We start from the raw sequence: 60,948 nt of genomic DNA, 5'->3' as shown, positions 1-60,948 counted from the left end.
TAGAATTGGCCAATACCACTTTATTTCAAGCCAAGTTCTGCTTAAGATTAAGATAGATTCCCCATTGCCTTCCCTATCTTAGCTACATACCTTACCAGTTGGCAGCTTCCTTGAGAAGCATATTATTGAAGCCCTCCAGAAATATTTTATGTTGATCTAGCAGGAGTGGGTCTTCCCTGAAATCCAAAGTGGCTTTTCTGGAGATTATCCATCTTCTCCCAATCATATTTGAATTTCAAGGGCAAGGATTTTGAAATTTTCCGTGTGCCTCCCGTCCCTCGGACCATCTAGTGAAGGCTGTGGACACCACCTTAGAATAATGTTAATAAATTCAGAGGAAAGAAAACCAATTATATTGATATAACAATCAAAATTAAAAAAAAAACATACACAAGTTCATAGATACCAGGTTAAGAAACCTTGTTTTTAGGTTAATAAGTATCCAGATCTATTTGAAGAAATCTAGAGATTCCTTCAATCTTCTGGCTAACTTGTCCCAGAATAGAATTGAAACTAGGGATAGGCAAAGTAGATGATCACATGGGATATAAAATGCACATTGCATCCAACACTGGACATATTTTAAGGCTTTTTATACAATTAAGGATATTTAAAAATAAATGTACATATTTTAGTGCAATCAAAATCAGAATCAGAATTTAGAGCTATAACTCAGCCACTTTAACTCACTCATCTAAACAGATAAGAAGACTGATTCCAGAGAGATTAGCTAATTAGCACAAGGTTAAAGGTAACATGTAACTACTGCATTCAAACCTGGGATTCTTTTCAATTTTTCCTTGACAGACTTTTTCACTTTGTGATGAATCAAGTACCACAAGGTTTAAAGATTCTGATGGATGGTAATATTCAGGAGTTTTAATTTTAAATACAGACAGGTCACAATAATCAACCTTTGCCTTGGAGCAACAATTGTTTTTCACATTTTTGATAATGAGCCTAGATTAGGATTGAGACTGGTTTTAAAAGAGCTGAATTTTTGTAGTCTGCCTCCCAGGACTTGAAGAAACTATGGCTCCTGATTGAATTCTTTTTAAGAGCCACTGAGAACTCTTCCTTGTCTTTGTGCTGAGTCTTAATGGAAGGTCCAGGCAATGTCCAGGCAATGTCCAGAAATGTTCAAGGCATCATGTTGCCATGATGCAAAGGGAAGGACTAGCTCTCCTTTGCATGGGAGATTACTGAGTTGAGGTTATTCCTAGCCAGAGGAATAAGCTAACTACTAAAGCTGAGAAAGGAGAGGCAGGAGTGAATACCAAGAGAGACTCAGAGTTAAAAGAGACAGTGCAGGTTTTAAGTCAGTTCTGTAGCCTTCACAATATCTTCTGATGGGAACATTAAAACAAAATTCAATAATAAAAATAATAAGGACTTAAATTAAAACAGCTTCTTTCTTTAATCTATTTATTCAAAATAAATATAGTGTGTATATTGTATTATATGTAGGGAAATCAAAAAATTTCTCACGCTCTAGGTAGGAGGATTTTCCCACATGCATCATTAAATTGTTAACTCCTTTAGGACAGGATCAGTCTTTTGCCTCTTTTTGCATCCCAGCTCTTAGCACAGTGCCTAGCCTGATATAAAGCATTCAATAAATGTTGATTGACTGACCAACTGACTCACATGCATGAAAACACAGAAACAACCCCTTGAATAAAAGTCTAAATATATTATGAAAATAACCTAGTCTAGCTTAGAAATGTTAGAATTAGGCTCAGAAAAGTGTCTTAAAAGGAAAGAGGCCCTGGCTCTATGACTCTGCTAACTGGCTGACTGAGTTTATTCTTTTTATGGTCACATGAAAGTTCACTAGCCAGTTGAGATAACAACAATACCTTATCATTAGTTCAGTCCTTCCTTCAATGCCCAATGGAAACACCCAGTGGTTTATTGAACCATAGTGACTAGGTTCTGAGTATGAGATGTCCAAGTGCTGCTCCTTGGTACATTTTTGCTCTTTTTTCATCACCAACACAGCCTAAAGATATCTCTTTAATAAGTGATGACTGCAATAGAAATAAACCATTGATTCTTCTAGGACTTAGCAAGATGGTGCCAAAGAACTAGCATAACTAGTGTGCAATTTTGTTCTTGTTGGTGTTAAAGATTCAATTGTATGTCTAATTTTGGAAACCCTTCCAAACATTTTCAAACTTGAAATTAAAATTTAGCATATGGATATTGGGTATTTTTGTCGATTTGTTTATTGGAAGTTGCTAGAAAGAAGACTTTGAGAGCTACTTTTTTTCTTTTAAAAAAAATTTAGATAGTATTTTATTTTTTTACATGCAAAGATAATTTTCAACATTCACTTTTGCAAAACCTTGTGTTCTCTCTTTTTTTTTTTTTGATTCAAAGAGGCAAAGTTGATTTTAAGTGACAAAAATGATGATAAAGTAAAGAGAAAAGATAAAATATTAGGAAAATGTATTTATGATTATAGTATTTCTGGACATAGCATATTAAATATAATGAAGAAAGGGAAAAGACCTTAGATAGCATTGGGTCCAATCCCTTCACTTTACCAATGAGGAAACTAAGGTCTATAGAAAATTAGTTACTGGTCCAAGGTGATACTGATAGTAAGATAGTAATCCAAAATCTGGATTTGAATCAATACCCTCTAGCTCCAAACTAGCAAACTTTCCATTGGACTATATTGCCTCACAGGAAAGTAGCCTGAGAAAAGTATAGCCCAAAAAGACAGAATGAGTTGTGAGGGTCCCTTAGGCCGTGATCAATGGAACCAGAATTTTAATCTAATCCTCTGGCTCCAAATCCAGTACTCCTTAATAATAACCAGCAATTATATAATTAGCATAATAATAATTAACATTTTATAATTCATAAACTCTTACCAAACATGACCTCATTTTATCCTCATCTATATGAGAGTTAAGTGCCGTGATTATCTTTATTTTACAGAAAAGGAAAGTGAGGCAGAAAGCAGTTAAGTTACTTACCCAGAGTCACACAGCTAGTAAGTACCTAAGTCTAGATTTGAATTGAGATCAGGAATATTTTCTGGCTCAGAGCTCTATACAGCTGTTACTGTTAAATTTAATTGAGAAAATTTTTATTGAATATCATAATCTGAATATAAAACTTTAGAGCTAAAAAGGACTCAGAGATCATCTAGTCTTACTCTCTTATTTTTACACATGAGAAAATTAAGACTTAGAGAGAGGTTAAGTAACCTAGTTAAGCATAATGCTGGGTCTTAAAAGTCCTCTTTTTAGTTCCTTTTCCTAATAAAATTTAAATAAAATTAAAATTGTGATTTTAATGCAAGTAACTATTCACATTACTCCGTCTTCTGTCCATTTGCACATAGACATTTTTCTGAAAATGTTTATATCTGCCATAATTCACATGAGAAATCCCCTTTGATAGGAGCTCTTATCTATTAACAGACAAACCAGTCCTTCCTCAAAGTACAAACTAGTAAGGGACACTCAAAACCAACTGAAATACCACTTTTGAAAGAGATCTTCTGAAATGTAAGAACTTGGCTTTGTATCATTATGAAGGCAGACAAAGACAGCCTAAGTTCATTTCTTCCTGTACAGGATTTGTTTACTCCATTTATCTGAAAACCTTTTTATGGAGCCCACTGTAAAAAATGGGATTGAAATGTAAAGAATTTCTGAGCTGGAAAGCAGCAAAGTATTCCTCTTTTCTAACAGCTCAAGAAAGTGAGGTTTAAAAGGGTTAACTGACAGCTCAAGAAGAACAATAGCTGATATTAAATGGCATTTTTAAGGTCTGCAAAGTTTTTTATATAGAAACCTCATTTGAAACTCACAAAAACCCTCTGAGGTGGCTAGGAGAAGCTTGGGCATTTCCATCTCATAGATGAAGAATTTAAAATTCAAAAGGGTTATGTCACTTATCCAAGGTCACACTACTAGCAAGTACTAGAGATAAAATCTGAATTCAATTTAAAGTCCATTCCATCCCTAATCAAGGGTCAGGGTTAAAATCCACATCTGAGTCTTTTTATTCTAAGTCCAGTGTTCTTTCCATGACAACATTATAACAAATTGACAGAATTATAATCAATAATCCTGGTGATTTGAAATGGCTTTAAGAGTAACTTTGAAATGTGATTGGTCTATCTGTCAGAGTAGCCAAATATGGAATACAAATAGTCCTACACTATGTGTGTGTGTCTGTGTGATAAATATAATAGAGCTATAACCAATGGAATGATTAAAAATAATCATTAATAATAGCTGCCATTTATATAGCACTTTAAGTTTTACAAAGCATTTTACATATATTAACTCATTTGATCCTGATTTTAGCACAGTATTTGGAACATAGTAAGCATTTGTTAAGTCATGTTTGACTCTTGATGACCCTATTTGGAGTTTTCTTGGGAAAGGTAATAGAATGGTTTGCCATTTCCATCTCCAGCTCATCTCACAGATGAGGAAACTGAGGCAAATAGTTTTAAGTGACTTGCCCAAGATCACACAGCTAGTGTTTGAGGCTGGATTTAAATTCAGGCCTTCCTGACTCTAAGCCCAGAGCCCTATCTACTGTGTCACCTAGCTCTTCTTATCTCTAATTATCAGCACTTAACAAATGCTTGTTAACTTGTCAAATGAATGCTTGTTAGCTTCTTAGTTTGATCCTCAAAATAGACCATGAGGTAAGTGCTATTATTAATCCCCTATTTTACAGATGGAGAAATTCAGACTGACAGGGGTTGAGATTCTTGTCCAGGATCACAGAGCTACTGAGGATCTGAAACAAAATTAGATTTCAATTCTTCCTGATTTCAACTACAACTTTCTATAAGACAGTTCCAGGGCACTACATCTAAAAGTTGGCAATCCTCTTCCCCCTTTTTTAGGAGGTAGATCCACTTCTTTCCCAACATTTCACCTAACTATCCTCTGCAGGTCATCCCGTGGCCATGATCTTCAGAATTCCATTACTATGGTACCATGCTCCCAAGGCTCACATTCAAGAGAACTGAACAACTTCTACTAGCATGACTGCATCTACATCAATATTGTATCCCATTCCTCCTACAACTATTTTTTAAGAAAAAAATCTTTGATGTCACAGTCATTTGTAGATATACTATTCCTTATTCCCTCTCCAATGAGGTTTCCTTTTTATCAAAGGGAAAAGAAAAAAAAATTAACTTTCACCGACCATTTTTACTCCAGGTAAACATATCTTTCCCCTGAACTATTTCTGCCAATTTACCCTTTCAGATTTGACCACTCCAAACGTGTCTGTAGGAAATGTTTTTAAATGCTATGAAAAATAAATCACAGTTAACATGCATGGTTTTTTGTTGTCAGTGTAATGGCATAAATGCAAGGTCGTATGGGAAATGTATACAGAATGATAAAGATAGGGAAAAAGCTCTCTAAAAACATCTCTTACTCGTGCATCGTTTGTTTAGCCATGTACAAACAGGACTGGTGCATTTCTTTCTGCATACATCCTTTTTTGAATACCGCTCTTAGCCTCTGTTTAAAATTCTCTCCGGCAAAATAGTAGAGCAAAGGGTTAAGGCAACTATTAGCCGCGGCCATGGCCATGGTGACGATGACAGCCTTGTGCAGCTGTTCGTTGCACCTGTCCTCCCTCCACTGCATTAGGTAGAGAGTCCTGAGGATGTGATAAGGCAGGAAACACAGCATAAAGAGAATCAGGGCGATGGTGACCGTGATCAGCGCCTTCTTGTGACAGATTCGGGCGTTAGACTTGGGAATCTTGACCTGGAGCAAAGTCTTGATCATCAGCAGATAGCAGATGGTCAGAGTGCAGAAAGGCAGGGCGAAGCCCACCACCACCACCACGTGGTTCAGGATCCGCAGCCTGTTGATCTTGCTAAGGTTCATCTCCAAGCAGACCTCCCGCTTCCCGTTCTTGGAGGCTCCGCCGCTCAGGAGCAGGCCGGAGGGGGCCAGGACCAGGACCCAGATGGCGGCACACAGGCCCCAGGCCGTCCTGATCCTGGTTACGTGCAGGAGCCTGAAGGGACACACGGTGGCCAGGAAACGGACGATGCTCAGTACGGTCAGAAAGTAAACGCTGACGTACATGTTGACATAGAAGGAATAGGACAGGATCCTGCACGCTGTTTCACCAAACACCCAGTGGGAGCCCCGCAGGTAATAGTCAGCCCTGAAGGGCAGCGTGCACACAAAGAGCAAGTCCGAAACAGCCAAGTTCAGCATGAACACGGTCACCGACTTGGGCTTTTTAGAAGGTTGCAGGAAAATGAATATGGAAAAGCCATTTCCCAGCGCCCCCAGGACAAATATGACTAAGTAGACTCCAGGATAAAAGTTTCTCTTGAAGTCATCCACCGTGCAGTTCTCCCGGGTGCCCCTGAAGCTGCCATTTGGTTCCATCTCTGCTGTGGTAACCGGCAGTATAGAAAGGAGAGGCTAAAAAACAGAAATGAAGGTCAACTTGTCCACTACAGATTATCTATTCTGGAGATAACCCCAATCATCTTCCTGTGATTCAAGTAGATAAGCAAAAACCACAGCGACCATTGGTGACTGGCTGACACTCAATCATTTGGGTTGGCCAGCGTCTATAATCCTACTACAGAAGTCTCCAAAATCATTTCCCTTTAGAAATTATTTTGGTATTTTGGACAGAAGGGTAGGTCAAGTCAATAAGTATTTATTGAACATCTCCTGAACGCCCTATAGGCACTTTGCCCAACACTGTTAATACAAACTTAAACCAAAGGGGGGGGGGAGGATGGAACAAGTATTTATTAAACACCTACTATGTATAAGGCATTTTATAAATATTCTATTATTTGATCCTAATAATAATAAGTAGAGTTTATGTAGTACCTATTATGTATTAGGCACTTTTCTAAGCACTTCACAAAGCCTAAACCAAAAAGGAAGAGAGGTGGGAATGGAACAAGCATTTATTAAGCACCTACTATGTGTGAGGCATTTTATAAATATTCTGTTATTTTATCCTAATAATAATAATAATTAGTATTTATATAGTTCCTTCTATGTGTTAGGCACGATTCTAAGCACTTCATAAAACTTAAACCAAAAAGGAGATTATAATAATAATAATAACTAGCATTTATATAGCACCTACTATGTGCTAGGCCCTATTCTAAGCACTTTACAGATATTCTGTCTTTTGATCTTAAAAACAATAGTAATAATAATAATAATATTGATTATTGTTGTTCAGTTATATCTGACTCAGACTCCATTTGGAGTTTTCTTGTTAAAGATCCTAGAGTCCTCTGCCATTTCCTTCTCCATTTTACACATAAGGAAACTGAGACAAGCAGTGTTGAGTAACTTACCCAGGGTCACACAGCTAGTAAGTATCTGAGACTAGATTTGAATTTAGGAAGAGGAGTCTTTCTGACTTCAGGTCCATGCTCTATCCACTGTGCCACATTGCTGTCTCATGAAAATATTGAAAATAGCTAGCATTCATCTAGTAACTACATGTCAAGAACTGGGCTAAGAACTTTATAAATATTATTTCATTTGATCTTAATAATGATGATGATACCTAGCATTCATCTAGTATCTACTATGTACCAGGTATCATTCTAAGCATTTTACAAATATTGTTTCATTGAATTTAATATTAATAATAATGATGAAACCTAGTCTTCATATAGCACCTGACTACTACATAGTCAGGAACTATGCTAAGCAATTTACAAATATTCTTTCATTTGATCTTAGTGATAATAATAATCATAATAGCTAGTGTTTATATGTCACCTATTATATATCAAGAACTGTACAAAGTAATTTATAAATATTCTCTTATTTGATATGACTGATATTTAGCATTTATATAGTACCTATTATATATCAAGCATTATTCTAAGCACTTTGCAAATATTCTCCCATTTGATTCTAATAATAATAATAATAATAGCTAGAATTTATATAGCACTTATTTCATGCTAGGCATTGTTAAGCACTTTAAAAATATTCTCTCATTTGATTATAATAATGATGATATTTATAATAAAAATAATAATAGCATTTACTTAGTGCCTACTATGTGCCAGGCACTAAACAAATTATAAATATTATCCTCAAAGAAACCCTGTGAGGTAGGTGCTATTGTGATCTCCATTTTACAGTTGAGGAAACCAAATCAGGTTAAAGACTTATACAGAATTACAAAGCTGGTAAGAGACCAGATGTGAATTCAGATCTCTCTAACTCTAAGCCCAATGCTTCATTCTCTATATCATTTACTTTTAATAATAACAAGAATGCAAAAAAAATTAAATAGTTTGAGTAATAAAAGTTCTGACCATTACAATGGTAAAAAAAAAAAAAAAAAAAAAGTTCCCACTGAGTGAAATACTTTCAAGATGATAAGGTCACAGTAGGTGCAAGAGAATTCAAGAAGCTATCTCTGACAATAAGCAGGTAGGCCCAGAAACCCAGATTATCTGCAGTTTGACAGGAACATGAATTAATCATGATCTATTCCATATTTTTTCTTCTACTTCTTTTCTAATTCCAATCATTTCATCGTTTCTTCTTATAAATTTAAAGCTTATGTTAAAAGTTGAAAGTTCTCAAAATAAAGCTTTGAGCTTTTTGGAAGGAAGATAGAATAGCGAAAAAATATAATGATTCTGACCTTTCTCTCTGTAGGGAAGAGGGGATTTATGCTGAAGAAGGAAGACCAAAAACACAAAAAATTTTCCAGAACTATAATTCCAACATACCAAGGGATTGACCACTATCTTAAAATGCATAGTTGGCAAAAGTTTTCAATTTATTTTGAAGGAGATTTTTTCCCTCTCTGTGAATCTGTTTCTAATTTAATAATGAAAAGTAATGATAATAATAACAATAGCTAAAAATTTAAACAGCATTTACTGTATGCCAGGCACTTTGCTAAATGCTTTACAATTTGATCCTCACAATCCCAGGAGGAAGGTGCTATTATCATCATCCTCACTTTACAGATGAGGTAAGCAGAGATGAAGTGACTTGCCAACCCAACTTGGGTAGATTTAAATTCAGGCCTTCCTAATTTCAGGCCCAGTGCTCTATCTGCTACTCCACTTAGCTATTATAGAAATAAAGTGGTAAATCTACTGTGTATATAACTATTCTGTAAAATGAAGGGTATCTTTCCCAGAAGCACAAAAAGCAGCATGGCATTGTGGATAGCACTGGACTTAGGATAACCTCAGACTCCTATTACTTCTGTCACCTGGGCCAGATGGAGCCCCCAAAAAGTTCGTTGGTTAGTAAATGCTGTCTTATATCTGACTGATTGCCTCTGGCCAACCAATACATATTAATAATGATGATAATTATTATATTTATAACTAGAATTCATATAACTATAAGGTTTGCAATGAACTTTATTGCCCATTATCTCATTTGATCCTAACAGCAACCCCATTTTTTATTATTATCCCCATTTTTTAGGTGAGGAAACTGAGATTAGGCAATTTGCCCAGGATCACATAGCCAAACATGTGACTGAGATAGGACTTGAACTCAGATTTTCAAGATTCCAAGCCCAGAATTCTATCCACTAGCCCACTGAAAGTAAACCATGATTGCCCACTGTTAGAATGTTAGAATGTTTATTTTAGTTTTTTGTTTGTGTGGGGCAATCCAAGTTAAGTGACTTCCTCAGCATCGCATAACTGATAAGTATCAAGTGTTTGAGGCTTAATTTGAGCTCGAGTCCTCCTGATTCCAAGACTGGTACTCTATCCATTGCACCATCTTGCTGCCCCAGGTTTGTTGTGAGGAAAAGAGCTTTTGCTAAACCGTTAAACTTCTATAAATATGAACCATGAGGCAGGCAGGAGGCCAATAATAGGGTAATGGACTTGGGAGAAAAAATGGCTTCTGTTCCTGCCTTAGACACCTATTTAAATGTGTGATGCTGAGCAAATCCTTTCATCTCTTTCAGCCTCAGTTTCTTCATCTGTAAAATGAGGATAATAATTGCATCTATCTCATAAGTAGCTGTGAGGATCAAATGGTATGCTTAGAAAACTTAAAGAGCTACATTAAAACTATTACTGTTGTCATCATTATTACACCATAGCAAAAGGGTAGAAGTTGGGCCCAGATCCAGGAAGCCTTGGGTTTAATACCAGTCTCTAACATATACTGGCTGGATGATCTCAAAGGCTGTGAACAATACTCTTAAGATGATAAATTATAGAGAAGGTGCCACCTGCATTGGAAAAGAGACTTTCCTTACCAGGGAGTCCTTTCTTTCTATCAATAAAATCATATTTTCAATCCCTAACCCAAATATCCTTAGTATCATTATGGTAACCATATAGATATTCTCTCTTCTCTTTGTCTGGACATCTGAGCTGGCTCTCACCTTGTGCTTCTAACACCATATGGTTTTTCAAGTGAAAGTAGATAGAAACACCCCAGTTTCTAAAAATACACTCACCATCCCGGATCTTATCTGGAAATTTTCATGAGAAGAGCATAAGGGAAAATTAATCCTCTGATTATTGTCAAATTTTCCAAGTGAATGTCTATAACTTCTGTTGCTGAGAAAAGCTCATCAGAATGTGTGAGGTGCCTGTGAGAGACAAAGACAAGCTTTGTGGGCTCAGTTCAATTCCATTCAACAAATTCTTGTAAAAGGTTCATTCTACAGAGTACCAATCAATATACCAAGGAAGAAATCTGTTTTTAAAAGTCTGGGACTTGTCCTCAAGGACATTTTGGTCTGATAGAAAGTATAAAACTTGTATACAAGTAAATCTAAAACTGATTATGAATGTGCAAAAAAGCCATACAAACAAAATAGCTCAAGACCACTATTTCTCAGGTATGGTGGTACAAAGAGGGAGAGAGAAAGAGAAGGAGGGAGGGAAAATGGAGAGAGGAAGGAAGGAAGGGAAGAGAGAAAAGAGAGGGAGGGAAGAAGGGAAAGAAGAAGGAAAGGAAGGAGATAAGGAGGGGGAGAGAGAAAGTGTGTGTGTGCATTGTTGGGTGGTGGAGAGAGTCCAGGAATACTGCATAAAGGAGGTAGTAGCAGGGCCCCTGAAAAAAAGGATTATTCAAAACTCCTATAATGCTGCAAGTTCCATAGATTCCCAAGTGAGAAGATGAAACTCAAACCTATAATATGCTTTTTAAAAGCACCTCTGCTTTTAGTGATCATTTCAAATGCACCCCAGCCTAAGTACCTGCTCTCTTTTAGATGATGACTGACTTTAAAAAATACATCAGAATGATCTCATGCTAAGGAAAAGGAAAAACATTTTTCAACTGAATCTTTAGTAATATTATATAAAGTAATTTGGCTCCAAAATTAAGTAAAAATTTCTCCATCAATTAGTAGAGTTCAAAGAGAAAGAACAAATGCTTGCAACAATTTTTCCTTTTCAACCATCTCTCTGCCTTCTAATTAATAAGACTGGAAAAGCTTTTGAGATTTTCCTTTGCCTCTGGTGTTGCTGAAGTATGTATATAATGATATTTGGTTTCAGGAAAAGGATGCATAAAAGTCATTATGTGCAAAAATATATGATCACTTAAAATTTGGTCAAACTTGGCAGGGAAAAAGAAAAAATAGCATGAAATTAATTTGATATTTTTATACTTCCAAGAATATGTGAATCTGTGCATACTTCTTCCAGAGGTACAGATTACAATCCATCTATGACTGAACTTCTTATGAGAATCTTCTCCATGACCTCTTATAATCCTCTAGCAGGTGGAGTGGGGTGAGACAGAGAGAGAGGTTCTACCCAATGTTTTATATACCTTTTTCTAAATGTTGTTATACTTCTTACTCACATGATATCTATCTTTATTTTAGATTATACAGTCCTGCTGACATCCATTGAGTCATTCTTGCATAGTTCTTCATTTACAATGCTTTGCTAATTACTCATGCTTCCTATGAATTTCTTCTCCATTGCTCTTTAAGTGACCTATAGATTTAGTTTCTTGGATATATATAGTGTTCTATGACTCACAGTCTTAGAATATCACTGGAAGAATATTGGTTAAAAAAGAAGAATGCTTGGGATTCTGAAAATTACACAAATTAAAATATCTTAGTAATTTAGTAATAAAATGGAGAAGTACTAAGTATCTTAGTAATTTAGATCTTAGAAAATCAACTAAAAACCACTTGAAATAATTACCAAATTGATCAAAGTTGCAGGATATTAAAACATCCACTTAAGTCATCAGCATTTCTATTAATTACTAACAAGGCACAGTAGCAAGAACTTGAAAGATAAATTCCTTTTAAAATAATTGGAGATGATATAAAATACTTAGGCATCTACCTGCCAAGACAAACATAGTAGTTACCAAAAAAAAAAAATTTCACACAAATAAAGTCAGATCTAAATAATTTAAAAATATTAATTTCTCATGGGTAGGTTAAACTAATATAATAAAAATAAGAAGTCTATATAAATTGATTTACTTTTTCAGTGCCATACCAATGAAACTGCCAAAAATTATTTTATAGATCTAGAAAAAATAATAACCAAATTCATCTGGAAGAACAAAGAGTTAAGAATATCAAAGGAAGTAATGAATAAAATGAGAAAGGAGGCCTAATCATACCAGATCTAAAACTATATTATAAAACATCAGTCATTAGAACTAATTGACACTGGCTAAGAAGTGGTAGATCAATGGAGTAGGCTAAATACCCAAGACATAATACTCAATGATTTTTCAGTAATTTAGTGTTTGATTAAACCCAAAGACTCTGACTTCTGGGATAAGAACTCACTAACAAAAATTGCTAGTAAAACTAGAAAATAATATAGCAGAAACTAAGCAATATCTCACACCATATACCAATATCTCATACCATATGCCAAAATGAGTACATGAATTAGAAATAAAGGGTAATGCCATAAACAAATTAGGAGAGAAAGGAATAGTTTTGCTTATCAGATCTGTGAAAATGGGAAGAATTGATAACTAGAGATAGAGAACATTTTGAAATATAAGATGGAGAATTTTGATTACATTAAATTTAAAAGTTTTTTGCACAAATAAAGGTAATGCAGATTAGAAAGGAAGCAGAAAGCTGGGAAACAATTCTTATAGCCAGTGTTTCCAATAAAGGCCTCATTTCTAAAATATATAGAGAACTATACAAGTCATTTCCCAATTGACAAATGGTTAAAAGGACATGAACAGACAATTTGGAGAGGATGTGGGTAAATTGGAACATTAATGCATTGTAGGTATAGTTGTAATATGCTCCAACCATTCTGGACTGTAATTTGGAACTATGCCCAAAGGGTTATAAAATTATGCATACCCTTTGATTCAGCTACACCATTGCTAGATCTCTATCCCAAGGAGATCATAAAAAATGAAAAATCCACATGTATGAAAATCTTTGCAGCAGCACTCTTTGTGATAGCAAAGAACTGAACATTGAGAGAATATCCATCAATTATGGAATGGTTAAAAAAAATTGTGGTATATTATTGTAATTGATAGACTTTGCTCTTTTCAGCAATACAATAATATAATTCCAAAAGACTCATAATGGAAAATTCTATCTACATTCAGAAAAAGAACTATGGAATCTGAGTGCAGATCAAAGCACAGTAGTTTTACTTTTTAGCTGTTTTTTTCTTTCTTCTGGCTTTTCTGTTTTGTTCTGCTTCTTTTTTCACAACATAACTAATGTTGAAACATGTTATATATTGCTGAGGCAATTGGGGTTAAACAACTTGCCCAGGGTCACACAGCTAGGAAGTGTTTGTCTGAGACTAGATTTAAACTCAGGTCCTCCTGACTTCAGGGCTGGTGCTCTATCCACTGAGCCACCTAGCTGCCCCATTAAATATACTTCTACTTGTGTAACCTTTATCAGATTAATGCCATTTTAGGGAGTGAGGTGCAGAGGGATGTACAGAGAAAAATAACCAAAATAAAAATATTATAAAAGTAAATGTTGAAAACTAATAAATAAATTAAAATAATAAAAAAACTACTTTCCAAAGACAATCCAACCCACTCCCCCCTTCTATTCATTCCTTAGTCCAAGTCCAATATCCATTGATAATATTTGTTTAAAGATGTGTCTACTGATGGACCCAGATTTGTGGTCCCAACTACTACCTAGTCTGGATAATAAGTAAAGATCTGCAGAAGGAGGGAGAATTGAGTCTTACGGGAAACCAAGAAAGTTAGCAGTCATAATTGAGAAGAGAGGGCATTCCAAGCATGGTACCAGCTAGTACAAATGCATAGGATTGGCAGATGGAGTGTCTGGTATGAGGAAGAGCAAAGTGGGCGAGGACAACTGGATTGTAGAGTGTGTGGAGGGAAATAAAATATAGAAGATTGGACAAGTAGGAATGGGAAGCGTAATCATGGCAGGTTCATGGAGAAAATAGTTTTTGAAGGATAATCAACAGGTGGAAATGTAGGAGTGCATGCCAGGGATGAGGTTTCTTCACCATGACTCTTGTTTGTTTTAGTAGGAAGACTATATGAGAAAAGAAGAAAACAGGATAAATCTGTGAAATATTACAAAGTCAAAAGGAGAGCAAGATGAATGAAATAAGTATGGGAAAAATGGGTTGGAGCTACAAGGTAACATTGAATGCCAGATTAGTTTGCTTTTTCTCCTATACAATGAGTAATCATAGAAAGTTGTTTTTGTTTGTTTTTAAAACATGGGATTTACATGATCAGTCATTTTCTTTAGGAGAATTATTTTGCCAATTATAGGAAGGACAGATTAGAGATGAGGAATATTGGTAGCAGGAATGACCATTAAAAGTCTATTAATACAGTCCAGGTGAGAGGTCACAAATACCAAAATGAAGATGTTAGTAGGGTGGATAGAGAAAATTTCAAAGATATTGTTGAGCTGGGGTGGGTGGAAGGAGGGATGGAAGCCAGATTTTAAGCTGAAAATAAGTAGGTGTTAAGGAAGTAAAAGCAACTGTAGAGGGGAGAGAGAGAAAGGGGAATTAGCATTTTTATAGCAACTATTTTGTACCACGTCCTATGGTGGAGGGCCTGGAGATAAAACACAAACAAAGAAGACCCAGAATCATCCAAGTAAAATTCAAATGTGTTCCCTAAAGTGTTCCTATTAAAACAAAAAAGTGAAGTGATACCTATTAGGAACATTTTCAACAACCAGATTTGAAAAAAAAAAAAATAATTCTTTGAAGAGTGACATATTCTCTCTTTCCTAGTTGTGGCTGATATAGTTTTAAAAAGAAAACAATGTGGCATTCATTAATCAACAATGAATTTGTCAGCCTTCACCATAAAGATGCCCTTCCCCCACACTGGGCCATCTCCTGGGAAAATGGATTTGGGCTCTTCAATGAGACTACATTAAATGGGAATGTGGATGTCTTTACTAGCTAGACCTGACAGGCAGCACAGCACAGCCTAAATTAGAGGGCTGAATCTCAACTCAGAAGACCTGGGTTCAAATCTTATTTCTGCTGCTTGCCCATAAATACATGTATATTATGCTCTGATTGTTACAATACTCAGAAATGGACTCTGCCCCTCTGCGCCCCCCCCCCACCCCACACATATAATACATAACACATAACACATACAATACAAATGCCACATAAAATCCTGGCATTCTGTCCCCATGGAGAAACAACAGCTAGGGTCATAACACCTGATTCTAAAAAAGAAAGAAAGGGATATATTCCAGATCATCACAATTGAGCCCCAGCCTTTCCTTTGGTTTTGCTTACTATCTCCCATGCTACACAACAATTTCCTCTAGAGTTGAGCCAGCCTGTTCAGAGTACAATAGTATTAAAGACCAATTAGATAATCTAAATATTTCCTGGTTCAAAGTACAGTTCTTGATTCTCACTTCTGAATGCACAGCCTCAGCAGAGCTGCTCAGTCTTTGCTTGCTGCTATTAGAATTGTCTGTACCTGTTTTATGTGACTTAAGTTCTTCACAGAACAAGCTGGTAACTTGAGCAAGTTCAGAGATGATTTTACTCTACTTAAGTCAATAGAAATGTAAGGATTGTGATTAAATTATCCTAATATGAACAAATGAGAACTCATTTCCTTTCCTCTCTCCCCAAGCCTATCCCTCTTCCTAATTTTCCTATTTCTATCCAGAGTACCACTATTTTTCCAGTTCCCCAAGTAAAAAGTGTATAACAAGGGAGCAAAGAAAAGATGCACGGTTTTGAATACAATTTCTTCTGTTTTCTTGAAGTTTTCTTGAAATGGAAATTTATTGTCATATATTTTGAATCCTCCCTGATGTTCTGCTGGACACATAACAATGGTTTTTGGTTTTTGTTTTTCTTTTCTTTTTCTATTTTGTTTTTTCTTATTTTAAATTTTAAATAAATACATTTTAAAAACCAGTTTATAAAATATCACCAATAAAAGTTTGAGGTCTAAAATAGAAAGGGAATAGACAGTTTTCAATCAACCAATAAGCATTTATTAATTGCTGGCTTTAGTTCTGGTATCCTGCTAGGTGTTAGAAATACAAAGATAAAAGTCAAACAATTTCTGCTCTTAAAAAAGTTTATATCCTATTGGGGGAAACTATTTATCTGTCCATCTATGTATCTGTTTACCAATTTCTCTCCATCCTATTATAAAAATAAATGTAGTTTTGCCAGAGAGAGATGTATGAGTGTGGGTAGAATAAAAAAATGCTTCATGTAGATGAAATAAATGAGATAATTTATGTAAATTACTTTATAAATTTTAAAGCCCAATGTAAATGCAAACTTATAGTAGTATTAGTATTAATAATAGTAGTAGTAGCAGTAGCAGCAGCAGCAGCAGCTGTAGCTGTAGCTGTAGTAATAGGAAGAGTAGCAGCAGCAACAGTAGCAACAGTAGTAGTAAAAGCATTATGTAGTGTTTGAGTTTCCCTTCAAAGGAAACAATGTAAAGAGGGAGCCATTCCAAGAAAGGAGACTACTAATATAAATACAGAGAGATGGGAATGGAGGGTCCTTTGTGAAGAACTGCAAAAAGGCCAGTTTGACTGAACTGTAGAGTATGAAAAGAGAATTATATATAGTAATATATGGTAAGACTTGAAAGCTTACTTTGGGTCAGCTGTGAAAAATTTAAATGTCAAAAGAACCTGGCTATAAAAAAGCTATTGAGGTGACTGGAAAGATCAAGACACAAACTCAAAAGAAGACAATTAATTCAAAACAGCTATAAGTAAAGTCTTAAAGGAAAAAATAAACAAACAACTTGTGAATTGGACACAAGCTGAACAAGAATTCCTGGAAGAGCTAAAAAAATTTATTTTCAAACTCAGTTATGAGCAGTAGAGGGGAAAGTAGGTTAAAAATGTAAGCAAAGGAAGAAAACTATAAAATGGCAAACAAGCAAAAGATATACATAAAAAGTACTGAAAAAATAACACCTTTTCAAAAAGAGAATTTGGCCAAATGTAAAGAGAGATGCAAAAGGTTCCTGAAGAAAATAATTCCTTGAATATTAGAATTGGACAATGAAAATTAATGTCTCTAAGAGACATCAAGAAACAATAAAACAAAACCAAAAGTGCTAGACATTATATATCAAGAAATTATCCAGGAAAACTGCCCTAATATTGTTGAATCAGGGGATAAAGTATAAATTAAAAGAAATTATCAATCACTATCCCAAAGAGAAAACTCACAGGAATATTGTAGTCAAATTCCAAAGGTCCTGGGTCAAAAAGAAAATGTTTCAACCATCCAGAAAGAAATCATTCAAATAGTGTGGAGTCATAGTCAGTATACATAAAACTTAGCAGCTATAACATTAAAGGAATGAAGGGGCTAAAATATAAACTATAAGGGAATAGAATAGGAAAGAACTAGGCTAGCAACTAGGAATATACTATCCAGAAAAACTAACTATATAATGGTATACTTAGAAGAACCTAGGAAATAAGCTAAAAAAAAAAGTAGTTGAAACCATTAATTACAGTAACTTGCTCAATATAAAATTAACCCAAATAAATCATCTGCATATCTGTATGTTACTAAAACCCAAATGAAACTGCAAGCCAAAACTTAGCAGCAAAAGTTTGAAAGAGAAATTTCATTCAAAATAATTGCAGACTATACAAAACACCTGTGAGTCTATCTGTCAAGAAAAACCTAGAGATTATGTGAACACAATTAAGCATTTTTCATGCAAATATAGATCTAAATAATTATAAAAATATCTATTACTTATGGATAGGCCAAGTCAAAATAACAAAAATGATAATTCTATCTAAATTAATTTACTTATTGATTACTATACCAAACTACCAAAGAACTATTTTATAGAGCTAGGAAAAAAATAACAAAATTAATCTGGAAGAACAAAAGATCAAGAATATCAAGGAAATCAATGGCAAAAATGTGAAGGAAGGCAGCCAACAGTTACAGATTTTAAACTATATTACAAACCATGAAAACAATCTGGTAGTGACTAAGAAATACAATGGTGGATCAATATAATAGAGCAGATGCACAGTTAGTAGATGAGCACAGTAATTTAGTGTTAGATAAACTCAAGCATCCAAATTTTGGGGGTCAGAAACCTATATTTAACAAAAATTGCTGGGAAAACTAGAAAGCAATTTAGCAGAAATTAGGCATAGATCAACATCTCACCCTATCTATCAAGGTAAGGTCAAAACAGAAAAATGAGTTAGAAGTAAAAAGTGTCATCATAAGTAAATTAAGAGAACATTGAAAAATATATTTGTAAAATCTATGGATAAGGGAAGAATTGATATTCAAAAAAGAGATAGGATCATGGAAAGGAAAATACAGAATTTTGATTATGTGAAATTAGTTTTTGCACAAATAAAGCTAAAATAGCCAGAAGTAGAAGAAAAAGAGAAAAGTGGGGGAAATTTGCTACAGCAAATTTCTCTGATGAATGCATCTTTTCTTAGATATATAAGGAACTGAGTCACATCTATTTACCTAATTTCAGTCATAACTTTCATGCAAATGACTCCCCAATCTTTCTGATCTTGAATTTTTTCCAAGCTCATTCTATATCTCCAACTACTTGCTAAACATTAATTTTCAATATTCCTGATGTCATTTCTAATTCATCATGTATAATAACAAATTCAACTTACCATCAAAACATATTTCCTTAAATGTGGGAAAACCAGGACACTAATGCATTGCTGTGGAGTTGTGAAATGATTCAACTATATAAATTCAACTAAATAAATAAAATATAAAATATTATATTTTATTCCATAAAACTGTCCTATTTTTTATAACCTGAAAAAATTATATACTTTATCACTGTCATGTCTTTACTAAACTCATTCCCTATCTTGGAAGTCATTCTACTTTCACCCTGCTTATACAAAGTCTACTCTCCTCAATTCAGGTTCCCCTTTCTCCATTAAAAATTTATTCCATTCTAACCTATAGTAAGTTCTTCCATTGCTTGTATTTTTAGTTCATCAAAGATACTATTGCTGAGGGCTATCTCCTTTTTTGTATTTTTATTAATATTTCATCTATGAGGGGGCTGAACTATATTATCTCCAAGATTATTTGAAGATCCAAGTCTTATGATCAACCTATGTATTTATGTCTTGTCTCCCCACATGGGCAAAAAGATATTTACAGACAGAAACTGTAATCTTAGATTGACTACTTCCTCTACAACACTTAGCTTTGCATGAATCAAAATCTGCTTAAAAATATGTCATAGCATGAAAAACAGAAAGTAATCAACATAGATTATAAAGAGTAAATAATGCTAGACGTATTGAGTTTCTTTCTGTAATAAAGCAAAAACTCAGAGAGACAAGGGAGAAAGTGATCAATATACTTTGTTATAATGAGAATTAAAATTCCATTCTATATGATTTTCTCCTGGACCAGTAAGTAAAACATGAACTTCATTATCCTATTATTTGTGAATAAAGAAGTGACTTGTATTTGTAGCAAATAATTCAGAAAAAAAAGACTGAAATTAGAGAGGGGGAAAGGGAGACAAAGATTAAAAACTAGAACTCCAAAACTTTCAATAAAGAGGGCAAATGAAAGATCAATAAAAAGCAAATTTCCCACTGAAACCCTAACAGATAACTAAAAAAGGTCTTAGGTAGATCAATAACCAAAAAAGCAGAAAAGCAGAAATATGTTTCTTCTTCCTATCAAAAACTAAACAAAAGATGGAAGCTTTCCAACCAGGAAAGCTAATGATAGCACAGATCAAAAGAGAGGAGTAAAAAAATCAGAAGAAAGATCAAGCCAGGGAAATCAATAGAAACTCTAGTTATCGAAAACTGGCAAAGTTGGGGATGGGATGAAAACCAACTGGAATTCCTATAAATGGACCTGAAGCCAACCAGTGTCTAAATCATAAGCCAGCATCAGCTTCAATAAGTGAGTACCTGAAGCCAGGTATAGTTTTGGCCTGCCAAGATAAGAAGAAGGGACAGAATCAATCATAATAGGTCATTGAATGAAAAGACAAGGCCCATCTGCTGACTTCTTAGAGCCAAACACAGTTTACCCATTCCATTAAAGTGCCAAAGAGATGTGTTTCAAACACAAAATCTCAATTCAAAATCTAAAATTTTGAAAAATATGAGTGAACAAAAGATAACAGTAAATCCCATGAAGAAATATTATAAGGTAAGAAAATCCTAAGACAAAATCTCAAAGAAGAAAGTGACTTCACTAAAACTATACCCTAAGAAAAAACCTGGCTGGCTATATGAACTATCAGAGTGAAAAATAAATATGAAGGAAGAGGTAAAAATGAAATAAGATAACAAAAACCAAAACAAATAAACAAAAATGAAATTAGAAATGAAATGAGAATTTAGGAAAAATTAAAGGGCAATTAATAGTGTTGTATAAATGATAAAAAACCCTACATATAGTAGACTCCATGAAAACTAGAATAGAACACTGAGAACTGAATGTCTCATAAGATGATGAGAAATACCAGAACAAAGTTAAAAGGGAGAAATATTATTTAGAGAAAAGTATTAGGTGGTTATTTTTTAATTTACCCGGAAAACAGATTAAAGAAAAATAATTTTAAAATTAACCAAAAACCATGACCAAAAAAATATATATACTTGGACACCATAGCTCAATAAATCATAAAGAAAAACTGCCTGGATCTATTAGAATCAAAGAAGAAAGTGAAATAGAAAGAATCTACCAATAATGACCAAAGAAGGAAACCCCAAGTGGAAAATATCCAGATATATCATAGATATTTAGAGATTGCTGGTATTGATTAGATTTTTCCTATTTCTTCTCCCTTTTCTTCTTTGTTAACATAGAGTTGGTAGGAAAGGGAGAAAACATAAAAGGTTTACAATAAAGAGAAATACAAAAAGAAAAATAAAATGATAGTAAATGTAATTGGGATGAAATCACCTGTATAATGGAGAAAGGCTGAAAAATGGAATATAGATTCTAATAATATGTTGTTTATAAGAAAAACCTAGAAAGATAGTCATATAGAGTTAATAGTGAAGACCTAGAATATAATTTATTATTCTTCAAGTGAATTTTTAAAAACAGGTATATTAATCATGATCTCTGACAAAGTTAACCAATACATATGGCTAAAATAAACAAGACATGAAGTTACATTATATTTATAGAGATAATATGTTATTATTTAATGGTGTAGCACCTAAATTCTAGTTGATCAAATTGTAGAGAGAAATAGACCATAAAATTGTAATACTTGCAAGATAACAAATACATTCATTAGTATATACAGTTTATAAAGAGAATAAATATAAAGTAGCTAAATACAAGATAGTCTAGGAGTGAGAACATCATCAAATGGAAAAATGAAGAAAAGCTTTATGTAAAAGATGGGCTTAGTTTATATCCTAAAGAAATATAGGCATCCTCAGGTGAAGATGAGGAGAAAGTAAATTCCAAAGATGGGAGATGACTAATTAAAAAAAAAAAAACATGATAGATGGTAAATGGAGAATAATCTCAATAACAGGAACAAAAAGGATAATTTTTCTGCAAAGTGAAGGGGTGGATGTTGTCCAGTGAAACTGGAAAAAGGATTTGGGATAATGTTGTCAAAGAGTTTTAAAAGCATAAATAATGAATTTATGTTTTATTTTAGAGGAAATGGAAAACTATATACATTTGAGTAGAAAAGTAATGTTATCAGATGTGGTGAAAGAAAGTCACTTTGTCATAATAGGTATCTGGCAATTACTAAATGAAAATAGAAAGAAGCATTTATATTTCTCAACTATGAATCATTTTTTTTAAATGTCTTTGTGGAATAGCTGGATGGCATAGTGGATAGAACACCAGCCCTGGAGTCTGGAGGATCTCTGAGTTCAAATTCAACCACAGACACTTAACACTTCAAGTGGCAAGTCACTTTACCTCAAATGCCTCCAGAAAAAATAATTGTCCTGTGCCAAAACAAAGAAGTTTTATCAATAAATGTAAAAAAAAAAAAGAAATAATAATAAATACATCCTTTACTGACCACATGTAATGTGAGTTATCAATGAAATATTCAAATTTAAGTATAGAGTAAATAATTTATTCCTAAAGAATTGGTGTATCAAAAAACATAAAAATAGACAATTTTATCTGAACATGTTAACAATGAGACAGCATATCAAAACTTTAGGAATTTAGCTAAAATAGTCCTTAAGGCAGGAGTTCTTAAGTTGGGTTCATAAATTCAAAGTGTTTGTGAACTTAGACGGAGGGGGGGAAATGCAAATCTTTATTTTCACTTAGCATTTTCTTCAATTATTAATGAAGATAAAGTAGGTTCAGTGCTTATCACAGTGCCTATTAGTAATTATTTAACAAATGGCAGTCGACTGACTGACAACTGAAAAGTTCATAGTCTTTACTAGATTGTTGAAGGGATCCAAGACACACAAAAAGTTTAAGAACTCCTGTGTTCAAGGAAAATTTATTATCTCCAAACACTTTTATTAACAAAAGAGGAAGAATAGATCAATATATTGGATACAAAACTTTTAAAAAATAAAAGTACCATCAATTAAACTCAATCAAAACAAAAATAAAAATTATAAAAACAAAGAAGTGATAGAATGTAAAACATATAGCTATTACATAGTTTAAAAAAAAATAAAACAAGTGATTAGCTTATCTAATAGAGAAAAAACAAATTGCCAACATCAAAAAAGTAGAAAAAATTCTCAACAATTGAAAAGATTCTTAGAAACTATTTTTGCCCAATGCCAGCAAAAATGAGGACAAATGAAATCAATAAGTATTTATAAAATAGAAAACATCCAGATTATCATAACAAAAAAAGCTTTTAAATAGTCCAATCTTAAAAACATAGGTTGTATAACACACAAATGAACTCCCAAAGAAAAAATACCACAAAAACTAGAAAGATTTATGAAAGAATTTTATTAAACATTTAAAAATTAACTTTAATACCAGTGTAATAACCTGACAATATACATTAATTAATTTATAGATTCCCTGCTTGGAAATCAAATTATCAAAGAGTTACTTTAGAGAATGAGGCAAAATTATAACAAAATTCATCTAAAGGAATAAAAGGTCAATAATTTCAAGAGAAATCATGAAAAAATTGGTAATGAAGATAATTTGGCAAATCTAATGATTTCAAAATATTATAAAGCACAAATCACCAAATCTAATTCATACTGGTTAAAAAATAGAAAAATTGATTAATGACATAGATTAGGTAAATGAATCAAATATAGTTGCATAGTGATTGAAAAGACCAATGATATCAATTATTATAATGAATTTCTCAAAAACTGCTGGGATAATTGAAAAGCAATCTAGAAGAAACTAGCTTTAGTTGAATATCTTATGACATATATCACAATAAATTCTAAATGGATACATAGCTCAAATTTAAAAATTCATAGTATTTAAAGAAAAGAAAAGAAAAAAAAATTTTACATCTATGGCTAGGCAGATAATTTTGACTAAAACATGGAATGGAAATGTTAATAATAAATATCTAATGGTATAAAATTGAAAAGTTTCTGTACAAGAAAAATAAATGCAGGTAGAATCAGATAAGAACCAATTAATTAAAGAAAAAAAATCTTTATAGCAAGTCCCTCTAATAAAAATCAAATATTTAAGATATATAATGAAATGATACAAATATATAAGAATTGATGAAACTATAAATATAATATACCACATTAATAACAAATGTAAAAATAAGCTTTTGACAAGATAAAAGAACTCTTTAATGTTTTTTAAAAGCATAGAAATAAATGAATTTTTTCCTTAATATATTAAATAGTATCTATCTAGAGAATCAAGAGTCAGCATTCTGTGTAGTGAAGATAAAGTAAAAGCCTTTCTTTTAAGATCAGGGGTAAAATAGGATATCCATTATCACCACTATTTTTTTGGCATGATGCTAGGAATGCCAGCAATAACAATAAGAAAAGAAAAAGTAATTGAAGCAATAAAGAACAGCAAAGAAGAAACAAAATTATTGTATTTTTCAAGTGACAAAATGGTCTATATAAACATTGCTAGCAAGTCAACTAAAAATTAATTAAAATAATCACTAACTTCAGCAAAGTAGCAGGATATAAAACAAACCCAAAGCAATCAACAGCCTTCCCATATATTATCAACAAAAGCTAACAGGAAGAGATAGAAAGAGAAATAATTGCAGAATATGTAAAAATTTATGATTCTACCTATCAAGATATATGCAGGGACTGTATGAATATAACTGCAAAAACCATTTTCCCAAAATAAAGAACTAATTATGTGGGTAAATATTAATTATTGATAATTTTCATGCCAATATAACAAAAATAACAATACTACACAATATAATTTACTTTATTCATTACTATTTTCAGTAAAGCTACAAAAATATTAAAATGAATAAAAATTAAAAGCCATAATAATAATAAAAACAACAACAATAAAATTAGTTTGCAGGAACTGAGAGTGGAAATCTTCAATGGAAATAATGAAAAAAAAGTAGAAAAAAATCAGATCTCAAACTATGCTATAAAATATTAATTATATAAATTAATTGATACTGACTAAAAATTAGAAAGTTAGAACATTGGAACATAGTTGCACAATATACAGAAGTTAATGAACTTAGTAAGCTAGGTTCAAAGATGTCATTTACTTGATTAAAGATACACTGACAAAAACTGGGGAAACTGGAAAGTAGTTATTAGGTTTGAACCAGGACTTCATACAATACACCATAACAAGGTGCAAACAGATACATGAACTAGAATTAGATATTAAAGGTCCTATCATACACAAATTAAAAGAATAAGGAAGAAAATACTTTTACAATTATGAATAGAGGAAGAATAATTGAATAGATAGAATTAGAGTTAGAGATAGACAATATAGACAATAAGGAAGACAATAGAAGATAATAAACATTAAAACTGGTTAAAACTTTTCAGGTCTCATTCTTATTATCTTTATCTCTTGGATTCAAATTTTCTCTTCACCTCTCCTGGAAACTTTCTCCTCAGGTTTGGCATCTATTACCTTGTACTGTCCTTTTATCTCTGATCACTCTCTCTTTCTCTTTCATTAGTTCCTTATCTTCATTCACCCCCTAACTCATTCTTTAGTCCACTACTTATTTTTCTCTGAGCCTTTTCATAGATTTTATCCCCTCCTATGAATTCAACAATAACATAAATACTGACCTTCCATAGTGCTTTGAAGCAGCTAGGTGGTGCAGTGGATGAAGTGGCGATCCTGGAGTCAGGAGGACTTGAGTTCAAATACAGCCTCAGACACTTACTGTATGCTCCTGGCCAAGTCACCTAACTCATTTTGCTTCAGTTTACTTATCTATTAAAAAAAAAAAAGAAGAAGAAGAAAATAGCAAATCAGCAAAAAAAAAAAAAAAGCAAAATAGTGTCACAAAGGGTCAGACATAATGACTTCATGACAATAACATGGTGTTCTAAGTTTTACAAAGTGCTCTATGTACATTATCTCTTTTGATCATATAGACTCTCCTTTTTCCTGTCTCACTCTCATCTCTACTTAGTCCTAACCGCTTAAAACATACTCATTAGACTTGGATATTTTAAAGTTTTTGGGGAAGGATGACTAACTGGTTTCCATGCTTCCTACTCTATCCTGACTCTCTTCTATCCTTTCTGACTGTTTCTTTTTTGATCTTGTACTCTGGTTTCTCTCCTTCCTTTCAACCCCTAAAAATTGGATCACCTTCCTAAACACCATTATTGATTTTTTAAAAATTTCTCTTATGAATGCAATCTACTCCCATACCTTCAAGTGCTATCTTTATAGGATGACAGTCAAATCTTTTATTTCTAGTCTCAATTAATCTCCTGAACTCTAAGTCTACATTTCTAGCTACCTATCTGGATGTCCTGTTTGTAGTCACCTCATGTTCTACCTGTACAAAATGGACTCTCAACCCCTAAAACATATTCCTTCTCCCGCTTCCTATTTCAGTTGCTGAAAACAACTTCCTTCCAATCTCCCAGAATCAAAGTCTGGGCATCATTTTTGACTCTTTCCAACTGCTTCACTCTGCAAAAACAGTCAACTGCCAAATGCTGTTCATTCTAATTCTGAAATAGCTTTCTCCTTTACATTCTTCTTTATATTTCTATTGCCACCATCCTACTTCATACTCTTATTTCCTCTCATTTGGACTGACAGTTCTCTACTTTTCAATCTATTTTTCATACCACTTCTAAAGTCATTTTCCTATGATAAATGTTGGAGAAGATGTGGGAAAACTGGGACACTAATGCATTATTGGTGGAGTTGTGAATGGATCCAACGAGAGCAATTTGGAATTATGTCCAAAGAGCAATCAAATTGTACATACCTTTTGATCCAGCAATACCATTACTTGGTCTATATCCCAAAGAGAAAATAAAAAAGAAGAAAAGGCATACATGTACAAATATATTTATAATGGTAAAGAAATGGAAACTGAAGGAATGCCATCAATTGGGGGTAGCTGAAAAAGCTGTGATATATGGATCTAATAAAATACTGGAAAAAAATGAAAAGCAGGATGATTTCAGAAAAACCTGCAAAGACTTATATGACTGATTCTGAGTGAAGTGAGAAAATCAGAACACTATACACAGTAACAGCAATATTTGATCAACTATGATAGACTTAGCTCTTTTCAATAATACAATGAAGTCAATTCCAAAAGATTCACTATGGAAAATTTATCCACATTCAGAGAAAAATTTATGAAGTCTGAACACAGATTGAAGCATACTATTTCCACTTTTTGTGGGTGATTGTTTCCTTTTATTCTGATTCTTTTTTCACAACATAACTAATGTGGAAATATGTTTAATAAAATTGCACATTCATAACTTAACATCAGATTGCTTACTGTTCTGAGGAGGGGAGAGGGAAGGAAGGGAGAAAAAAATTTAGAGTTAAAAAATTTAAAATCAATACTGAAAACTATCTTTACATGTAATTGGAGGGAAAAAAAACACTATTGAAAACAAAACCAAGCAAAACAAAGTCATTTTCCCGACATATAGTCTGATCATGTTGCTTTTCTTAGCTCCTCAATAGTTATGGAAAAAACTTCAAACTCATTTGTATGTTATTTGAAGTCTTCCACGATCTCACTACAACTTATATTTTTCAGTCTAATTCCATATTTTTCTTCTTTATAAACTATATGTTCTAGAATGAAGAAAAAAGACTACTATCTACTCTCTGATCTTACTCTCATCTTCTACTACTTTTGTGCAGATTCCTCCCATGTCTGAAGCAAACTTCTCTTCTCTAGTTGTTGAAATTCTTCTTTCCCTTCAGAATAGAATCAAGGGACTACTCTAATCAGACAATCAAGCACTTTTTAAATGCCTACAATCTGCCAGCTCTGCTTTAGAGGCTGAGATGATCCAAGTCAGGGCTGTATTTTACATATTTAAATAGTTGCTTGTTAGTTGGTTGGTTTCTGGTTAATTGGGTTATTTGTCTCATTAACAATGTACCAGAAGTATAATTTAGGTTATTTAAAAGCACATAACTCTTAATGCACTACCTACCCAATAGCAAACTATTTTTTTATGAAAACTGCAATTGTGGAAACTTTTTTAATATTCCTTTTAAAATTTGGTATTGCTTTTGAATGAAAGAAAGGAAGAGAAACAAGCATTTATTCAGTGTCTGCTATATTCCAGGCACTGTGCTAAGCACTTTGCAGATATTATCTCAGAAGGTGCTATTATTAACTCCATTTTATCCATATTAGAAGAAATTGAGGTAGACAGAAAGTAAATGGCCTGCTTAAGTGTCTGAGGCTGGATTTGAATTCATTTTTTCATGTCTCCAGGCAGGGCCAGCACACTATCCACTGTGTCATCTTGATATACCTGTACCAATGCTGGCATACAACATAAATACTGAGAAGTAGTTCAGTATAATGGAAAGGGCACTGAATTAAGTTATGAGCTCTGGGTTTAAATCCTGTCTGTGACACTTTCTACCTATAAAATTAAGTGCCTGAAGAAATGGAACAGTAGATGTTTGGAGATAAGATACAAAAATTTTGTTAATTTATTATCTTTAGAAATGCTTTGGTATCCCAGAACAATACAAATCATGAATAAAACAAATATGCATAATTATGCCTTCAAGTATCTGCAGTGTAAAAGCTTTGATAACTAGGGTCAAATGAGTCAATCTGCAAGCATTCCCTTTAGTCTTCTTATTATCTAGATTAATCATAATTCATTTTTTTCCATGAGTTCTTCACTCATATCTGTACCATAGTCCTTCCCCCCAGTCCTTAGAGTAATCCTGTGAGCCTATTTTTTAGGAACAAAATGAGAATATATTTTAAAATCTATTTTTAAAGACAGTGGTCAGTCCCCAAGCATTTATTAAGCATTTACTGTGTGCCAGGCATTGTGCTAAGAACAAGGGGTACAAAAAAAGGGTGAAAATATCCCCTGCTTTATTGTGCTAATGTGCAAAATAATAAGTAAAATTAAAATAATTACATATGTAAAAATATAGAGAGACTATATCAAAAGTAATTTCAGAAGGAGGACCCACACTTAACACCATATACCAAGATAAGATCAAAATGGGTCCATGACCTAGGCATAAAGAACGAGATTATAAATAAATTAGAGGAACATAGGATAGTTTATCTCTCAGACTTGTGGAGGAGAAAGAAATTTGTGACCAAAGATGAACTAGAGACCATTACTGATCACAAAATAGAAAATTTTGATTATATCAAATTAAAAAGCCTTTGTACAAACAGAATGAATACAAACAAGATTAGTAGGGAAGCAACAAACTGGGAAAACATCTTTACAATTAAAGGTTCTGATAAAGGCCTCATTTCCAAAATATATAGAGAACTGACTCAAATTTATAAAAAATCAAGCCATTCTCCAATTGATAAATGGTCAAAGGATATGAACAGACAATTTTCAGATGAAGAAAATGAAACTATTACCACTCACATGAAAGAGTGTTCCAAATCACTATTGATCAGAGAAATGCAAATTAAGACAACTCTGAGATACCACTACACACCTGTCAGATTGGCTAAGATGACAGGAAAAAATAATGATGAATGTTGGAGGGGATGCGGGAAAACGGGGACACTGATGCATTATTGGTGGAGTTGTGAACGAATCCAACCATTCTGGAGAGCAATCTGGAATTATGCCCAAAAAGTTATCAAACTGTGCATACCCTTTGATCCAGCAATGTTTCTATTGGGCTTATACCCCAAAGAGATACTAAAAAAGGGAAAGGGACCTGTATGTGCCAAAATGTTTGTAGCAGCCCTGTTTGTAGTGGCTAGAAACTGGAAAATGAATGGATGCCCATCAATTGGAGAATGGCTGGGTAAATTGTGGTATATGAATGCTATGGAATATTATTGCTCTGTAAGGAATGACCAGCAAGATGAATACAGAGAGGCTTGGAGAGACCTACATGGACTGATGCTAAGTGAGATGAGCAGAACCAGGAGATCATTATACACTTCGACAACGATATTGTATGAGGATGTATTCTGATGGAAGTGGATTTCTATGACAAAGAGACCCAATTGAGTTTCAATGGATAAATGATGGACAGAAACAGCTACACCCAAAGAAGGAACACTGGGAAACGAATGTGAACTATTTGCATTTTTTATTTTCTTCCCGAGTTATTTTTACCTTCTGAATCCAATTCTCCCTGTGCAACAGGAGAACTGTTCGGTTCTGCAAATATGTATTGTATCTAGGATATACTGCAACATATTTAACATATATAGGATTGCTTGCCATCTTGGGGGGGGGGTGAAGGAAGGGAGGGGAAAAAAATGAAACATAAGCGAGTGCAAGGGATAATGTTGTAAAAAATTACCCTGGCATGGATTCTGTCAATACAAAGTTATTATTAAATAAAATTAAATTAAAATTTAAAAAAAGAAGAAGGAGGAGGAGGAAGGCCCAAGTGGGAAGTAAGGGAAGAGACCAGGAAAGGCTTCCTACAGAAGGCAAGATTTAAATTGAGACTTGAGAGAAGCCAGGAAGCAAATGGAGGAAGGCAGAGAAAACTTATGGGGACGATGGATGCCACACATAGGGAACAGCCAGCCACTGCAAAGATACAGAGTTGGGAGAGATGACATGTTCAAAGAATACTAAGTGAGCTACTGCTGACAGATTACAGAATATGTTAAGGAGAGTGAAATTTTATACTGGAAAGATAGGTTGGGACCAGATTCTAAAGAGCTTTAAAAGTCAATGCAGGGACTTAATTATTCTTTGAGCTAACAGGAAACCAGTGGATTTTATTGAATAGTGGAGTGACATGGTCAGATCTGTGCTTTAGGAAAATGGCTTTGGAAGCTAAATAGAGAATGGGATGAAGAGGGGAGAGACTTGAGCAGGCAAATCCATGAGCTGGTTATTGTCAGAGTTCAGGTGGTGAGAGTCTACACCAGACCACCATTAGGGTCAGAGGATAACAGAGGGCATATTAGAGAAAGATGTTATGATTGGACTTAACAACTGATTGACTATGGCAGAAATGAAAAAGAGAGAGAGTAAGGGAGAGTTGAGGATAACACTAGATTGCAAGCCTAGGTGACTGGGAGGATGATGGTACCCTCAGCAGTAGTAATACTCTATACTTCTCCACTGCCCAAAGGATGACCTTCAGCTTTAGCTCTTAGAGACTGTGTCATTCCATGATTTGAAGCCATGATGCATCATTTTCCCTCAGTATTCTTTCACTTTGTGTTATACAAAATGTCAGTCTCCAGAGCTTCCCATTCCTTCTAGGTTGACTCATTCTGTACAAATTTATTCAATGGGATCTTTTCTAAAATCTGTTTTCTTCAATCTCACATCATGTCTAGCTTTTCTCTTATGTTCTTTTCACAGACATAAATTCTAGGATGGAATTGTTACCTTTTCCAAAGAGATCCAGCATTTCCACTCTAGCAATCAGATCTAAAATAAAATCTTTCCTTCTTTTGCAGGATGAAACTAAACCAGACCAAGAAATTATTCGCTGTTCTGTTCTTGGCAAAAGACAATTGATAGGGTAGTAGTATAGTATAGTAGTATAATCAAACTTTTCTACTAATCTATCATGCTTTCACATCAGGCTTGTGATCTTGTGAAGTTTACCAATTTCTTCATCTATTTTCTATTTCTGTCCAGATAGTCTGTAGCGTAATCTGATGAGAATATCATTCTCATTTGCGCTTCCATTGATTTTCACCCATAATTTAATCTTACCCTGGATTTCTTCACATGAAAATATATTCTTATGATCAGTAGGATAGTTGTAGAGAGACCTGGGGAGACTTACATGAACGATGCTAAGTGAAATGATCAGAACCAGGAGATCATTATACATGGCAACAAGAAGACTATATGATGATCCATTCTGACAGATGTGGCTCTTTCCAACAATGAGATGATTCAGATCAGTTCCAATAATCTTGTGATAAAGAGAGTCATCTAAACCCAGGAGTGTGAGAACTGAGTGTGGACCACAACACAGCATTTTCACTCTTTTTGTTGTTGTTTACTTGAATTTTGTTTTCTTTCTCAATTTCTTTTTCCCTTCTTGATCTGATTTTTCTTGTGCAGCAAGATAATTGTATAATATGTAAACATATATTAAATTTAACATATTTTAACATATGTAACATATATTGAATTACCTACCATCTAGGAAAGGGGGTTGGGGGAAGGAGAGGAAAAATTGGAACACAAGATTTTGCAAGAATCAATGTTGAAAAATTACTCATGCATGTTTTGTAAATAAAAAGTTTTAATAAAAAAAAGAATATATTCTTAAGCAACATGTTACTTATAGCCCTACCATTTTTTAAACTTATCTTGTTCCTTTTAGAAAAGGTATAAGCATCCAGATCCTTATTTTTTTCATAGTCTTGAGTATCATCTAAATGTTAGTGATATTTATGGCATTAAATGTAGTTAGAATCTTGTGCATTTATGATTAGATATTGAGATCATCTGTTTTGTTGTTGGCAACAAATCCTAGATTGTTTTCTCCTTTTGAATGTCTGGGTGTCCCTTGTTATTCTTCTTCCTACCTCGGAGCTCTTTTCTTTGGTATTTAGTTTGGTGGATATATGTAGGCAGTGAACCAGCCCTGATTAACTAGGACATTTTGACATTTCATAGTCAATCAGTCAATTAACATTCATTAAGCACCTACTGTTTGGGGGAGAAGGGCAGTGAGATGGCATAGGGGATAGAATACTGAGCTTGGAATCAAGAAGACTCATCCTCCTGAGTTCAAATGCAGGCTGTGTTACCATGGGCAGAACACTTAAAACCTTTTTTTTTTTTTTTTTTTTTTTTTTTGCCTCAGTTCCTTATTTGTAAAATGGCCTAGAGAAGAAGGTGACAAACCACTCTGCCAAGAAAATCCCTGACAAATGGAGTCAGGCAGAGCTGTGTCCAACTAAAAATAACACAACAACAGCAACATTTGCTATGTCTTATATTGAAAGACAATATATAAAGGGATATAAAGAAAGGCAAAAGACAGTTCCCATCCTCAAAGAGTTTATATTCTAATAGTCCTCTGCTATTTCTCTGCTGTAAGAAGCTATGGGACAATTTTCCCCAAAAATTACTCCACCCACTCCATAAGTCCTTATTCCCATGGGAATTTAAAGGAACTCTAGGGAAAGAGTAATGTGTAACTGGACTTTCTATTTCTCTAAAGGCACTTATATATGGTGGTCTCATACTGACTAGTTTCTTTTCTTTTTTTAATGATCAAGAATAGAATTTAATAGAAAAAATGGAAGGATAGTAATCATTGATTGAACTGCTCAATCTACTAGGCCAAATTGCTTTTTGTTTACACACTATAATTTTTGTTTGTTCTTTTGAAGAAGGAACTTTGATAATTATATAGAGCATAATGAGGTATGACCCATCACGATGACATCTGATATGCACAAAACAGAGAAAGTTTCCAAATAACATGGTATCAATGGGAACATTCTTATAAAAAGTTGACACAGGTAATTTGGAAAGCTTTTTAATTTCCCAAAGACTGCATTCTTCCAACACAGATATTTTACAGATACTAACAATACTAATCTTTCTTGTCTTCTTTGCTTAAAAGTCAACTACTTCACTTTATTCTATTTTCTATTTTGCAAATTCAGCCCAGTGACCCTAGCATGGAATCATCTTCTAGTACAAAGTGTGCCAGTGCGATTACAAATATATTTTGTGATATCTTGTTCTTGGTATTGGAGTCTTTTAAAAAGATCCCTTCCTATATTATTTTAGGAGTATGGATATATATGCTTTTTATTTTCAGAGAGACCAAAGTATAGGTATGAAGGTAGTATAGGTTTATGAACTCTGTAGAGGGGTGGGCATTAGAAACATCAATGTACACATCATTCTCTAGAATGAAGTCTAGGTCTTGTCTGTAAAAGATGAAAGTAGCCTTTCTTTTTAGACAGGGAGGAATTAAACTTGCTTGACTCCCAAGCAGGAAGAGAAAGCTAGAGGAACCCTGAGCAAAAAAAAAAAAAAAAAATCTGGACCAGTGGTTCTCAAAGTGTGGTCCCCTAGGAGTCTCCAAGAGCCTTTCATGGGTCAAAACAATTTTTATAATAAAGCTAAGATATTGTTTGTCTATTAAAATACTCTTCCCCTTTCCAGCTGCATATCTGTGTGAGGCCAAATTTTCTTAACATACTTCAACTAGAACAACATATAGCAATAGATTGAATGTAAAAGCAGGTAGGAGAATCTAATTGTCTTCTATTAAACCAGACATTAAAAAGATTTGCAAAAATATGCAAAATAATGCTATTATTCTTTTTTGTTTTGGAAAATAATTATTTTTCATTAGAAGTGTTATTTATATTACATATAATGGGTTTATTACTGTAATTTTAAGAAAACTCATAGGTATTGTACAATCTTGTTTTAAATGTCAAATATTGTAAATATCAATAGATAAAATTCGCAATAAACAAAAGTTCTTTGGGGGTCCACAATTTTTAAGGATGTTTAGGAGGCCTGAAACCAAAAAGTGCTGTCATCTAGCAGGAATCATTTAATCCTCACAATAATTCTGAGAATTAGATGTTTTTTATTATTCCCATTTTGTAGTTGAGGAAACTGAGTCAAATGGAAGTTGAGCAACTTGCTCAGAGTCACACAGCTAGCTAGTGTCTGAGGTCAGATTTCCACTCATATTTTCCTGATTCCAGACCCAACACTATTATCTACAGTACCGCTTAATTGCTTCAAAGACCTTCAAGATTCTTCCCAGCTCTACATCTATAATGATTCCCTTCTTCCTACTTGTTCAGCTCTCCAGTCTACTCTTCCTGCTTGCTAGTAAACATCAGCTCCTTCCCCATAGCCCCAAGGGAAGGCTATATGAGGATATCTATTCACAGAACCTCAAAGCAGGAAAGGCAGTTCAGCTGTCATCTTGTCTAACTTGTAAATTGGCCAAGAATCTCCTCTCTACATCATGCAGAACAAGGGGTCATTCAGCCTCTGCTTGAGACCTGAAGGACAGCTCTAATTGTTAAGAAGGTTTTGCTTACTTCTAACAAGTCTAATCCCTTTTCCGCATGACAGGTGGTCAAAGATGATTTTTAAGGAGTTATCTATACTCAATGCCTTCACTTCCTCACTGTCAACCCTTTCCTTAATTCTTTGCAAAACTATTCATTGCTTCTTTAATGCCTACTGACTGATTTGGATTTCTTTTGCCTATATTTTTTTGACTAGGTAAAAGAGACCATTCTCTGTCTCATTTCTTATCTAGCTTTAATCAGTGTTTGGATGCTGCCTCAGTTGCCTGAGACTTATTAAAAGATCTTAGTTTAAAAGGGCCAAAGTCTCCCTACTGCCTCCAGAGCCAGGCATTCTGATGTGTATCTGTCCACTGGACCTAGATGGCTCCAAAGGATAAAGTAAGGCTGGTGACTTTGCACAGTCCTCCATCACTTAGATTCAATTCACTTGTAGGTCAAAACACCACCTTTTTGATGTCATTGGTCCTCTTCAAGAATGAAGGACAAACAGTGATGCTCTCAACAATTTGCTACCCTATCTGCCCCCTTCTCCTGTCCTCTCCAAGTGACAGGGGTCCCTAGTTCAGTTTTAGCAAGTGAGCTATCCTGTTCTCATCTGCTCATCCTTGTCATTCCAGTCCTGGATTCCCTGTCTTGGCTATAGAGCAACTGAGCATCCAACCATGGACCCACACCCAGACACATGACAGGACCCAGATAAGCCACACAAACTCCTGACTGGCTTTCCCCGAAGGTCAGCAGCCAGGGACATACAAAAATAGCCCAGAGGGAAGTGGGAGGGAGCAGCAAACCACCCATCATGGAGGAACTGCTACTAAGCTCCCTTATCTGGTCATTCTCTCCCTTTTACAAAGAGTACATGGTCAAAGAGTACATAGAGCACCAGGCTAACAGCTGAGTATATCTGAATTCAAATCTAGCTTCAGACACTTATTAGCTGTGACCCTGGGCAAGTCAAACTCTTTCAAGCTCTTTACTCATCTGTAAAATGGGAATATTAATAGAATCAAACTTACAGGGTTGTTGTGATATTAAAATGAGAACATGTAAATGCTTTGCAAACTTTAAATGTTCTTACTAGTGTGAATCTTACTATCTTATCCTGGCTCACACATAATAGAGACTCTGCTAAAAACCTTTTTTTTTTTCTTGGAATGTATGAGGAAACACCCTAAAGATAATTTCTGGCATTCAGCTTCCTTTACCCTGGCACAGGTTCCCTGCTAACATTGCCTTTCCTGCTTTTTCTCACACCCCATGCTATGGCCAATCTGTACTCTTCTCCATTTCTCTTACACCCTACCCACCTATCCATATACCTTCATGTCTGTCTGTCTTTGCTTATGCTGTTCCATATATATATCTGGACTGCTTATATCCTTTTTAAAGAAACATTAATTCCTTTTATTTTTCACATCTCAGTAATTTCTTGAAAGGCATTCTGTTTTTTTCCCTTTGGAATCTTCTAATCTAACAAATGAAAAGTTAAGCAAAAACTATAAACATAGACTCTCTGAGTGTTTGCAACATTGTTCTCTATCTCTCTGTTAGAAGAGAAATATTTACAATGTACAAAATAAATATAATGTATTTGCATGTCTTGGCAGCTAGGTGGATAGAGTGCTGAGCCTGGAGTTAAGATTCATCATCCTAAATTCAAATCTAACCTTAGACACAGAAAAGCACTTAACCCTGATTGCCTCCATTTCCTCATCTATAAAATGGGCCAGAAAAGAGGACACACCACTCCAGTATCTTAGCCAAGAAAACCCTAAGTAGAATCACAAAGAGTTACACACAACTAAAAAACTACTGAACAACATTTACATATCTTAGTTTACTTCATTATATTAGTTAAAGAAATCAATCTAACATTTACAATGACTAATTTAAGTTTTCATAGCTATTCTCTTATGTCATATCCATCCAATTCAGTGTTCCAGTTACTAGACCAGGGAAGACCACATGATGGAGGCTGAATACCTGGTGACTCCCATGGACTGCCATGTAGTTTCTCACCCCACTGGTCCTACTTTTTCAAGATTATATAAGGGTCAGACCTGGACACATAAGTTATGATTTTAGGGCCACCAAAAAGCCAACTTACTAAAAAATACACAATGTATCTAGGAGTATGCTGGAAAATATTTAACCATGAACTCAAAAAAAACTCTCATTACACACTTTTAAGTTTAATCTACATTACTAATACTTTCCCCAACTGAAAATTTAATAATTAGCTCTCATAGTATATACCAGCTGCCTGCAATACACCCACAAATATGCCTGCCCATTCCATCCTTACTCAGACTGCCTCAATCTCTGAAATTCCCATCATTAGAGCATCCTTTGGAAAGGCAATAATTAGTGTACTCTCTTATTAAGATGCAAATATATTATCTAGGAGGGAAACTCATTAGTTTCTTAACACTGATACTTCAGGATAGATTCATTTATAAGTTAGAAAATCTAAGTGAAAGATTCTGAGGAGACAGAGATCAGTTGAATTTTTACAGGCAGAAATCATGTGTCATAAGAAAAGTGCAGAGCATGAGGTATCACTTAGGATGCATGTGTTTAAGGGGAACACACATTTGAAGAGCTCTGAGGTCAAAAACTTTTTTAAAAAAAGTCTACTCACCATTTGCCCACTCCATCACTCAATACCATCCCCCACCAATATGGTGACTCCATTAAAGTGGTTTGTATCTTCATATTCCTCAAGAGTGACTAGGAATTGGAAAAGATGAGCTCTGAGGTTCTGTCCAATTTTGTGCTACTGTAGGATCCTCTCTGAGTTAGTCTCTCAGTATACTTGTGGAAAGGGTCCCAGAGAATAGCTGACATATCAAACTCTATGGAACTCTGAGTGTGATTATTCCTCCTCACAAGTCCCCATCTGTGTGCTTCTAATTAACAACTGCCAGTAGACACAGTTAGCTCTTAATAAAGTATTTATTGAAATGGCATAATAACAATAGTTATAAAACATTCCTCCTATGAACCTGAGACATACACACTCTCAAAAATGGGTACCATTAAGGTAATGAGAATGGGAACAAAATTAAATTACAATAGAAATGAAAAAAAGATTTGGAAAATTGGGGAGTGGGGCATGGAGGGAGAAAAATATCTATGAGAAGGGGAAAATAGTGTAAGTTTAGAAAAATTTCCCTATTAGATCTAAAAAGCAAAGGCTTATAGGGAAGAGAAAAACATTCAAGAAAGAGTTGGAGAAGTGGGTGACAAAGATCTGTCCCAACATATTTTGAGCAGCCTTTTTATTTAAATGATCTTAAGGAAACATGTATGGTAAAGACAATTCAAAATAGGCTCTTTCTTTGTAGAATCCTTAGTCTTATCTGGTTAGGTGAAACATCTCCATTGGGTCATAATTGTTTATCTATAAACATTTTACTTATTCTTGACTGCCAAAAGTCCCATTTCTTGAATCTGCTTCTTTCTAATGACTAGCTCTCAATATCTCTAAATGTAGTATATCTCTCTCTTCTCCAATAGATGTCATGTCTCCTACTGGTTCAACAGCTCTCCTTCAAAGTTCCATGTTAGGTATAAAAAAGAAGGAAGATAAAATTATCTGCTTCTCCCCTGTGCCATTTAGTATAGGAATAGAGGTCCTCTGTCTCTGGCTCCAAGGTTTGACTGCCCCAAGCTCCTTGGGGCTTAGTTATTTATCACTCCCAGAAGCATGGTTAATTTATTTTTTCAGTCAATAAAATTGTTCCCTGCTTGATTCAGTTTGAGAGGTATTTACACCTGATAATAGGATTAGTCAGAGACATCTTAAACACATTTTGTTTACACATAAAAGCCTCATCAAGTGTGACTATATCAGTTGAAGTGAGGGATGAGGAATCCACCTTCTTTATACTTCTGAGATGTAGTGAAAAGTTGTCTTACTTTCTGAGTATATGACAGCTACAGATCTTGCCTCTGACATTATCCATGTGACCTTGAAAAAGATCACTTAACTTCTCAGTTTCCTCATTTGTAATATTCGATGGTTGTATCTCTAAGGTCCCTTCCACTCTAAATTTGTGGTCATAAGATAGTATTGACAACATGTATTGTATCCTGTTATAAGTGGTACTTTTAAAAAGTTCTTAAAGGATTTTCAAGTTCAATATGAATATTTTATTAAGAGCCTATCATACTTCTGTACAGTGAAACCCTGTCATATCTTCTTGGGAAGGAGGTATTTACTGAAGCAGGAAAAAAAAAAGTCCAAATCCTAAAAAAGTGGACAGTTCTTCCATTTTGCACTAAAAAAAGTAAAATACACTCTTTAAATAAAGTGGAAATAGAAGATCTCTGGACAATTTTTTTTCTTCATTAAAAGTGCCCTATTTTTAAAATAGCACTTATCAGAATTTTGGAAAATTTTAGTCAATTATATCAGTTTTCTTTTCTTTTTTTTTTCTTCTCTGACTTCTCCACTATGCTCCTGAGTTGGGTACCTCTCCCTCCCCCTACCTTTTTAACTTCCTTTGTTTCCAGTCTGGGTTAGTTTGTCTCCCCTTAGACAGCCTGATGGTCCCCCAAGCCCAGGGGCTCATCAGATTTGTGCCAACTTTAGTATAGATATCTACTGTATCTTATCATCTTACTTCAGCTCAAAACCCTGAATTTAGAAAATCTATCATAATCTCAGCCACCCCAATAGCAGGTATTAAAGGTACTAAAGGACATGATTCTTTTACTTACTTTTACTATCTTTTAATTTGCTTTTGTGGGAAAAAAATGCACTGAAGTGGGAGGCAGGACACTAGGTTCTACTGTTTTACTCTTCCACTAACTTGTCACTCAATCGCTCTGGTCCTTGGTTTCTCTTTAAGATAAAGGAAATGGACAAAATGGTGCTTCAAGTTCCTTTCAGTTCTAACGGTCTAAAATCCCCATGTTCAAAGACCAGTGAGTAGAATCCTTGGCTTAGAAAGTCCTCCATCCCAAGGTCTCTACCTTGTCTGAATTTAAGGAAACTCAAAATCATAAAGAATCTACATCAGTAAAGAGAATTCTCATATTAGGGAGTTTCTAAGTGAACAAGATCATAGACCCATGTTTCATAGACATACAAACAATGATGAACACTGAACAATAATGCTAATCATAGATCTCTCCATGAGCCCATCTTAGGGATGGAGCCCATCAGATTAGCGTAAAATCTCCACATCCCCCTCTAGTCTAAACTTCATCAGCTCAGAGACTATTGACATCTTCCCTTCCTAACATTACACTCTAGCTCCAAGTTTTACTATCCACCCTATAGCTGAATTCTCGTATATGTACTTTCCTTCCCGATCCTGACCCTCACCAACTAGAATAAGGACCTTTTGAAAATAAAGAATGATTTGGGTTTGTTTTTTGTTTTGGGGGTTTTTGTTGTTTTGTTTTTATCCCCAATATTTGGCATAGTAAACAATAAATGTTATTTCATCCCATTCCCCTAAAGATTGGTAAAAGCCAAATTTAGAGGTAGAATATGAAGAGCAAGTAGTCTATATACAGATCAAAAGAGTATATCATTATTCCCCTGCCTTGTGGGAATTTCCATCATTGAGAGGACATGGGTGGAAAGGAGGTTATGGGCGCACACTTTTGGGCAACTCTTGGATAAATCAACATCTGAATGACAAATGTCAATATCCTCCCTTCAGCCTTTGGTGATCTCAAATAATTTTCTGGCATTAAAATGGTTTTTTTAAGATTAAAAAATAAATTTTAAAATTACTCTTGTTGCATTTACTTCACTATTCCCCCATGAGTCGTATCTGAGCCTACTTTGCCTGCTCCTAGACCCAATTCTGATTAGACCTTAACCAACAACTAAATCGAGTAAGTCAGCAAAAAGCACACATACATACAAGTTACAGAAAAAGGTAGCTTCTCCACAAAAGTCAAGTCTGAGATACAACTGAGAATCCTATTATAATGGCTTCCTATTATTAGAGAACAGTCAAAGGCCTTAACCCAGCACTTGTGGCTTTCTTCGAGTTTACTTTGTCCAGTTATACTTCCAAGCACTTCCCCTCGTGGACTCTCTACTTCACCAAACTCTGATTACTCATTGTTCCCTAAATATATCCCACAATTTCCTGCCTGCTGTCCTTGCTCATCTTCTTATTTCTGGAATCCTCTTGCCTCTTTGTTTATTGCTATCCAGCTACAAAGCTCTGTTTAAACTGCACCTTCCCAACTAGCATTCCCTGATTCCTCTAGCTGAAAGTGATTGCTCTTGCATCTGATTTCATATCACCTTCAATTAATTATGCACTTAAATCTTCTTATTTGTATTTTTATTATATGGTCTTTACTTGGCATTGCTAGGGTGGAAGCTCTTTGAGAACAGGGACAAGGTCTTTATAAATTGCATGGAGGAGATATTAAATGAATACATGAATGTGGTAGATATCAAAGCAATTACATTTCTGGATTTCATGGAGATAAATCAGGCTCCCTTCAAAGACAAAATCTGAAGATTGTATTCAGTTCTGGATATCACAGTTCTGGAGAGATACTGATAAACTGAAGAGTGTCCAGAATTGAACAGTCAGAATAGTGAAGAGTAATAAGCCTGCATCATATGTCTTTTAGATTATAAACTCTTTGAGAGTAGGGACTGCTTTCTTTTTATTAATTGTATCCTCAACATTTAGCACAGTGCTTGGCATATGACAGGGATTTAATAAATGTTTATTGGATTTATTGAATTAGCTGCTAGGAACTGAGAACATTTAACCTGGGGAAGAAAACATAAAGGAGAGATAATAGTTGTTTGAAGGACTGTCATGTGAAAGGTGTATTAAAGTTATATTTGCCCACAAAAGGCAGAACCAGGAGTAATGGGTGGAAGTAGGAAAGAGGTAGACTTAGGCTAGATGTTAGGAAGAACTGCTTAACAATTAGGACTTTCTCCAGATTTGACCACCATACTTTGGCTGTCTGCAACCCTTTGACCTTTCTTTCCCCAGTGGTGAATTTCTCCTAGAACCTCCATTTTGAGGAGAGGCCCATGGACCAGACAAGTTTCACTCTTTAGTTTTGGCCATCAGGCTTCCCCATGCAGGGACTTCCTCTATTTCAGCTCCCTTTCACTATTTTGTCTTCCAATAGAATATAAGGGCAGCATCACTTAGGGGGTAGCTGAAAAATTGTGGCATATGAATGTGATGGAATTCTATTGTTCTATAAGAAATTAGGAGCAGACAAATTTCAGAAAAACCTGGAAAGGCTTATATAAACTGATGCAAAGTGAAGTGAGCAGAATCAAGAGAATATTCTACATAGTGACAGCAAATGATCAACTTGGACAGACTTGGTACTTCTCAGCAATATAATGATCCAAAACAAATTGAAATGACTCATGATAGAAAATACTATCCACATCCAAAAAAAGAACTATGGAGTCTGAATGCAAGTTGAAGCATACTATTTTTACTTTTTTTTGTTTGTTTTTCCTTCCTCGTGGTTTTCCCCTTTTGTTCTGATTTTTCTTTTACAAATGATTAAATTGGAAACGCATTTAATATGATCATACATATATAACCTATATTAGATCATTTGCCATCTTGACAAAAAGAGAAAGGGAAAGAGAAAAATTGGAAAGCAAAATCCTATAAAAGTTAATGTTGAAAACTATACACACACACACACACACACACACACACACACACACACACACACACACACATATGTATGTAATAAAAACAGATCTAAAAATTTACCCCCCAAATAATGTAAGAACAGGAATTAGCATTCTTATGACTTTTATTCTATATCCCCATTACCTCATACAGTGACTGGCACATAGCCAGTTTTGCAATGAGAACAATCTAATTGAGGAACAGGATATCTTATCTACCTCCTTTGTCATTAAAAGACTTCCGGAGGAGGCTGATGACTGTTTGTTTGTTATGTCATAGTGAGATCTAATTTTCATGTATGAGTGAGACTAGAGCTTCACTATGGGTGAGGCTGTTGACATTTCTTCTTTCTGTGAATATTTAAAAATATGTTGTTTACTTATATCACCATTCAAAACATTCTGAAGATATAACCTTTCTGATTTCAAAAAAAGAAGTAGAAATCTTACATTTAAGTTATTAATAAATTGTTTTCAGGCAAACTCCAATCTCAGATTAATATAGAAACTATCTGAAGGACTTTTCAACTCCTGATACCCCTTCTGTTGTGTTGGGAATTCAGAGTGCAGTGTCACGAACACTAGCTCTAAAGTCTGAGGACTTGAATTCAAATTCTGAGTCTGCTAAGGTTACCTTTATGACTTTAGACAAAATACTTAAATTTTCAAAACCTCAGTTGCTTCCTCTATAAAGGATGAGGACTGAACTATATATTCTCTAAGATCCTTTCCAGTACCAAATCCTATGAACTTGGGGAACTCCCTTTATCAAAGTCCCACTTTGAACATTTGCTTCAAATCACATATATGTGGCCAGCAGCCCCCAAACATTTACCTCCACACTGAAGGAGAAAATGAGTGAAGAGCAAAGGGAAAGAACATTATTTCTCTTTTTTTTTTCTTTTCTCTGCCTTTGCTTTGACAATCCCACTGATGGCATAGCACAGTGGGAAAAATGCTTTCTCTGGAGGACTGGACTGAAATCCAAGCTCTGCTACTTATTAGTTATGTGACTTTGAACAATTATTTAATTTCTCTAAACCTCAATTTCTTCATGTGCAAAATGAGGAGATTGAAATAGATGACCTTGAGGTCCCTTCCAGCTCTAAATCCACAATCTTTTGATCCAATGAATTAAATTTCAAAGTCACCAGTGTCTATTCTTCCAAATTTCTGATTGATTGATTGAATCAATTCTGAAATTAAATTCTGAAGGAAAAGAATAGACTGTGTTGTCTAAATATATATATATATATATATATATCGAGAGAGAGAGAGAGAGAGAGAGAGATCCTAATGAGGATGAGTGAAGAAAGGATTTTCAATACTAAAAAGCAGCTGAATTTTAGTATATTAAAATCACCAGCTTGATACCAGAGACCAGATGATGAAATATACTTACCCTCTCTCAATAGAGACATGAAGAACTGGGCACGCAGTGAAGTACTGAGGGCACTAAATTAGCGACTGCGTTGATGATTTCTTCTTAACTGGTTGTCTTTGTTGCAAGAGAGAGATCAGAGGAGGGACATATAAGGAAATTACTGTGATACAAAAGAACTGTATTAAAAAAAAAGCTTAAAAAGATAAAGGATTTTAGAATTGAAGTAGCTAGCAAAGCAAAGACCAAAATGAATTTTTTTTTTTTAACCTACTCATGACTTTCTTTCTCCAAGTGGCTTCCTTGTCAGTCTCCTGTTTTTTATCTGCTTACTCTTCACGTCTTGCAGCTTGTCTATGAAAAACAGAAGTGAAAGAAAGCCCACAAACTATTCATGTTTAATCCATGGTGTCAGCCAATCATAAGCAAGGAGGAGCCTCTTAATGGACAGTGGAACATCCTGGTTTTTAAACATACCATTATGGATTTGAGGATGCTTTTAGTCCTCCAGTGCAGTCTTTGTCCTTTTTTCAAAGTCAGGACTTCCCTACTGGGAACTCAGGGGAAGAGGAAAAAATGAACAAGACTGCAGGCAGACAGTAGGACTACTGTTTTTCTTGTTGAGAAAGAAATCACCAAAAAGACTCAATGAGTTCCAACAGAAGTTTGAGTAGCTTTGAACTTTCCCCAAAGGTTTCTGTCACTGTGAGTCTACTCTCCTTGCCACACCTCAAAAACATAAACGCTGGGAAACAAAATACTATAAAAGAATAGATTTTAAAATATCTTCCTGAAGTTGGAGGGACCAAATGGCAGAATCCATAAGATCTTTTTCTGCCTCCTCACTCAGGGGGCACTACAGCCAACACTTTTGATCCAATGAATTAAATTTCAAAGTCACCAATGCCTTTTCTTCCAAATTTCTAATTGATTGATTGATGTTTTTGAATTCTGAAGGAAATGAACAGACACTGCTAAGTATATATAAAAAAGTAAATCCTAATGAGGATGAATGAAGAAAGGATTTTCAGCAACACTAAAAGGCAATTGAATTTAAGTAAATTAAAATCACCAGTCTTGATAGCAGAAACCAGATGATGAAATAAATATACTGACTTTCTTTCAGTAGAGATATGAAAGACTGGGTATGCAGTGTAGCACTGAAGGCACTAAATTGGCCACTGCATTGGTTGTTTTTTCTTAACTGGTTATCTTGGTTTCAAAAGAGAGTTCAAAGGGGAGGGGGACATATCAGGAAATTACTATGATGTAATTCTTTGATACAAAGACCTACTCTGAAGTGGTGAGGGTCCATCTCATGATCAAAAAATTAGGGTGCAGACAGATTTCTTACCTCATAGACCTGGTCTCTGGAGCTCAGACTGAATCAAATTCACAAAGACTCCTTGCCCCAGATGTCTTGCACCAATTCTTTGAATGATAATAGTACAAGAGAAAATCAGCTCTTGAAGAGATTATATTAGGATGATAAAATACTTGTACAAGTGTAATGGGGTCTTTGGAACATGACCAATTCATCCAACATGGTGAGCCTTAAAGGAGCTTGCCTGAGCATTCCTATATCTGTTAAAGTGAGGGTACTCTTTATCCCTTATCACATGGGACCAGCCTCCTTTGATTGACTATCACTGAAACAGGTGGCATTTTTAAAACTAATGAAACTAAGGTGGTCATTCATTTTGCATTATACATTTCCTTTCAAGTTCTTTCCTGCTTCTTTCAGAGGTAAAGATTACAATTCATTAACAGTATGAACACTATAACATAGGGAAAAATACCTTCCCACTATGTCGTCTCCCCACCAAGATTCAGAAAAGTGATCTTGAGATCTCTGTTCTGCTTCATGTTTCCATCTCAGTATCCAGGGGTTTGGGCCATAGTGATCTTTGAACTGGGATTCAAGGTAGGAGATTTCAACTAATCAATCCAGCAAAGAAACCCAGAGGAACCAGGGTACCTGGGACTAAAGGAGTGGTTGGGGATCAAAACTGAATTGGGCTCTCTAGGGAATGAGCTTAACTATAAGCCTAATTCTCCTTCCTTTCCTAAAAATTGAAGTGGCCTGGGGGAAGGGAAGGAAAGGAGGGAGGAAATATTTTGCCTCCTACATTTTGGTGGGATTATTTTACATATTTGTGATTATACCGTTGAATAAATATTTTCTTGTAAAAGCAAAGCTGATTATTAATGGCTAACTGAAGAAGGAGAGCATCAAATCCCTACATACACACTTTCAATGGAGTTATAGGTTTTCGTGGAGAGCCCAGATACTCCCAACTCCCTTAAAAGTACCAGAGAACCAGGGACATCTAGGTAACACAGTGGGTAGAGCACCAGCCCTGAAGTCAGGAGGACCTGAGTTCAAATCTGGCCTCAGACACTTAACATTTCCTAGCTATGTGACCCTGGACAAGTCACTTAACCTCAATTGTTTCAGGTTAAAAAAAAAAAAAAAAAGTACCAGAAAATCCTGGAGAGGGCTGACTTGTAACCTTCCTGGCCTTCAGGCAATGGGTAGTCAGTATTATACATGGGAAAAGATGACTAACATTAGCTAACATAATTGACTCTACTCCTTGCTCTTCATATGTTTTTTACCCTGCTGCCAATCAGATACCTTATCCCTCCTTAACATTTTTATATTGTCTCCCCAACCCTCTATTAGAATTAAAATGTAAGTTACTTGAGACTGTGAACTATCTTTTTTTTTTTGTATTTGCAGTTTCAGTACTTAGCACAGTGCTGGACACATTCTAAGCACTTAATAAATGCTTTGTCTATCTATCTATCTATTCATCTATCCATCTGTTTGTCTGTCTGCTTAAACCAGAAATAAATGACGTCTCTCATGTCATTTGTCCATCTTAAAATGCTCATGAGTTGATGTAGTCACTGCTGAGTTTCCTAATGAAGAATCTAATGAAGGTTCCTAAAAGGAACCTCTTACTTTCTATATGCATATGATATGCTATGTAGATACCGGATGGTGACAGGCACTAAATGTTGGGGTCTGATCATGTGAAGAATTCCCATAGAACGGTAGAGCATATGAAAGACAAGTTCCTCAGTGGAACTCACCATTACCTAGTAGAAAGAAAGCATTCCTTGAGGTTAAGGCAAGCCCTTAGCTTACAGGCTAAATCCTGAAAGGGACTTAGCGCCCTAAAAGAGTTAGTGAGCTATGAGGAGAAATAGGGTCAGGAGTATAATGGGGTCAGAAGAAATACCACATGGCATGGGAGAAGGGTATGGGAAAAAATATCACAAGGCAGAATACCTCCTTCCTAGGCAGACTGACCCAAAAGAAGGCAATAGCAAAGCCATGGACCAAAAGTTATTTTACAGGGAAAGTTTAACCTCAGGGTCTTGACAAAACTTGGATTTTTAACTAGATTTCCTCCAGAGGGTAGGACTACAGAATTAAACTGACCTCTATTATCAGAGCCTTCTACCTGCCTGCCCCTAGGAATAATTTTATAAATTCTTCATTTTCTCTCTGCTCACCATTTGGGATCTTGTCAAGGAGACTGACCTGCAAAGTTGACATGACTTGGCTCCAAGGTATGAGGATTCAAATGGAGTTTCTCTCATTACAAATTTCACTGTCTGATACAATGGTTTCCGAAGTAGACGCTGGAGCATAACTATAAGCATTATGGTAACAATCAGAAGGTGGGAAGATGATTCACATGTTGCCCTCCCTGCTAGTCACAGGACTGTGTCTTCAATACAACCTCACCTTTCCTTAACCTTCTAAACTTCCACTGCCTCCCCCCCTACCACAATGAAAGCTTTCAATCTCCCCATTCTGAGACTACTGATAGTCTCTTAGGACAATTATAACCTTACAGCTCCATGCAACAGCAGCTGTTTAAGTGCCACTGAGAAAATCCTCCTCTTCCCAACATCATTCCCCCATCCCATTTCCCCAGGTCACCTTGGGGGTGTGTGGGATATAATGATTTATATAAGATGAATAGTCATCTTCTTCCCCAAACTCATCTCTCTTCTATCAAAGGTACCACTATCCTTCCAGTCATCCAGATTAATGAATGAACAGCTAGAAATTCAGAGGGTTTTTTTTTTAAGTTCACTTTGATAATATTGTAGAAAAATATGAATATTATATAAAATTTAAGAAGTGTTTATGGAAGTTTAAAAGGTAAAGTTACTGATTTATTTTGGTTTGTTTTTTCACCTAAGAAGAGTGATGATCTATACCACCCCTTCCCACTTTCTCTCAGTTAGGACTAATCACTTCTAAGTAAATTTCAATGGAGGGTAGAAAGTGAGAAAAAAAAAACTCAATCCTCCCTCACACACACACATTTAAAAGTAACCTCCTTAAGGACAGGAATTCTATATTATTAGAAAAATTGAAAGAGATTGGACCAGGAACCCTTTTTAAATGACGTGGAGAAGTACTTTGCTAAACCCTCCAATCAATTTTGATTTGTCTTTGTGCCGAGAACCTTGAACATACCAAGTGTTTTAATAAATGTTTGCTTGATTTGATTATGGCAAATAAGGGCCCATTATGTTCATAGATCATTAGAGCTAGGAAGGATTTTAGAAATTATTTTATACAAGCCTCGTCTTTTATATGTAGGAAACCCAACACAGAGCTACGTGCCCAAGTAGTGGCAGAGGTGGGACATCAGCCTGGGTTTCCTGACTGCCGTTGCAGTATTCAATCTGCTCCACCATAAATTTCGTTCATTCTCAACAGAAATGGAAAATGACTGTTTACCATTCTTTGGTTCCTAACCCTTAACATATATGAAGGCCATGAACTAAGCAAAGTTTTATAGCATTCATAGCCCAGTTTCTTAATCTATAAAAATGGTTAAGTAGAGACATCAAATTCAGTTGAGCATGCAGAATGGATTCTTTAGGAGTAGATTCACCAACATATTCTGACATTCATGGATGAAGGAGGTACTTTCTTATATTCAAACAATGTTCAGTTTGATCCATTAATTTGGATCTTCTTAGCAAATATATTTTGTGATATTAAAATCCTTATTTTTAGGGAAAGCAGCATACAGGGAATTTAATTTTACAAGTTAATTCTATTGATTTTCATCTTTCTCAAATTTAAGTAATTTAACTAATATCAATACCAAAATAAATGAAGCAAGAAAAGTTCAATACTGCAGCCAGCCCTAGTTTAATGCTTACTTTGTGGGTGATTGAGATTCCGTGCAGTGAAAAAGAATCTGGACTGGAGGTCAGAAATCTTGTTGGGTATCCCAGTGTTCCACCAATGACAATCTAGTATCAGATAATTTTAGCAAGCCATTTTATTTCTCTAAGCCCAAGTTTGTAAAATAGGGCTAATGAAACATGAACGACCACCCTATTGTTTAAAGAGAGGTCTGTCTATTGGTGGTTCCCTGAATTTCACCTTCTGTTTTCTATCTTCACACAAGTTGTATATCCCATGCTTAGAACCCAAATGCTCTTCACCTCTGCATCTTAGAATCCTTTGCTCTCACCTATCAATTGATCCATTAATAAACATTTGATAAGTGTCTATTATATTCCTAGCACTGTGCTAAGACACTATGCTAAGCATTCAATTCAGGTAGCACTTTTTATAGGAAATCTTTCACTCTTCAAAGTATCTTCTGTCCACAAGTTGTATCCCCCTCATAGAACTTCAAGTTCTTTGAAGTTAAAGATTATTTCATTTTTACCTTTGTATTCCCATCAACTTCTCTATCATAATGAAGAAAATAAATCTATTTTTTGTCTAGTGTAGGATGATCAGAGGGTCTTAGAAGAGGTTAGCTTTTGTCATTCTATCTTTCAACGAATCCTAAATGATTTTAATGTATAAATAGGAGACAATTTATTGAAGAGAGCCTTTAAGACAGCATTCTGTTCAACTGAATCAAATGCTTTTTCAAAATCAAATAAAAAGTACATAAGAACCTTTTATCATCAAACCATTGCAAATGGCAACTATGAGGTGTAATATTCTTCTCTAAAATATAATATTTTCTGGAAGTAGGTTTCTTGGGGGGGCTTTTGGAGGCAGCTTTGAGTTTCAATTCAGAGTAATCACCCCAAATGCAGCCAGGAATTTAAGTCCAATCCTTTATTGTCTCTTTCAAAATCTTATCCCCTTCAGTTGGATCTCAGCTAGTTTTCTGAAGGCCTTTCGGATCTTGGTTTCAGTTTTCTCCACAGAACAGCCTGCCACCATTTCTCTGTCTTCCTTCATTCTGCCCAACTGCCGACTCTGACTTGTGAATCTCGACTGAATCCTGGCTTGTGAATCTCCCCAGAGTCGATCCTGGTTGAGGCTCCTAGCTTATATATGCTCTCTTAAAGGTATGAATCTTGTGGAATTGTAGTAAGTACTAAGTACATCTAGAGAACTGCTAAGCACCCTGCTAAACAACCATTGTCTCTATCAATTCCACTGACTTAGTACCTTGTAAGAATTCTAACAATGAGGTTCATTGAATATTGCAAAAGCCTGCTTGTTCCCTGCCAAAAACCCTCATCAAAGACATCCTTGATTTGTGTCTAAAACATTGCACAAAGTAAGTGTTTAGTAAATGTTAGTTTGGTTTGTGACACCTACAGCTTGGATGAATAGGAAAGTGTATAAGTTGGTAGCTTTTAGATTGGTTCACTTTTTTCTAGTATTAATAAGATTAGAGTTAGGTTTTTCCCCCCATGCCTTTAGCATTTTCCTCTCCTTCAGGTACTTTGAGTACCAATTCTTCAGTACCCTCACAATTTTGTCACTTCCCAGCATGGATCTCTTATATATACTTGGGTGCCTCTTCCTGACTTCATTTTCTGGGGTATAATTTCTACCTTCTCTAACATGGATCTCTTATATATACTTGGGTGCCTCTTCCTGACTTCATTTTCTGGGGTATAATTTCTCCCTTCCCTAAGAACGCATTGGAATTCCAGTGGGATGACCTTGGAATGCCAGGGATCCAGTGGAGGAAATTTCAAGTGCCCTTTGAAATAACAAAGAACTAGAGGAGATTTGCCTAGACCTCAAAAATTGATTACTAATGATTCAGGGATCCCCATGAAAATTTTGGTCTACCTATAAAAGGATACCCCAAAAATGTTCCAACCCCTCTTAGATGGTTTTAAATGCTAGGGAAATTATAGAAGTTTTTCACCCAAGAAAGTTGATTTTTCACTAGAGAATAAGGGGCTGACTTTCAGAATACTGTAGTTTCCTAAACCCTGTGGAGAGTTCCAGTTACTTAGAGAACTCTGTAGTTGACTAAGTTTTTTTTTTTTTTTTCTGAAATAGGAAGCTTGATTTCTACTTTTTAAGTCAGTCATTGAGGAAATCCAGCCTCTGGGTGTGGAATTCACAGAAAGAGGCCACTGCATGGGAAACAGAGAAGGTGAAGAGCCCAGTCTCTTAGAGTCAGTGCACCAGTGTTACTACATAAACCTTAAGGCAAATCAATCTGGTTTCTCACCGGAAGGGTAAGAGGATGACTTCCAGTCAACCCAGGGTCCTTAACTCCTGTGGGAAAATTCCTATATGTTCAGGGAACTCTATAAAAAACTAAGCTTCCATCTGAGAGGGAAAGCTTAATTTTTTTAAATGCCTTTCAAGGCATTAGAATTAAGGGTAAATCTGGCCACTGTCTTTCTCACATTCATGACACAATCTCTACTAAGAAAATCTTGCTTCTGAAGACAAGTTAAGGTTAGAGCTCCAGTCCTTCCAAGTTTAGTCAGTCAACAAGCATTTATTAAACTCTTACTGCATGCCAGACATTATGCTAAATGCTAGGGTTACCAAGAAAGGCAAAAGCACTGTGCCTGACCCCAAGGAGCTCATATTTTAATGAGAGAAACAGTATGAAAATAACAATGTACATACAAGATATATACAGTGTTAAAGAAAGAAAATCTCAGAGGTAACACTGGCTCTGAGGGGAAGAGACTTTCTGCTGAGATGGAATCTGGAATGAGTCTAGAAATGTTAGGTAAGCCAGTAGGCTTAGCTTGACTGCTCTCTTAGCCTCACCTAGTGCCTCCCAATTCCCTAAAGAGTATGTTGTCTATTTTTAAATTTATCTATCTATGTACATGCCCTTTCCACCAAGAGAACATAACCTCTTTGAAATCTGGAACTATCTTTGTGTCTTCAATGTCTGCATAATGAATGGAACAGGGTACATGTTTCATAAATGTTTCTTGATAAACTGAACATAATTTGTATATAGGAGAATAATGGACAGCATGAGAGAGACAGTAGAGGATTGGGGAGTTTATAGTTTTTCCTAGAGGAATTCCTAGAGGAATGCAGGGACCTCCTAATGTTTTTGAGCCTGACACAGAGAAAATTTGGCTTATAAAGATTATTTTGTCAATTGGCATGGAGGATATAGATTATAAAGGAAAGGGAAGAATGAAGATAATTGGGAAACTGTTGCAATCACTCAAATAGAAGATAATAAGGGTAATGGTAAGGATGGCAAAAATAGAAAGAAGGGGATGAACATAAGAACTACTAGACAGTGAGAAATTGATCAAATAATTGGCTATGGGAGCTAAGAAAGAGGGAAAAGTCAAAGATGACTTCATGTTTATAAAGTAGGATGACTGACATGCTGGTGGTACCTTCTATAGAAATAAGGAGATTTGAAATAGAAAATATAAAAGGAAATATGATAAACCAAAAGAATAGGAAAATTATAAAGAAAATGAGCAATTGTCACATACAGATCAAAAATATTTAAGAAAATTGCTAGTGACGTTTTCCCTTTTACTTGACTTATTTTGATTTTTAATTTTTCTCATTCTCTCCTTTTAAATAGAGTAGTTCTTTTATTAAGTAAATGTGTCTCCATTAGAGTTGCACGGAAGGCTAGACTGCTACCTAATGGATACTATTCCAATAAAAGTGTCAGGGCATAATTCATTCATGTTGTTCATGTAAGCACTGTTTTGTATATTGTAAAGTGCTTTTTAAATCCACTAGGCAAATTGTGGTGTGATTTTTCTACATTTACCTACCACCAAGTTGGAAGTAAAATTTAAGTAGGAAGTCAATGTAAGCCAAACAATCTAGCTTTAAAGGAGGAGTGCCAGGAAACAGAACTGAAAGTAACAGATCCATACAACACTGATAGGGCAATAGCTTTATGTTCCACAGCAAAATTCTCACTAAAAGTCTAAGAATTTAGACAAGGATAGAGTTTCATGTGTCAGATAGCAATACTAGACTCAGGACTGTTATGATATCCTTCCAACTAGTCTTTGTATGCTATCTCTCCTACAATCCATTCTCCACACAGCTGCTAAATTGATATTCTAAAAGCATAGGGCTGATGATGTCACTCCCTTGCTCAAAAAACTTCAATAGCTCTCTATAGTCTTTAGGATTAAATACAAACTTCTTTGTCTTGTATTCAAAACCCTTCACAATCCTTCACAAAGAGCCACACGCCAGCAACTGGGTTACTCATTGGTCAAGTGCTCATGGTTATCTCCCATATTGGGCAGTAGAGGGATAATGAGGGACATGCATAACAAAAATACCTGGGAGGCTTTCCATGTAATTGAATCACTGCCACTTTGATGAGTTTAGTCATAATAAGGCAAAAATTAAAGATGAAGATCTTCTAGTTAGCTATGATTAAGCAAGTGAATTCACAATCTAACATTCACAGATCTGATACCTACTATCAAAATTTAAAGTTATAAACTCTATGGAATCACATCAAATTGATTAATACCAATTGGAATAAAATAGTAGTCCAATAAAATAGTGGTCTAATTAATCATCTATCGCATACCTTCTACAAGGAGACTTTTATGAATCTTCTTAGATGATAGTGTTCTCCTGCTTCCCTTAAAATATGCAGCACATAATTGTGTTTATGTATGTGTCCATGTTTTCACAGCCAGTAAAATGTAAATTCTATTATATTAAATATTTCATTCATTCAATGAATATTGAGGATCTGACCTGGGCATCAAAGGAATTCTCTGAGAGCCACCTTTACTAGTTCAGTCATAACAGCTATTGTTTTCATTCCCTTTTCTCCTGTGCTCTGTCAGGATGATAAAGTTGATGATTCTACTTGGATTAACAGTTAATTCACTTCATTTTTGCTATAGAAATAAAATATAATGAACCTGATCTTTCTCCAGAAAGACTAGAATTAAGGATAAAGAAAGGGTGGATAGGAAATCTACAAATATACATTCAAATCCCCAAGAAGTAGGTAATCTCAAATAGGAAATGAAGGACTCCTATCAAATCCCTTTTATGACATAGACATGGTAGATACCTTAACCAGGCAGAACAAAAACAGAGAAAGAAACTTATAGACCTATCTCCCTAATGAATATTGGTGCAAAAATCTGATCAGGGGTGAAACAAGGTTGCCCACTATCTCCATTACTATTCAATATTATATTAAAAATGCTTTTTTAGAAGAAAAAGAGATTAAAGGAATTAGAGTAATAATGAGGAAACCAAATTATCACTTTTTGCAGATGATATGATGATACACATAGAGAACCCTAGAGAATCAACTATAAAACTATTAGAAGTAATCCACAACTTTAGCAAAGTTGCAGGATACAAAATAAATCCATATAAATCATCAGCATTCTTATACATCACTAACAAAATCCAACAGCAAGAGATACAAAGAGAAATTCCATTTAAAATAACTGCCTATAGTATAAAATATTTGGTAATCTGTCAAGGGAAAGTCAGGAACTATATGAGCAAAATTACAAAAACTTTCCACACAAATAAAGTCAGTTCTAAGCAACTGAAAAAGTATCAAGTGCTCTTGGATAGGCTGAGCGAATATAATAAAGATGACAATACTCCTTAAACTAATCTATTTATTTAGTGCTCTACCAATCAAACTCCCAAGAAACTATTTTACAGACCTAGAAAAAATAACAAAATTCATCTGGAAGAACAAAAGGTCAAGAATTTCAAAGGAATTAATGAAGAGAAAAAGCAAATGAAGGTAGCCTAGCTGTACCAGATCTAAAACTATATTATAAAGCAGATGTCACCAAAACCATTTGGTGCTGGCTAAGAAATAGAGAAGTTGATAAGTGGAATAGGTTAGGTTCACAGAACAAAATAGTCAATGACTATAATATTCTAATATTTGACAAACCCAAAGACCCTAGTTTTAGGGATAAGAATTCACTATTTGGCAAAAATTTTCTGGGAAAATTGGAAACCAGTATGGCATAAAGTAGGCATAGACCCACAACTAACACCGTATACCAAGATAAGGTCAAAATAGGTTTATAATCTAGACATAAAGAATGATATTATAAACAAACTAGAAGAACATAGGACAGTTTACCTCAGACCTGTGGAGGAGAAAGGAATTTGTGACCAAAGAAAACTAGAGATAATTATTGATCACAAAATAGATAATTTTGATTATATTAAGTTAAAAAGTTTTTGTGTAAACAAAACTAATGCAGACAAGATTAGAAAGGAAACAATAAACTAGGAAAACATCTTTACATGCAAAGGTTATGATAAAGACCTCATTTCTAAAATATATAGAGAACTGGCTCAAATATATAATAGTTCAAGCCAAACTGTAACTATTTGTAGTCACATGACAAGGTGTTCCAAATCACTATTGATCAGAGAAATGCAAATGAAGACAACTCTGAGATACCACTACACACCTGTCAGATTGGTTAAGATGACAGGAAATGATAATGATAAATGTTGGTGAGGATGTGGAAAAACTGGATACATTGTTTGGTGAAATGGTGAATGGATCTAACAATTCTGGAGAGCAATTTGAAACTATGCTCAAAGGGCTATCAAACTGTACATATCCTTTGATGCAACAGTGTTTGTATTGGGCTTATACCCCAAAGAGATCTTAAAGAAGGGAAAGGGACCCACATGTGCAAAAATGTTTGTGGCAGCCCTTTCTGTAATGACAAGAAACTGGAAATTGAATGGATGCCCAGCAACTGGAGAATGTCTGAATAAATTGTGGTATGCGAATGTTATGGAATATTATTGTTTTATAAGAAATGACCAGCACATGATTTCAGAGAGGCCTAAAGAGACCTATATGAACTGATGCTGAGTGAAGTGAACAGTACTAGGTCATTATACATGGCAATAACAAGACTATACAACGATCAATTCTGATGGATGTGGCTCTCTTCAACAATGGGATGATTCAAACCAGTTCTACTTGTTCAGTGGTGAAGAGAGCCATCTACACCCAGAGAGAGAACTGTGAGAATAGAGGATAGAACACAACATAGTATTCTCATTCTCTGTGTGTTATTTGCTTGCATTTTGTTTTCTTTCTCAGTTTTTCTTTTTCTTTCTTCTTGATCTGATTTTTCTTGTGCAGCAAGATAACTGTATAAATATGTATACATATATTGGATTTAACATGTATTTAGCATATTAAACACATATTGGTCTACCTGCCAGCTAAAGGAGGGGAAAATTTGGAACAAAAGGTTTTGCAAGGATTAATATTGAAAAAATTACCCATGCATATGTTTTGTAAATAAAAAGCTTTAATAATAATAATAAAAAAAAAGAGAAGTAAGCAATCTCTCCCATTTTAGGAGGTTCAGGGCCTTTTAAGCCACATAGCTTTTTAATGTGACCCAACAACTTCAGGTGAGTGTATGTATTTGTAAAAATAAAGTTGATGTGACCCAGAAGGGGCAAGCAAAAGGTCAAGCAAACTATAAGATCATTGTTTAGTCTTTCATGATGGTTACAATCCATATGATAGTAAAGGTGTATAAAATTAGCTATATGGAAAAAGATATGTGGAATCCTGATTCTATCTTCATACCCATTGCTTCACGATGCATTAATATTCCCCAAAGCTCAGAATTATAGTTGTCCATTCTGTCCTCCAGGAGCATGGTATCGGTTATTAGCTGTGTCCCTGGAGAGTTATTACTCAGGAATAAGCAATTTCAAACTAAATGTAAAAGAGAGAACCAACTTTCATGTGACTCATTCTATATTGCAGATATAGCTCTAGCAAGTCATTCTAGTGGGTAGCTGCTAAAGCCTTGACCTCAGTCAAGCCCTACTGCTTCTTGGAATTGGGTAGAAATCATACTAACACACACAAACTCACTCACTCATTCATTCACTATATTCTGGTGAACCAGAAGAACTACTACTCTTTAGAAATAGTCTCAGCTACAAATGAATCAAAGTTTCTAAATGAAAGAGGAATACTGGCAGCTAATATTATATCATACTTACTATGTGCCAGGTTATGTGCTAAGCACAATTATCTCATCTGAATCTTACTACAACTCTGGGAAGTAGATTATCCCTATTTTACAGATGAAGAAACTGAGGTAAAGAGATATGAAGTAACTTCCTCAGAGTCACACACTAATACATGTCTGAGGCAGGATTTGAATTTAGGTCTTCCTGATCCCAAGTTCACATTCTATCCACTGTGCCATTCTGTTCACTGTGGGAAAATCTCAGGCAACTAAACAAGATGGGTGTAGGTATTTTCAGAATAAATGCCATCCTACAACTTCAAAATAACAAAAATTGGACCAAATCTCTAGTAAGTAAAATTACAGCAAAAAGATGGACATATTTGTATATGTTAAAAAAAATTTATGAAATATCAGGCTATGTTGGAACTACTGAAAACTCCCACGCATGCTAACTACCCTCAGATAAACCTGAAAAGATCTGTATTTCAAGTTCTGTTTGTGGTGTTCTCTATTCTGTCCTATTCATGATAGTGGCTCAGTCTGAACCTCCAACCTCATAACAAGTAGAAGACATTGATCCTGAATGGAAAGTGGGTACAACTGTAGAGAAAGGAAAGATAGGAGAAAACCAGCATTTATTAATTGCCTACTATGTACCAGGCATTGGGCTACATGTTTGACAAAGATAATCTCACTTGATCCTCCCAACAATCCTCTGAATTGCTATTATTATTTCCATTTGCAGATGAGGAAACTGAGTAAACAAGGTTAAGCGACTTGCCCAGTGTCACATAGCTAGGAAATGTCTGAGGCCAAATTATAGCAGGGGGGGAAAGAGGTGGTACTACAGAGTAGACTAGAGTGAAAAGACCTTCTAGAAAAATGAATATATATATATATATATATATATATATATATATATATATATATATATATATACTTAGCTATAACCTCTTTAACCAGAGGTTAATTATAACCCCTCATTATTCCCCCTATCTCACCAATTTGAGAATATTGACACCATCCAACTTTGGGGTTCTATGCAAGGGAAACTATGCACATGATAATAGAAGAATGGGACAGAAAATAAGAGGGGGGGGAACTGAAGCAAATTATGGGGAATAAAATAAAACAACCAAAAGACAAGAAGGAAGACCTAGATATAAGCCTAGCTTTCAAACAGATAAATAAATAGTGAAATGCATGAAGAAAAAAGAAAATTAGCAAAATAGTCCTCAGAAAGGTCAGCCCAAAATGAATACATATTTTTTGTCTTCATTATTATTTGATAGAATTCTTGAAATGCTATCTATTATCTCAATCTTATTAAAAAGTTTTCTCCATTAGAGAAGTGCTGTCTTTTGGTTTTAGATAGACACTATCTGCCATATTAAAGAAAAATCCATTTATTTCTAAGATTTTTTTGTGTTTTTAAAAGAAATACTTATTTTGTCAAGCATTTTTTGCACTTACTGATATAATTGTGGTTTCTACTGTTTTAAGCAATAGCCAGGACACAAGCTGGATACTATAAGAAGAGTACTCTCTACTCTGACTTTAAACAAAGGCACCAAATTTACACTTCTTTCTACAACTGGTTCTTTTTCTTATTAAATTTCAAAGTTTAGCTCAGAGGGTATTACTAATAATAAAGAAATTTTTTCTTTAATTTGCTCCTTCCTTTGTCCATGTCCCATCAGCCTGAGCTGGGAAAATCTCTCCACTTTGGTTTGGAATTCCTTTTCTCAATTGCAAACTGTGGGTATTTAATTTTGGACTGAAATTACTATATAAAAGAATGTATAGAAAAATTTTACATCTATATATACCTATTTGTGTCTAATAGTAGCCATATGTAGGCAGGATGGGGGTGGAAGTGGAAAGGAGGGAAGGGGAAAAAAAAGAAAATTATGTGAAAATTTTCTTTTGTATTTGAAAGGAATAGCAAGTTGTGCAGAGCAGATTTGCAGTTTCATGTGCAATCATCTGTTTTATTGTACTGTTACGGAAATGCTTTTCCATAAATTAAAAATAATTTTTAAATCCTCAAAAAAATAGCAGCTTCAAGCGACATAAAAATGCAAAAAAAAAAAAAAAGGCATTTAAAGAAAAACACTTCTTTTATGGAGGAGGCAAAGAGTACGTATAATCAGGAATTTGAACCTCTTTTCTACCCACTCCACTCCCCAAACTTCCCATCTCTTCTCTCATCAACTGGTACTAAAAGTGGGTAAAGTGGAGCAAGAGATCATCCAGAAAGCATTCCAAATAGTAAGCAGAAGACCATAGTGGGACCTGGGTTCTGGTCTTCTCACCAGCTTCTCTATAGCAGATCAGTTCTCTACACCTTTTTGTTCTCAATGGCTCATCCAATCAACTCTCTCCCTTCCCCTGTACACATTCCATACCATCTTTATTTGCTTCTTCTGTTCCCTGTCACAGAGGCAGTATACACAATCCTTCAGTCTCATCATCTCAGCAAGAGGAGCATATGGGAAGGATCAATGCCCTTCCAACTCTCTAATTCCTCTCTATCTCTCTTCATGGCTTCTCTCAATTTAAGCCACATGAATTTTTAGGTCTATAAGTTTTTTCAAGGCCCAAATCTTCAAAAATAAAGAACTGTGAACAATAACTCTTGTACTATCATTGCTATTCCATCAAGTCTTCAGAACAATACCCCTGGGAAAGGGGCAACTTGTTATTAACGTGTGGTATTTATGACTTGAAGAAATGGTGTGGAAGATTGAGTTTGGAGTCAGGAAGACCTGAATTCAAATTCTGCCTCACATTTACTAGCTGTATGACCCTGAGCAAAGTCACTTACTCTTGCTCCTAGTCATCCTCTTTTTCTCTATAAAATGGTGGTAATAATAATACTATCTCACAAATGAGAGAATATATTTAAAATGCTTTGCAAACCATAAAATATTAAATAATTTCTAGCTATAAGTTATTATTGAACTGATGCTATATTTCTGTTATTAATTCTCTAGGTCACAGAGGATAATCTTTCAAATATATTGTGTCTTTTGGAGGTGATTGGAGATCTGGTCATGTTTGAAGGCAGTAGAGGAGGATCTAGGAGAAAGGGAGAAATTAAGAATTACAGAGAGGATGATTGCAGAGGACATCTGGACAGAAAAGATATGAGGTAATGTTATCAAGAATATAAGTAGTTGGTTTGACTTTGGTGAAAGATGGGCTCTTTATCAGAGACAGAAATAAAAGAGATATTGGGGAAAATGATGAAAAGGAGTTTTAAGCTCTAGAGCATGAAAGAAGGAGCTCTCTGTGATTGGTTTCTATTTCCTCTTCTGAGAAGGAGGTGAAAGGGGTGATGGGGAAGCTTGAAGAAATAAGAAGTCTGGAGCAGCTGCTGTCCATAAATATGTATTAATTCTAAAAACATAGTTCATTTGCCTTGCATATGTCATAATATATTCAGTCTAGTACTATTTATCTACATATCAGCTGCATTTGCTCCAACTTCCATTCATGGAGTGATTCTTCTATATCTGCCTAACAATGAGACATAGAGA

At 34.9% G+C, this 60,948-nt stretch overlaps 1 protein-coding gene across 2 annotated transcripts; it reads right to left on the bottom strand.

Moving 5' to 3' along the window:
- Positions 1-487: 487 nt before the first annotated feature.
- CYSLTR2 (cysteinyl leukotriene receptor 2) lies at positions 488-44,501 on the bottom strand. Of its 2 annotated transcripts, XM_051987344.1 has the most exons (5): positions 44,427-44,501; positions 44,174-44,269; positions 25,705-25,852; positions 10,465-10,599; positions 488-6,443 (listed from the first exon to the last, which is right to left on the bottom strand). In XM_051987344.1, the coding sequence occupies exons 4-5, from the start codon at positions 10,465-10,467 to the stop codon at positions 5,427-5,429; spliced, it is 1,020 nt and encodes a 339-aa protein (XP_051843304.1). In that variant the 5' UTR covers positions 10,468-10,599; positions 25,705-25,852; positions 44,174-44,269; positions 44,427-44,501; the 3' UTR covers positions 488-5,426. The 2 variants fall into 2 exon arrangements, with proteins under 2 accessions (XP_051843304.1, XP_051843305.1); XM_051987345.1 differs by lacking the exon at positions 44,427-44,501 and having other exon boundaries at positions 44,174-44,417.
- Between the last annotated feature and the right edge of the window lie 16,447 nt (positions 44,502-60,948).

This window comes from Antechinus flavipes, chromosome 3 (assembly GCF_016432865.1).
Source record: "Antechinus flavipes isolate AdamAnt ecotype Samford, QLD, Australia chromosome 3, AdamAnt_v2, whole genome shotgun sequence".
NCBI lineage: Eukaryota > Metazoa > Chordata > Mammalia > Dasyuromorphia > Dasyuridae > Antechinus > Antechinus flavipes.
This window is presented reverse-complemented; position numbering and strand designations above follow the sequence as displayed.